The following is a 51446-nucleotide window of genomic DNA, read 5'->3' as shown; positions in this document are numbered from 1 at the left end:
ACTTTGAGGTAAATGTATGTAAAAACTAATAGAGGTGAACATTTTATTTTTGAAAATTACGATTTAAAAAGATTATTATATTTTAATGTGATACTAATATTTCATTTTTGAAACAACTGAAAATAATTTACATGGATGGCACTTTTAGTTAATCTGTTACAATATCTCTTAACTTGGATTTTATAGTATTTATATAATAATACTAATTTTCTTATTAGTATTTTATATGTTATGCTTTTTACCGGATACAACATTAAAAAAGTGGGTACGTAGTTGTCGCTCTGCTGTATAGTACAAGTGGTAGGTTACAAGTGGGTCACTGTAATGGATGGTGTTAAATTTGAATTCAATGATATAATATCATTGTATAAGAAAAACGATTCTTAGTGAAAACGGTCAGTCAGCCTATGATATTACCAAGTATATTTGATGATATTATTGTGAATAGGTAAAGTTTAATAAAATAAAGTAATTTATATATAACCTATTTACGTGGAACCTTGTTTTAAATTTTTAATCCCTAGCTATAAAATGTGAACTATAAATTGTGCCTATGTATTTTTAATATTTTTCAACTGCTATTCTAACATTATATCAGCAGCCTTGCATTAAACTTTCACGCTTTTGTAACCACCAAATACATTTTTATTGATATTTATAGAATAAAAAAACTAAAAAAATTGAAAATTGACAATGTCCATAAACAGCTCAAAAAGAGTCAAATTATTTTCAAAATTTTATCGTGTATAAAAAAAGCTAATATAAATATTCAGTGAAATTTTCAAGTATCTAAAGTAATAGGTTTTTTAATTACAACAAAATAAGAAAATCGTTACATGAGAAATCGAGTGAATATCAAATGTTGTAGAAATATGAATTTCAAACGCTCATAAAAATTTAATTTGACTCTCTTGTAGACATTTTTTTTTTTTGATAAAGGTAGACAAACTTATGTATAATCTTGTATTACATTTTCAAATCTTATATTTGAAAAAAAAATTTTTTTGAATTCTCAACTTAAGATAATTTGCTAATTTTCGTGATTTTGTCAAGATTTGAACTTTAAATGCTTATAAATAATAACTGTGACTTAGGTTTTTTTTAAAACTTATATTAAAACTCTATTAAATTTTCAAGCTTTTTTAATTAACAAATAAAGTTTTATTGACATCCATAGAAAAAAATACTAATAAAATTGGAAACTGAAAATGTTCCTAAACCGTTCAAAACAAATCAAAATATTTTTAAAATTTCATCGTGTATAGAAATTGCAAATATAAACAACCAGTGAAAATTTCATGTATAATGTATATACGTTCATTTGTTTTAGAGTTACACCGAAAACCAAAATCGATTTTCCTTAATTTTTCTTTTGTTTTTCACTGCGCTTTTGAAAACTACTGGGAAATTTTTACTTTTGACCCCTCAAAGTACCAACTAGTTTCACTTTCCTATCAGAAAAGATACTGTTAAAGAAAATCCAAGCACTTTTACTGTCCTAAAAGGTGTGACAGACACAAAAAAATAAATAAATAAAAAACACACATCATTGTAAAATCAATACATTCATCGTTCCACTCAGAATCTAAAATATATTATACTGAATTATTAAAAAAAATGAATCTGAATAAATTTATCTTAGACTTTGAGATTTCAATGCACTAAGGAATAAATATTATATTTCCGACCGCACATATAAGAACAGCATTAGGACACATTTTGACAGCTCATGAGGATGCCGTTTTCAGTTGAGCCAAGCTTGGTACTGTAAAATTAAAAACTTATGCAGTGACGTAATTAGAAATTTGTCCTGGGGGGGGGAGGGGCTTAATTACGCCCCTGAGCTTATGGGTTGCACAAGAATTTAATTTTGCAAATGATGAATTAGAAAAGTGGCTAGTTCATATTGAATTTGGTTTACCATTTCTTAATCTGATAAATTTTTTTAAAATTTTTTTGTGTGGGAACTTACGCATGCATTCCTATGGGTGATTTTTACCTATTATTTAAAATAAAATAATAAATCTACAAAAATTACATTACCTACTTAATCGTCCACACGCTTTCGAGAAAATGTTTTCGTACATAGATAATAATAATATAATAAAAAAAAAACATTTAAGTGACAATGTAAATATTATGATGCCCTTACATTCATGTCATTTCGTTGGTGATAGGTGCTGAAGCCCTCTCGTCTGCCTCCCCTTCCCCCACATAAATACGCTACTGTCAACAACGGTGTGTTATAGATTCACATTCGTGTGGTTCATATTACTCTATTATATTATATTATAATACATTATTAATTGTAATTGTTTGTACACATTATGCGACAAGGAAAATAACACTCGAAATCGTACACCGCGGGAATAACCCTCGTCTAGTGACAGCCAACATTACAATAATGGTCAACATTTTCGTAACGTCGTAGTGCTAATGCAAAACAGTATAGACATATCAATTGCTGGGTCCGTACCATCGAAACGTACTTACCTAGAATGGTAATTGGTACACGAAAAGAGAGAGACCACCACCCAGATTTGAAGTAGCAAATTACGCGTTTTATACGTTTGATACGGCATTGTTTTTTGTGTTCAAAAAAAATTTGTAAAACTGTGACAAATTTAAACAAGACCCCGCGACGTTTTCAGTTTTCAGTGTTCGGCGGCACAGGCATGAACGGTCACACCGTGTTGCTGTTCACCATCATCGCTGTACAACTGTACTTGGCGTTCGACGAGGTCCGGTCAATGTGGTTCGAGGACAACGGGACCAATCATTTGCATACGCTGTCGACGAACATGATCGGCGCGATCAGCATTTTTCTGACGGCCCTGTGCAGCGTCCGACTGCGACACGTCCAGCATTCGCTGAGCCGCGTGGAACGATCACTGCACGTCAAAGACAACCACAACCTCGGTCAACTCGATAACGTTGTCGCGGTCGGCCACTGGTCAATCGAATACCGTACCCGCAGTTGGCTAGCTCTGGCCATCGTCGTGTTCGGTTATCTCAAGTACGGTCTACTGATGGAGTACTTCCGGAAGTCCACGTACGTGTCGGCTGTCGTGGCGTTGCTCAGCACGATATCGTTAGCCGGCAACTATTACGTGACGCTCATGTTTGTGGATCACGTGTTTTTCGCCAAAAGGTCAGTAACAACAAACATAGGTAATATTAAAACAGCAATAGATTCAACGTGATATCATTCACGTAACTTGCGGCAGAAGAGTCTTTACGTGACTTTGCGTTCTGAATTGAACATACTTTATTCAATAGGATTTCAAAAAGATCTGATGATACAGTTTTTTTTATAATAACAAGTTTAAAACTTGTGCTTTAGATAATATTTATGTATAAGTAGATACTAATTCATCACATACTATAAAGTTTAGTTTTACTACCACAATGTAATGATAATTTATTATCATCATATTATCTATTATTAGATTATAGATTTAAGTATGAAATTGTGTAGTTTCAGGAATTATCTTAGGTACCTTATATACTAACCAAATTAAGGCGATAAAGTATATAATTTAACTAGATATTTTATAAATTCTCCGTGATTATTCGGTAATATCTGTAGATTGAAAGTTTTTAAGATAAAATATTAGATTCCTATGACTTGCAGTGAACTAGTTGGTGTCATTACTCGTTTTCGTTATCGATAAGAGGTACGACGATTAAATTAATTTTTGTAATTAATAATAAATAAATAATAAAAATAACAATGATACACACTTCCAGATAAATTATAAATAAATAAATATTAATACATAGTCAAGATTTTCCAGGAAGAAATTGGAGTGTATCGATACGTATCAGGGCAATTTTGACCGTTTAAGAAGTTACACATGTAGTATACAAGAGATACCTACTGAACAGTATCAGACTCAGACTTCGATACGAGTCGGTACGTAACTATTTCCTGTCAATACTTATCGAATATTTCTTCTTGAAAATCTTAAGTTTTGAAACTTTCCCAAAGAAATAGTAGATATTAGAGTACTATATTATGTACAAATAGGTACCATTAAACAACTTAATTACAGACTATGAAACTATTATTTTTTAAGGAAGTTTTCACTAAAGAACAACTTAAATTTTAAATCAATATTTATAAATAATACACACATTTAATTTTAACGCATAAGATTAGTTTACAAAAATAATAATTTAATAAATAAATTATAATTTAAAATTACAATTTCAAGGTATCAATATCCATTAGATCCTTGGCCAGCAGATTCTGATGAAAATCCTCCTGGAGAACTTTTTCCAAATCCACTATTCTGTCCGGATCCGGAAAAATCCGATTCCCCGTATTGCCCAGATCCAAAACCGTTACCATGTAAACTGGAACCAATACCATTTTGTGCACCATACGGAGAAGAACCTCCCCCATGAGAGCCAAATCCTCCACTATTTTGACCACTGTATGAACCAGAACCTCCACTGGTTTGACCACCGTAGGACCCAGAACCACCTCCATTTTGACCGCCTTGAGTGCCAGAACCACCAACATTTTGACTGCCATAAGAGCCAAAACCTCCATTGTTTTGGCCACCGTAGGAGCCAGAACCTCCACCATTTTGACCACCGTAGGAGCCAGAACCTCCACCATTTTGACCACCGTAGGAGCCAGAACCTCCACCATTTTGACTGCCATAGTTGTTAGATCCTCGAGAACTAGCTTCATTCGGCCCACCGGATTGTCCTCGACCATTTCGTCCGGATTTTCCAAAAAAGCTATTGAAACTAACTTTGGCGGCTGGAGGAGCATTTTGATTTGGATTAAAATTTCCACCATTCGTTCCAAAATGTCCATTATTACCTCCTAAACCACTACCTCCATATCCACCATTACCACCTAAACCTCCGTTACCATATCCTCCACTACCTCCTGAACCTCCATTTCCATATCCTCCACTACCTCCTGAACCTCCATTTCCATATCCTCCACTGCCCCCTAAACCACCATTCCCATAACCTCCACTACCTCCATTTCCTCGGCCATTATTACCTCCATTTCCATATCCTCCACTACCACCACCACCACCACTACTACCAAAACCTCCATTACCATATCCTCCAGATCCACCCAAACCACTACTACCACCAAAACCTCCATTTCCATATCCTCCAGCTCCACTCGAACCACCATTACCACCAAAACCACCATTTCCATATCCTCCAGCTCCACTCGAAACACCACTACCGCCAAAACCCCCACTTCCATATCCTCCACCACCTCCTGAACCTCCATTACCATATTCTCCGTTACCTCCTAAATCTTTATTACCATATCCACCACTGCTTCCAAAGCCATTGCTTCCACCCCCATAATTTCCACCGCCATTGGAACCACTATTTAAGCCACTGGATCCACTTCCATATCCTCCAAAACCATTGTTGGATCCACCATAGCCACCGTTATTATCATTAGGGCCACAATTTATGGCACCTGCATTTTGACTTCCAGGATTTCTTGTGTTTCCATTGAAACCATTCCCATAACTACCCTTTCCGCCTTGGCCTTGGCCAAGACTGCCAGATGCAGGAATATAACCATTTACACCAGAACCACCATTTGGTCTTCCGGATGCGGTTGACCTTCCTGAAGAAGCAGATGCACCATATTTTCCACTTTGAGATGAATAACTTCCTTGTCCTCCTGACTGTTCATATTGCTGGCAAACACACAATCTCAATAGACATCCCACAATAATTAATTTCTGAAACAAACATAAATCTTTTTATTTAGGTATATATTTCCAAACTCATTTGTATGGAAAAGGGTAATATTAATAATGTATCAACATTATATATTTGACAACAAAACATATTATAATATATAAAATATAATTCTCAATAATAAATAATAACCTAAAAAATTACTAGTTTATAGAATAGAATAGAAATAAATAAAAAGTTAATCAATAACACAAAATCTAAATTAATATTTTATAAACTCAAGTCATAAATTACTTAAGTTCTTACCTAGCGGCTAGTTAGGCTTATCTATGTTTTAATATTGTACCCTTTATAAATTGTACATACTAAGTATTTTATAAACTTAGAATATCCAGTGTTTTTTTTTCTGAATCAAGTCCAAGGTTATTACTCCAAGGGAGTTTATAGCACTCAAAATTGCATAGTTAATATGTGCTATAATGTTACCTTAAATATCGCTAAATACGCGCTAAAATTATGCAAAAAAAACAGAAGTTTATTAAATTAAAACTAACAAAATCGCTAAATATGCGCTAAAAATGTTCTATACAAACTACGAAATATAAAAAAAAATTGTGTAATTGTGTAAATATTGTAAGAAAAATACAAATTTATTTAATTTTTCAATTATTATAATTAATTTAAATTTTGAAGTAATGCCTTATATAGTTATCTAGATAAAAATTATTTTATATTTCTATATCTAGATAAAAGGGATTTGATTTATCTATATCTAGATAATTTTTTTTATCGAAGCGCAACACTGTCAACCTTTGTCTTACTTAGCGCATAACATTACCTTAAAATGTAATTACTATACAATAATCATTTCCTTCAATATATTTAAATAATATAACTCAGTCTACACTACAAGACTTAATGTAAAACATTCACAATTTATCTGTTTATTTATAATATATAGTATATACCTATATATTTTTATGTAAATGCTATTATGAAAATCAATTTACATATATTATGTTAGCACATATTGCAAGTAAGGATGTCAGATCTTACGCGATTTCAGTACATAAACATATCTTATAGGAAAAACTCACGCTTCGTAAAATAGTGAGATTTCGATCATTTTTGAAATATGAAGGCTTATTAACATGAGCCTCAGAATAAAAAAATCTATTTTCAGAAATGGTTTATGTATCACATATTTTCTGTCATTATTTTATGTTAATTTAAAAATAAAATTCCAATATGAACTATAAATTAGGAGGACTGGAGCGTATCATGTTTTAAGGAGTAATATTTAGGCAATGCATATGAAATATACATTTGGGCTATGCCAATGTGTGAGTGGTAAACAAGGGAGGCTCCAAGGGGGGAGGCTAAGGGCTAGGGGCCGCCCCCCCAGCTGTATTTCTAAACAACTTTATACTATTAAAAACAAAATTACAAAAAAAAATCTTCGAAATTGCCAGAAAATTATGACTCCCCCCCCTAACCATGTCTCTGGAGCCGCCCCTAGTAGTAAATGAACATAAGTATGTGTTTCTGAGCAAAGTTGTCACACACACATGCACATGTTAATACATTGGGAAAAATAAAATATATTATTCTTATTACATAAATATAAAAACTAATAAAAGCGGTTGTAATTTAAACATACTTCCTAAAGTTCGATTGTAAAATTTCAAATTAACAGTTGAATTTATAAGCTTATAGATCTCTTTAGGAATCACTTTATTGATTTAAAATTAGATGTCTCCAAAATAAATACAAATGTAATGAAATTATTTTATGGGATTTTTGAAAATAATATTATAATTTTAATGTCCTTTAAAATTTCAAATTGAAAATCGACGTTCTAAAAAGCCTAGATAGTTTGTTAAAGAATTCATACATATATAGAAAATTAAAAACGGACATTCCGAAGTATGTAGGTATGTAAGTTATTAATTTACAACCGCTTATTGGTCTAAAACGTATGAAAAATACGCGTGCTTCGATCCCTTTAAGTTTTACTCTTACAAATACAAGAAAAAAGATTAAATTACAACGAATATACGATGCGTCCATCGTTTTTCCTGTTTATAGTTGTTTTTAATTACACTTTTCTATACACCATTTGTATGACCCCGCGTCACGTGATTAGAAATTTCATTAACTGAAGTACAACTTCTTTCTTGAGGTGTGGGTGGAAAAAAAATCGTAATTAAAAATGTAACGACGCGTTTGCTTATTTATTCATATATGCCCATAGCAACCATTAATAAACAAAAGTGTCTATTGTAAATTACCTACATATTTTTTTATTGTATTGATTTTTCACACTCTCTCCCTAATTCACTTATAATTTCACGGGCCCAATTACTTATGAAAGAAGTTTTACTTCCCCAGAGTGTAATGGTGGGCTCACACACTCTCTCACTTTTTTTTACCCTTAATAAATAGCCCCAATACACTTAACCAAAATAACTTATACTAAATAGTTTAAAAAAAATTGTGTTTGGAGATTAATATTTTTAACTTTTAATTAATAAATAATAAGTAGGTAATATAAGATACATTTTAACATTTATCGTGTCAACAACCAAAATAATAACCAACATTCGTTGACCGTTACAATTATAACATTATGTACCTAATTACATTATATTATAACAATGAAATTTAAAATGTTTATTTTTCTAACGTTTCTAACGTATGATTTTAAAGATTGTAATAATTATGAAACATAAAAAAAGAAATTGTTAAACCTACACCACAAGAGGTGTGCAATATATATTATACCTATTTGCAATGATAATATCCACCTGCAGTGATCTTACGTACCCAAATAAATTATCAAGCGGTAACCTAACCTAGCGGATTGCTCTGTGTGCGAAAACTTTTCATGAAAGGAATGTAGTAGTATCTACTTAATAATAATAATGATAATGAGTAATGAAATTCAAAAGGCTGCAGGTGTCTGTAGTTCTTAAGTTGACCACTGTTTCTGTGTGGCTGTGTAATGGTAGTACGTGTAATGTGTATTAAAATCTCGACATAAAGATACCTACTTATTGAACCGCGTTGATTATATAGATATGTCGACTCTCAGTAACTCGAATAATTCAAATTTCCGTATCACTATTATAATGTTTAAATAATCTTATTAACACGAAAATCAATCCAGCAAGTTTTCGATATTTCAAATTTTTCTATGTAGATTAGTTTACTGCATCAATTAATATTATATTTTATCTGGTTCGTAAAATCCAACCATTTACAATAAAGTTAGATTTTGGCTCAAAAAATAAAACTGGCAAAATTATCCCTAGCAAGAAAATGAATTTGTTTAAAATTATTGAAAAAGGCGAATGAAGTTTGAGACCTACAAGAAGCGAATGGTGAAAGGAATTAAGAAACATTATGTAAATATATTGAAATTTGAAAGCAATGATGGTATTGAAGATTTATTTAAACTACTCAATTATTTAGAGAATAATATAGTTAATAAGAATTTATTAAATAAATAAAAACAACAACCGTATCACCGATATTCTTTAAAAAAATTAACAATTTAGGTATAAGAATATAATTGTAATTTTGTACCTTTTTCTAATTGTTTAATAGCTATTGTAATCTATTAAAAAAAATAATTGTTTTTAATATTACATACACACAACTTTGAGTTACCCAGAGTCGACTGTATAACACTATAACTACGTAATGCATCGTATGCGATGTTATAGCCTGGTTCATATAGGTACGTCGTCTGTCGTGTTGTGTCGTGCGCCATTTTATCGTAGGTACTCCGTAATCACGGTATCAACACTCACTAACCGCGATCTACCGTAAAATGTCCATCAGGGTCGGGCCGATCTCCTCTCTTGGACACGACACTTCACGACACACTACGTGGCTGTGAACCCGAAGTTAACGCGTTAACTGCAACGGCTTGACATCACGTAGAAACTATAATATGTCGTTAATAGAATGCGATCGTTACCTCAGCGGTCATCATCGTGGTGGACACGCGGTGGCGCGGCGTGCGCTTGTCGGCGATTGGCGGGACACGTCCGGTTCGGCCGTCACGTGGACGAGATGGACGGCTGTCGTGGAACGTCGTACCGTATGCCCGGCCGGGGCGTGGACGTGTTCGTACGTTAGAAGGCGATTGAGCGAACGACGAAGACGACGGGGACGGTGGTTGTCACTTAAACGGTCGGAAGCGTGCGAGTGTTGTGGATCATGCAGTGTCCGGCGTTATATATACGCAGCGCGCAGCCGACCGGCACTGGAGCGGCCGGACAAAAGTGTGCCGCGACTTGCGAGCGTTTCGTGTGCGGCCTTCCGAACCGCCGAGGAACAATAATAAATTATAATAAACGATAATGATGTCACACTCGCCGTAACCTTTTTCGCGCCGTTTACGACACCATCACGAAGGGTCGTCTCGACGCGCACGCACAATAGGCACCGATGACGTAGTCGCACGCGACGCACCGTCTGCGCCGTGCACAGTCTTTCAGACAAAATCTGTTTGGGCGGCGGCGGTGAATCGGTTCGCTGTGTGAAAAGCGCGATGGTAGCGATTTAGGGCCTTGAGCGGATGACTGCCGAGTCACACCCATTATGTCATATTACCTATTATATTACCTATTATTATTATCGTCGACACCGTACGGGATAAGTCTAAGGCAAATTCACCGGACGAGACAAACGGAAAAAAGGAAACCAGTCACCGCAGACGATAACATTTATATATTATATTAAGTTTATATTACAATACAAGTCGTCTCGAGGACTTGGCCGCCGTCTGTCAGCTCTCCGTCAGTCACTATCACGCACGACGACCTTCAGTGCCCATCAAACCACCACCGACTCCCCCCCCCCACGCCACTCCTACCTCATAAAGGCGACGAGTAATATTATAATTTATAATGTGTGTATAATAATATATCACAATATGATAGGTAGATATCATATAAACTATAGAGAAATCCAAACTTTGTAAATACATTTTCAATTTTAGTTGATGATTTTTTTCCTCAAAATGATCCAGTCCGGAAGTTTTTTTTATACCTTTTATAGAAATTACATGTTTACTTTTACTATCAATTAACTAATTTATTATACAACTAAAACCATGTAGGTACAACAAATATTAATTTCAAAATAAATGTTTCAATGTCTCTTGGCATCAATTTTCGTATTATTTTTTCTGAGGTAGGTATATATATTATATAATATAATAATATACTGCAGTGAATAGTGTTATACGCCAATAAGTATTCATTTACTAACGCGTACCTTCTGCTTCTGCAGCCATCTATCGTATTGCAATATTTTGTATCGATAAACTATAAAAAAAGCAATAGTAGTTGATACATTTCTATACTTATGTTTGTATTTTAGTTTTATAATTATCATTTATTTATCATGTTTGTTTATTTAAATGAAAAAGAGAAAAGTTTCTTAAATATGAGCCTGTTTGAGTTCTTTGATTGTCATCCTTTATAAGTAGGTAGTAATAGTATCTGGACTGTTGTAGGCATACAATATTATTTTAAGGAAAAACGTATTAGTATAATGTAATATAGTACACATAACTGCTGCACAAGAGTATAAGAGATAAGACGTTATACATCCATATATAATGTTAATTATTTATTCTGTGATATTATTATATGTATAGTAAGTATAGGAAATAGAAATATAGGATTTTTATAATGATAATATTTAATAAAACCTACTGGCTTGTATCTAAAGTTTTAAACTCTGAACAAGTCCCTATTTCTGTACATCTATTATACCTTGGCGTATTTAAAGGGGGGGGGTATTTATTCCCCCTTGACCTTTTTTTTGTAAATTTAAGTTTTCTCATTTGCTCAATATGATATTACTTTAAGTATGTCTGTTTTCTAAATGTTCTAGCCGTGGTAATATTACCACTCTGATATAACTATACTATACGCGATACGCCACTAGTCGTTCGCGGCATATATGTGGCATATATATCGGACAACAAAAACATATACCTCTATGTGGTAGTAAGGTGTAAGTACTGTATTTTTTACTTTTCTGCGAATTATTTTCATGCATGAGTGTTTATGATAAACCCGATAAACAGTCAATAAATTTACCTAAGAAATTTACCTAAATTTTCTTAAGAAAACAAAATTACTATGAAGACTGTAGACACCATAGGGCGTGGATATTGTGGAGTTTAGATATTTGTGATAAAGAGTTTTATCCAAATATTCATGAACTCTTGGAAATATTTTGTACTTTGCCTGTATCAACTGCTACACCTGAACGATGTTTTTCAAGTTTTTATTAAGTATAAAGTCTTATACCTAATAAATAGTATGACAGAAATAAATATTTTATCAATTTTCCCATCTACTATTGAATAATAACTATAAATTAAGTAGTAATAATATAATATATTTTATTTTTTGTTTGGGACTAAAAATGCTTTAATATGTTAAAATATGAAGTTTCTAATAATTTTTTCTTACAACAATTAAAAATTATCGAAAATACTTCATAGTCAACATTTTATTGTACAAGCGTTTGAATTTCAAAATTTAACACAATTCGTCAATTCACGAAAATATGTATATCATTTCGTAGTTAAAATTTCCTATTCAACACCCATTGCCAGGGCTTGCATTTGAAAAATTCAGTTTTATGTAATTTACAATTAAAACGTTAACCAAGTTTTGCGTTTATCGTTATTCAAAATAGTAGGTACCTATAAATACCTATACAATATTTAAAAATAATAACTAATGCGGGGTCGATAATGGCCCGGATACGGAATATAATATAGGCAATCAATTCTTAGATTGCTTTGCATGATATAAATGTTTCTACAAAACTTTTTTAATAAATTGATTTTAAAATATATTCGTTTTACGTTATTTTTCGTTCAATGAAATTATATAAATTACGTTGTGCGTTATTTTTAGTTTAATGATATTGTATAAATTACGTTTTGCGTTATGTTTTGTTTAATGATTTATAACATATTTTGTTAATCGTTATGTTTTGTTTTGTGGTATTTAATTATTTTTGATTATCGCTTTCCGTTGTAATTTCGTTTACAAATTTCAATTGTTTATTTGTCAAATATAACGTTATAATCATAACGTTTGCAAGCCCTATACCTACCCATGGCTGCAAATTTAATACAATTTATTCTCTCATATAGATACAGAACAGTTTTAATACTTACCAGAAATTTAAAAAAGTTTATAGCAAAGCCACATACGTTTTTATGAGTTTGAATTTCAACAAAATAACCTTAAATAATGATCGTAACAAATTGAAACATTCTACCATTACTTAAATTATACAACAATATTTAAATATTATATCATAAAATAACCTTAGAAATATAAGCTGACGGACTATCTGCGATCAAAATCTTTTTTCATTGTACCTATACAATAATTAGGTAGGTAATATTATTGAATTATAATTTGACACTTCCATTACAGTAAGCTACGCGATGATGGTTTACAAATTACAATAGAAACATAGAGTACTAGAAACATATACCTGCTAAACAGCAGATTTCCTCGGTTTTTATTTTTGTCATTACAATAATTTTGTTTCAGTTGTATGAAACTTATTTAGTTATTCATATTTCATATTATTATCTGATCTCATCTGCTAACAGTGCTATGAATAATAATATAAAAATCCATTGTATTAGGGACAAAAGTAACATACCTATAATCAAGCCTGGGCAAGTTGATGATAATTTTTAATTGAGATAAGTTAAGTTGATAGTAAACCTTTTTAAAAAGTTTAAAGTTAATAGTTATCCTAATTTTTTTTAACTCAGTTGAGTTAAAAGTTGTAGGGAAACTTACAATTAACTTATTAAGTTTTTATTTTTTTTAAATATATAAATATCCTGTAATATGGTTTAAAATAATAAAAAGTACATGTTCATGCAATATGCATCATCAATAACAATTTTATTGTATTTATTATTTAATTATTTATAAATTAACGTAACAAGAGTTTGATTAAAAGTAACACATTGTTTATTAAGTTTATATCAATAAAAATCAGTAAGTTAAAAATTAAGTTAATGAAAATTAAATTTAATATACTTTAACTTTTTAACTTGTTTATGCCCAGGTTTGCATATAATACTGGTACAGTGATATCGATAAACATGGCAGGTAACTTGCGTCCGAGTTACCACTTACAATGGCAGTGGGGCGCATTTGATCTGTCATTTAATACCATAAGAATTTATTAAATCTTTTCAATTTATCTTATCAATTTTATTTACCCGTAAGCAGGGCCTTGCACCCGATTTACCCGAAACCCCTAATACCCCTAAACATCTTTAAAAAATCAAACACCCGAAACCCGTATAACCCGAATGATTCTGTTTTCAAAACACCCGTGTTAACCAAAACCCGAATAAATATTCAGGTTAACCCAAAATCCCGAATAATTTTTTTTTCTCATTCTTCATGCGACATATCATTTCGTATGTATTTCTTGTGGTGAGTTCGATTTTTTAGAGTTAAATAATCAATAATAATAATAACAGGAACAATCTAACAAACAATCATAGGTAATTTCTTGAAAATAAAATCCATTAAAATGTTTAATAATTTAATTGGTTCTGATTAAAATATTAAGTATTTAATTATTTCTTATACCTATTATATGATATAATTTATTACGTTATTACTTTATTAGTAAAATAAATCCAAATATACCCAATAGCAATATAAAATAGACGTGGTCTCAACAAAACTGAAAGTATTGACAGCCGTGACCAAAATACCAAAACACTAATAACTAATAATAACTTGTGTTATTCATTATTTGCGACGAACTTCCCAAAGCGGAATTACCTATGTCCCTATAATATCTAATTTAGTAACTCGAATATCGTAATACGCCGGCTATATTTATTATTTACCAGTTTTTCGGTAATCACGAATCATAATTTATATTTTATTTGTCTATGGCTCAACAGTCAGCGCCCCTATGGCCATCTATTTTAAACATTTTAATATTTTATTATTTATTATATCCATCGACTTGGCATGTGGGAAATTGTACATTTGTAATTTGTATCACATTCGGCTTACGAGTCTACGACGCGCCTCTCACTACATACCTACTCAATTTTCAATTGTATTATTATTTCATCGTACAATTTGTAAGTACCTATATATTTTTTATATTACCTTTTAGTTATAGTATAATAATAATATTCATAATATTTATAAAGATTAAATTTTTTTAATTTTTAAAGTCATCATAAAATAATCAATACCTATAATTCTGTTATAATATAGGTACGTAACATTATGCAAAATTAAAATATCAATCTGTTGTAACTGTTGATTTTGCAAAATATACCTAGGTATTCATTATGTTTTTGTATTTACTTTTAAATGGGATTAGGCTCTAGCAAGTTAACTATTTTTTGACCACAAAAAGCCTTGTAAATATTTTGATTTTTGATGACTGTTTTTTGTTTGCTTATCAAATAAAAATTCTGAATATTTTTAATAAGTACAATTTTTTTTTTAAATATGCTAGTATGTTATTTAAGCCCAGTACCTATTTAGATTTTAGACATGTTATATAGTAAAATAAAAATGAGTTTTCGTGGACTCTAATGCCTATAATAAAACGAATAGGTAGTTAAATAATTAGTTTCCCATTGTCTTATTTTTTATAGTTCATAGAAAAAGGTAACTACTGTACATTAATTAACCTAGTTTAGTTAAAAACAAACGTTGCGAATTTGGGTAAAACATTTATATTTTATTATAAATAACATAAACATGAACACTTTCGGTTTTTTTTTTGGGGGGGGGGGTGGGGGTCATCAAAAGTTCTGTTTTATCCAGATTTCTCAGTACCCGTATAAACCAATATTAACCCGAATAATAACGGTTTTGAAAACCCAAATGTTTGTTCAAATTTTTTATTCGGGTGTTTGAACACCCAAATACATCCAGCACCCGAAACTCGAATAAATGATTCGGGTGCAAGGCCCTGCCTTTAAGTAAATAATATAATAATAATACGCACGCAGGTGTAGGATTACTAAACCCATATACCTAAATGATATACCTAGTATAATTTCGTAACTGCGCGGGCGAAAGCTGACATTCTAAACAGAACACCTGAACACGCTATACCCATACAATATAATAGTTTAACGTTATTGTCTTTTCAGAGTGTTGTACAAGCTGAATGTCCAGATAATAGATGCACTCGGCTCGGTTTCGGCATCGTTTCTATCGGGATTCTCCGTGTCTACAGCACGACTCGCGTACCTGGACATATGCGACGTTTGCACAACGCTGACGAGAGCGTTCCAAACGCAATTGTTCATCAACATCGTGGGCAACGTGTTTGGCATCACGTTCATGATGCTCTCCGCGTTTAACACTCTCATGTCCGACGGCGCGAACACCATCCGAATCACGCTGTACTTTCTTTACGAATCTCTGATACGCACGCTGCAGATGTACTTCATCATTGACGCTTGCCATGCGACCGTCGAACAGGTAGGTACTAACCATACAAAATATATTATGATAACATAATGCAACCAGACGACGACGATGACGCGTATATAGGTCGGGTTGACCCGATCGGCTTTATTATAGGATATATTAGGACGCGAAACGCGTTGTTTTATACAACTACAATCCATATAGTATTTGGTTTATTGTTTAGTGTAGGTATCTTCGCAGCAAGCACAAACGATTAGGTATTAATATATCAATATGAATTATTAATTATTGATTAACTATAGTACAGTATTATATATTATATACTGGTACCAATCATATTGTTTGAGACCATTTTTATGTGAATAATGTACTATGTACGTAATGAAGCTGCATATAACCTGTAACTATGATCAATATATTTAAACCAAAATTAACGCAAAAATACAAGAAAATAAGTGGATTTCAACGTTTACTATATAGTACAGAAACTTAAATTAAAGCATAAGTACAAATAGGTACCTACAATTAATAAGTTAATACCCAAGTTGGGTCACATACAATTTATTTTTTTTATTAGGCACTACTGCAGTTGTCAATATATAATATACAAAATATCTTCATAGAAGTGTTTTTGGGCTAATAAATACTAAACATTCTAAAATAATAGGTGAACCGGATCTTTGTCTCTCTATAGGTATATAGCTGTATATTACTGTATATTGTACATACAACACAGGAACCTAATAATAATTAATATTTAATATATAGATATTCTAATATAGTACTTTTAAGTTTTAACCAATATAATATGAATATTACGTAGAAGGCCATACATGATTCTACTCCGCCCTCTACAATAAAAAGTATATCTTACTACCCCCCTCCCCCAAAATGTGGACTTATATAGGTATACAGATTTATTTGTGAGGCAGAGGAGCACTAAAAATTAACCTTGGCACCGGATGACAATATTGCTATAGACATGGTTTAATCGCATTGATAAATGTGTTGCTCGTTCCGGAGACTGTATTAGAGTGCAACGTGTGACGTGCATGTGTTACGTATTATACGTATTCAATGTTGAAACGTACATTAAATAACAAATCAACCAAATCCTCACATTCAGGAACTGTCGTATTCCTTATACCCTCTGGATTAAATGAGTTACGCTCTAACCTATGATCGTCTCCTCATACCCTCGTGGCCTCGTACGCTCCAAGTTAATGACTCTCACCAAAGACAATTGGATTAGCGCTTTTAGAATTAATTTAATGAGGTACGATGATATACACTTAACGCTTGTTAGTTTAACGTTTGTTTTTTCTAAAACAGAATTACTTGAGATTTCGTATACCGCTGCGCAATTTAGTTTGAGAAAACCTCTTCGACTCAAGGTACACTTATATGTCCCTGGACCCTGTGTGGTTCTTTTTAAAAGGTAAAGGCGTCAAATGATTACAATAAAACTCGGATACAGACGTACAGCTTTTGGTCGGAAACACTTTTAATGGTATAACAACGATCATAAAATAAAACACCTAGCCCGTATTACAATTGTCTCTTCATTCGCGTACAACCGTCGCACCTACGATCCTGCCGAGTTTCACGTCAACAGTGGCACAATATTCATACCTGCGAGTGAGTCGGTGTTAAATAATAAAATAGAACGTCGGTTGAACACATCAATATTCTATTTTATGCTTCATTGACAAGACCTAAATTAATTACTCGCTAAAATAAATTCCCACATGAAAGTTACATAGGTATATTATATTATAATTAAAAATGTACGACGGTACCATTCAAAAATATACTAAATATATTGTATAGATATACGAATTGTGATTTACGAGCGTATAGATTAAACATAAACTATTACACATTTACACATATAGCTGTTTAGTTGGTCTTTTAGATTCTGAGCGGAGCGAGGAAGCTAGTGGTTTTACAATGGGGTTTATTATTATTTTTTTTTTTTTTTATCCTGTGTACAAAATTTCCACCAGAAGGAGTGCTTCGATTTCAACATAATATAGTACCTTATCTTTTACCAAATGTAATCAAGATGGTACTTTAAAGAGGTCATTTTTCGATTTTCTCAATAGTTATTTAATGCCACGGGAAAAACTACTGACAAATTACGAAAAACCGCATAAAATGGGATTTTAATTTCTAAAGCTTTGTTTATCACCGTAGCAACGAATAAAAATTATAATATTACAATATTAATTTAACTTAAAGGCTATATTATAATAAATAAAAAAAATTTAAAAATCCAGACTGATAAACCGTCTCCGCTCAGAATCGTTTCTCTTATACAATGATTATATATTATATCATTGAATTCAAATTTAATACAATCCATCATACGTTGACTCACTTGTAACCTACTGTACAGCAGAGCGACATCCACTTACCCGCTTTTTATATTTTATTTTAAATACGAACGAGTGAAATGTTTATTTGTCTATTATTTATTGGACATAAATCTAGTAAAAATATGTATTTGTTCATAGTTTGCTTGAATTGAAAATATTAATATTCATCTACTGTTTAGGCGAATTCCATTAGTATCACATTTCAAAAGAAAATTAACGAATATCATCAAGTAAACCTCACAAAAAGAAAGGTATGTTATATCGACAATTACATTACATAATATTATATTAAATACTTTTTCTGTATTCTACAAACATAATTACCGTTTTCAAGTCAACTACCGGTTGGCCTGAAATATAAATTTATCAATACGATATGTCCACCCATAGAAAATATTTTTTGTCAAATCATTGAAATTAAAAAACATTATATAATCGTAGATAAATATCTATAATAAGGACATTTAATCTACAATAAACGTCGTATAAATGATTAATCGAATACTAAATAAATTAAAATAAAAGAGTCAAACTGTTGACACAATGGTTTGGTACTATATATTTTGGTATACAATATTATTCAATAACGTATATTACTATTAAAGTTATAAACTATAATCCAACCAAAATTAGTTTTTTATTGCTTTGAGTCAAAGAAAAAAATTAAAGGCATTTTTACTTAAAAGTAAAATTAATACTTTTTTTATTTGTATAGGTACAACTATTCATTTTGGAGATGTTGGATCATAAAATAGAGTTTGTTATTTATGGTTTTATTTGCTTGGACTTTGAAATGTTTGTATCGGTACGTCAGCATAAATCTTACCACTATTATATTACAAGAACGAATTCTGTGAAATTTTAAATATTATAATTTCAGATAATAGGTACCATAGCTACGTATTTTTTGATTTTGGTACAATTAGGATCTTCACCTGATGTCTTGGTAAATTCGTTGAACATCACAACAACAACAACAACAATAACAAGAACAACAACACCCGGTGCATTCAGTACAAAATCAAACTACACTACTCTCACTTAAAATTTAAATAAACCAATACAATATCAAGATCAATATATTTTAAATTTTAGAACATAATATGTTAGTTATTTTGAAAACTTAATGACATATTATAATTTATAATTACAAAATAAGGCATGCATATTAATCACGATAGACACTGGGTTGGTTGTCTTTAAAAAAATAAAAATACCGAGGGTATACCATACTTCTACTTAGGTATAATTAAGCACACATTTGTTACTATTGGGTAAAACTTTTTACTAATAAATCATCTTTAAAAACGCCAAAATTAATACGTTTTTATATTTGTTTAACATTAACCTTAAGCCTGTGTAACTAAGAGAATAATAACAAGGTTTTTAGATGTGCTTTTCCAGGTTCATTGATGAAGGCCACTACTGCTGTGGCATTATTACGTTTGACGTCTGTCCTTTAGTTAAAAACATAGGAAACTGTCAAACAGTGTTTATGATTTACATTTAACTATTGAACCAAAAAAACTTTCAAATATAATTATATAAGTATCACGATCGTGATTTGTAAATAAAGCGAAGCAGCATATAGTTATAAACTTATACAATGACATCGATTTAGATTGGAGTATTAATCCAATGTAAAATTAAATAATAAAGACGTTTATTGGAGTAGATATTTTATTTATATTATAAATATTTTGTTTAGATACCTTGGCGTATACATAATCTAATACATCCACTATGTAGTTATCATAAGTTTTGTGTTTTATGTGTTATTAATTATAATTATTATAAAAATTGTATTATAGACTAGAATGTTTTGTTAATTTATAAAATATTTTTTAGTTTCTAAAACTAGGTAATATGCACTGACATTGAGAGACATCGAAATATAGTTGAAATATTATGTTCTAATTGTGTTTTGGCTCTAAATGGTCTTGATAGATCATTATTACTATCGCTGATCCTAATTCTAAAGAGACACTTTCCTATATTCTCACAGTCTTACAATCAAGGTAACGTGATCTTACACATTACACTTAATGTCTTAATAAGGTAGAGTATAATAAATTGTGAAAATCATTTTCTATTTTCAGTTATACTGAAATCTGTGCGTCGTGCGTGTATTATATTAAAATTAATTTAAAAAGTATTAAAAATTTAAACTACTTTTTAAGTAGTTATTATTACTTTAAAGTTATAACTAAAAAGTTAAAATACTTATTATCTTACTGGTATAGCCATATAGGTGTATTATACTGAACAATTGCATACCTAGTGCATTATACAGTATATGTTTTGATATTGTGTCGATTGAAATTCTAAAATACTACCTACTAATAACTAGTACTTGTGGTTCGAACATACCTACTATACGTTTCATGAACGAATAACTTCTTTTAGATTCTAAGCGAAGCGATGAATGTATTGATTTTATAATGATGTGTTTTTTTTTTTTTGTGTCTTGTCATCACTTTTTAGGACAGTAAAAATGTTTGGATTTTCTTCAACAGTAACTTTTCTGATAGAAAATTTGGTACTTTGGGGGTCAAAAGTAAAAATTTCCCAGTAGTTTTCAAAAGCGACAAGAAAAACAAAAGAAAAATTAAGGAAAAACGGGAATTTTTACGCAAAATCTGTTTTCGAGAAAATCGGTTTTGGTTTTTGGTGTATCTCTAAAACAAATGACCGTAGGTACATGCAATTTTTACTGAACGTTTATATTAGCATTTTCTATAAACTAAAACATTTTCCAAATATTTTGACTTATTTTGAGCTGTTTACGGACATTTTCAGTTTCCATTTTTTTTAGTTTTTTTTTCTATAAATATCAATACAATTTTATCTGTTGGGAAAAAAACTTGAAAATTTAATAGAAGGCTCTTAGGTTATTGTTTCAAAGGCAGATGAAAAAAAATAAAAATCTTTAGCCACAGTTTTTATTTATAAGCATTTAAAGTTCAAATCTTGACAAAATAAGGAAAAATCACAAAAATTAGCAAATTATTTTGAGTTGAGAATTCATAAAAATTTTTCTTTTTAAATCTAAGATTGGAAAATGTAATACAAGATTATCCAAAGGTTTGTCTACCTTTATCAAAAAAAAAAAATGTCTACAAGAAAGTCAAATAAAATTTTTATGAGCGTTTGAAATTCATATTTTTACAACATTTGATATTCACTCGATATCTCATGTAACGATTTTCTTATTTTGTTGTAATTAAAAAACGTATGACTGTAGATACTTGAAAATTTCACTGAATGTTTGTATTAGCATTTTATATACACGATAAAATTTTGAAAATATTTTGACTCTTTTTGAGCTGTTTACGGACATTGTCAATTTTTCAATTTTTTTAGTTTTTTATTCTATAAATATCAATAAAATTTTATTTGTTCGGTAAAAAAGCGTGAAAATTTAATATAAAGCTCCTGATATATCGTTCTAATAGCAGTTGAAAAATATTAAAAATACATAGGCACAATTTTTTTTATAAGCATTTAAAGTTCAAATTTTGACAAAATGTATCAAATTTATAATTTAATAATTATTTTGTAGCTAAAAATGTATAAGATATTCAACTTTTATAGCTAAGGATTGAAAATTGAAAACAAGGCGTGGAGCCTGTAAATAGGTTATATATAAATTACTTAATTCACAATAATATCATCATATATACTTGGTAATATCATAGGCTGACTGATCGTTTTCGTTCAAAATCGTTTTTCTTATACAATGATATTATATCATTGAATTCAAATTTAACACCATCCATTACAGTGACCCACTTGTAACCTACTGTACAGCAGAGCGACATCCACTTACCCATCTTTTATTTTGTTATATTTCTTGTATTAGTTTAATATTAAGTGAAACAACATAATGTACACACTACACAATCATGACATCATGTACCAATGTCCAACGTATTATTAGGTAGGGTCTTTAGGGCTTACATGACCGTATCACCTGATGATGCCTCACTCCGGCTGGCTGACATGCCTCCCGCTGATTTGTTGGCCACGGAAAGGCTTCGCATCCGTAAGCGATACACACAAGTTGTACTTGCCAATGGCGCCTGTGTTTCATGAGCCACGGTGAGAAGCATTGAGCGCAAGGACACAATCCAAGAGTGGCATAAATGCGTTGGAGGATTACATTAAAGCTGCATGGGCTATCCGCCTTATCCCAGATGCCGGGAGGTGGGCTGACCTCCTCCCGAAGATATAACTGACGTTTCACACGACACAGGCACTGACGGGTCACGGCTGTATTCAGTACTACCTCCACCACATGAGCAGAGCCGCTAGACCCATACTGTTTGGACTACCCCAACACCTTGGACACTGCTGAACACACTTTGTTCCAATTCTTGAGGTGGGACGCAATGATAGCTGATGAATACGCGCACTTTGGGCGTTCTTTGACCGCAAAGGATATGCTAGATTTACTTTGTGGACCTGTGTTTTCGGGACTTCCCATGGACATGTTTGAGAGGGCTACGACTCTCCAGAATCTGAAGAATCTTATAGTCTTCTATAAGTTATAAGAGGACTTCTTGTCCGTCAAGGAGGACGAAGAGCGTGCGAGGCAACTCGCTGAGAGAGCGTAATATAGTTTCACCTATTGTTGTAAATTTATTTTTTATAATGAAATGATAGCTCTGGCCACCACGGCGTATATGTTAGTATTTGTATAATATTTGTGACTTGTATTTTGAATATTTTTTTTATTATTATTATTATTATTATTGTTGTTCAATCAACGATGTAACTGAGGTGTAAGTAATACTATAATGGTTTCCACCTCAATTGAGATACCACACCAAAAAAAAAGGTAGGTATTAGGTATAAAAGTACTGAATAATAGTAATAGCAGCATTGTATTCATATAATATGTATTTACATTTTACATATTATAATTTATAAACAGGCATACAAAATTATGAACGTATCTGATTTATGGATATACCCACAACCAACTGCCTACTACCTAGTACCTACCTACATTATATTACATTAAATTAGGTCATATTTTAATATTTAATAAGAGATAAGTAAGAAATGATATAAGGTATAACATTGTAGGACGTCACATCCAGATAGGTATGTGTTGTGTCCGTCTTACGACGACACGCACGACATAACAAATTTTCGTTCGCTAGTTTTAATTGAATGCTCTCAGTTTTAATAGGGTGCTTTCAGTTTTGAGAATAGAGTGAATCGACATATTATCAAACTTCTGAGTAACAACATTATTTATATTCTCTCGTTGGGTTTTTACGATATTTTAATTTTTAAGTATATTATACTCATAACTCACTTCAAAATTAAAATATCGTAAAAACCCAACGAGTGAACACAGATAATGTTGGTATCTAAAAGTTTGATAATAGGTCAATTCACACTAATTTATCTCTTTTTCTTAAACTTGAAGATTATAATATATAATACCTAAGCATATTTGAATATTTGTTCTGTTATTAAATGTACATACAATGTATTACTTTATCGGGGGAGTAAATATAAACATTGTACATAGTGAATAATGCAGGATTAAAAAAAAAAATTTCAAATTATAATATCTCTGCACCTGCCAATAAAATGAATATAAGAAAATGCCTTATAAATAATAATGTATAATTTGGTAGGTATATGAAATTATAATTAGTAACTGAGATACTATAATGGAAAATGTTTTGAAGTTATTCATGCAGCATTCTTGCTTAGGTATATATTAATCAAACATCAACACACCTTAACTTCCTTAATATAAAGTGCAAAATAATCAACTTTGTTCCACCATATTTTGACTCAATTATGAGCCCTTAGCATTGAGCCTTTATACAATTAGTGGTTTGCAATTGTTTGCAGTTATTCATTACGTTGGAAATGGACATTAATATTATATAATATACGACATAACACACTTAGTAATAATACATAATATTATGTTATATTACCAAACAAAACTACTACTTATAGTACATTATTTTATTAATTAAACTAAATGGAAACGTATTTTTAGACAAGTTGTGTAATCAGCACAAACATACAATAATTAAATAACTTATGTCAATAAACACGTTGCGTCATTGATTTCATCACCCAAAAATCATTTAGAGTTATTATATTGATATTAGAAAAGTGTAAAAATACTTTTATTATGGACATTCATGTTGCAGTTTTTTTATTTTTTTAAGTATAATTAATCAAATTTATGAAAAATTATTTAAAGAAGGATTCTTCGCCGGATAAAGGTGTTTTTGAAGTAGAATAGGATTTATGCAATTGTTCATCACTTTTTAATTGACGATTAAAAAACAAACATTCACTTTGTGGCACATACTTGTCCACTGTTTTCATAACTGTTTCCGGGAAGTCTCCAGCTACCATTCTAGTTTATAAGATATAAGTTGTAGTATAATAAATATTTCAATACAAAGTGAAAATTAAAAATCATATTTTATCTTACTGTATTATATCTTCTGGGAAACAACAATTTATCGCCTTGATGACTTGAAATAATTCTGAATTTATCTCTGGGTTAATATTTTGGATCATTTTCAAATGGCCATTAGTAATAAAAGTTCGTCGTGCTTGAGAATTTTTAGGTAATATCTGTAATACATTCAACAATAATAATTAAATTTAACTACCATGGCACTGGACTTCTTTTTCTAAAAAGCAATAATCCAATGTTAATTTTATACCTATTTGTATGTGTACCTATTTATTAATTTAGATTAATTTTGTTATTGAATATTATAATAGGTTATATACATAGACAACTTTTAAACCTTACCAACATTTTCAAATTAGGTACCTACTTACATGATTATTCCATAAAACTTATTCAGTAAGAAAATAATTATTAAATTTAACGTGAGACACTTGTTATGGGTATGAATAAATCGAAAGTACACATAATGATTGTTTAATACTCTAATAACGTTAAATTAATCACATTCAAATATGTGATTTCATGTGACACGCATAATATAATAACTATAGACAAATATGAAATAAAATGTTAATTAATAAATACTTATTACTATGCTCATTTTTTCAAGTATGTATATCATTATTTCGGTAGGGGTCGACGGTATTAACAATTTGTCTAATACATTATAATCATCGCATTTTTTCAATATTTGTTCTAGAGCAACTATACATTTATGTCTGCTCTCACTTTCTATACCTGAATCCAAATAAACCTAAACAAATAATGAATACTAATTATATACAAATATTGCAATAAATAATTATTGTATTTTTATCTTACATTTATAATATTGGTTATAGCATCACAAGAGCAAATAGACCTCGCATGTTCAGCACTGTGTTGTCCTATCATACCTAACGTCCAAACAGTCCCAGCTTTCGTTAACTTGTCCGTATCACTTCTTAAAATAGCAGTCAAATGCATCAATACCTTATATATATATGTATATAGGTATATATATAGTTAATAGATTACTTCTATTATATGTACAATTAAACCAATTAAAAAATGCATTTAAACCTGGGATTGAATTATGGCTGATGCAAGTTTTGGTGACATTGCGGCAATGTATCCCAAAGCGTGTACAGCAGGATTGGGAGACAACTCTTGACTACACGAAATAACATTCAACAGCTTATCTATTCCACCACTATTAACAACCATTTGAGCAATCTATAAAAACAACAAATGTATTTACTATGTATTTAGGTATTTTATAAACGTAAAGAATAATATGGTGCATTTGTGCTAAATGTTTGTGTACCTATTCGGTTATATATGTAGGACGTTAATACCTATATTATAATTTGTACCTGAACGCTATGCTGTACTACTTCGCGAATTACTTGAGCCGAATTGTTACGTATCGATTCGTCTGGATGCGCCATCAAAAGCAATATTTCTGGGAATAAGTTTGACTCAATTGCATGTTCAGTTAAGTATAACGAATGCTTAACAATGTTTTTTATTAATATCAATGCGCTTTTCTAATAAGATAAAAATTGTTTAAAAAAAAAATCAAAACATATTGTAATATGTAATTACGTTATTATTTTTGTATATTATGAATAATGTATTCAAAATTATTTGTGTAAGCATCTAAAACAACTTAAGATTTAAAATATATACAAGGTGATTTTTGAGAATGTTTGCCCTATTTTTATGTTTATATTAAACTACAAATTATTCATAATTCAGATTCTGATTTTTGGAATTTTTAAGTATAGTTACAAACGATGTTTCGAATATTTAAATTTTTCACAGCATTTAAAGATCCTGTGAAAATCGAAACATAGATTTTTCAAATGAAACCCCAAATATTTTAATACAAAAGGAGATTTTTCTGAAAATTGTTAGGCATTGTAAACCAAAATTGAATACAATGTTTCTAGTTATTCTACTTTATAAAATACTAAAAAATCCTACTTTTTGTTCAAATTTCGACCACAATACGTCAACGCTTCGAAGCTTTCGAAAATATCATCTTGAACTACGTACTTACACTTAAAAATTCTAAACCTCGGAATTTAAACACAAAAATGCTTAGAATACCATGCTGTTTATAGATATACCTACATATATATATGGATAAGAGAGTTGGGTAAACTTTAGTCCATACACAAACATACATTTTACCTTTAAATATCAAATTTAGTTACAATGGAATCATAGTACATAAGGTGCACATATGCACTTTATGCACTAAAATGTATTGTTTAATATTATATTTTTCTATTCATAATAATTATTATTAAAGATTATAAATTATAATTATCAAACTTTTAGTACAATTGATACTAAATTAATACATGCCTACATTGTCAGATATAATAGATTTTATTTGAATATTTAAAAATTAATACTGGTTTAAAATAATTATGAAAACTATATTATTAAAGATTTCTAAAATAACATGATATTTTATGAGAAATACCTAGCACGATTGTGAATTGTTTTAAAAATAATCACTTAGGATATACGATATTAATTTTAATATTTGATATGCTCAATTAAATGAAATGTAAACTGAATAATTTGTTTAGCAAATACCGCAAAATGTTTAAGAAGACATGTCTTGTCTCCGTCTTACAAATGTACAACATAGGATAAACTGTTTAGTCCAGGACAACTTTACTCTCTCTGTATTTTTGGGTGTAACCGTTCTCAGCCAAAATAACTCTCATCTGTAATCACCATAACCGTTTTCCGCCAAATATTATATTCCGATTTCGGCCAAAAATAATTAATAAATTATTTAAGATATTTTTTTAAAACCTTTAATATCAGTTATATACCGCGTTATTATTATTATATAAATAATTTAAGATGAATAAGAAATGAAGAATACCTATATTCAAAAACACATTCATGAGCATTTAGCTAGGTTCGAGTTTGTAAAGCAAATTTCTTTTTCATATAGTAAATATTGAATGTGTTAAAATATGTTTGAATTTTTGTACTTTTTATGAAGTATTGATTTTTATAACTGAATGTATTATTTGAACAAGAAACTTTTGAAGTTTTTAATTATAAATATAAATATTTATAGGTACTGTTATATCTACTATTCGTTTAATTGTATATGTGTTTAATATTTTAATATGATCAATATCTGTAGTCTGTGATACAAGGTGAAATACGAACATCGGAATCACTAATATTCGATGGATAAAGATTCAGGCTCAAAAAATATCTCAAAAAACTTATTCATTTTGTTTGGCGGAGAACGGTCATGGTGATAACGGACGAGGGTCATTTTGGAGGAAAATGGAAACCCCTGTATTTATAGTAGAATTACCAAAATTCCACAACGCATAGGGAAGAACTGTATCTGTGTCGTAGTGTATTAATTATTTGGATAATATAAATAAATTAAAATTTTTTAATTTGAGAACATTTTAGGTTTTTTTTTCATTTAATTATTAAAAACTGGTTAGTGCTATCAAAAAAATTAAAATACTACGACATAGATAGTTTTTTTTCCTATGCGTTGTGCAATTTTGTTAATTCTACTATAAATACAGAGGGAGTAAAGTTGTCCCACGCAAAACTATTTTTACTATGTGTAACTTTGTAAAACGGAGATAACACATGTGGGTGTGACGTCTTCTTATTTCATTCATAGAAATATTATTTTGAACAATAAGTCAGTCTAATGTAGTTTTATGTCTTAAAAATAAATAATTATAATGAAAATTAAAATTGTAATATATTATATATACCTGAACTTTTTTATCAACAAAGTTAGGCATTAAAAAAATTATCACATGAGGTAGAGTTGGTACATCCACAATTTTTAAAGCTAAATCTTCGTTATTTTTGGCCATCTCGTCTAATGCAGATAAAGCATATAATTTTAAGCTTTGTTGTTGTTCTTTTAAACATAGAACAATTTGAGGTAATACACCTGAAAATCCAAAACATGTATGTTATTCTAGTGTTATAAATATGCTTGTGTGTGAGCATTTTACTGGAATAGATATAATAATATTCAAACACATATAATATTGATGAACTGTTAGTTGATAAATGTTGTTATCTGACCATTTTGGTAAATAGAGAGTTATTTATAACTTGAATTTCTAATTTTGTCCAAATTAGAACTTTAAATTTTTATAATAATAAATTGTGCCTCTATATTTTCGATATTTTTAATATGCAATAAAACCAACTTATGAAAACTTGTATTTAATTTTCAAAATGGAGATCGAAGCACACGTATTTTTTATACGTTTTAGACCAATAAGTGGTGGTAAATTAATAAGTATATATACTTCGGAGTGTCCAATTTTAATTTTCTATATAATATGTATGAATTTTTTAACAAAATATCTAGGGTTTTTAGGGAGTCGATTTTCAATTTTTAATTTTAAAGGAGCTTAAAATTAAAATATTTTTTTCAAAAATCTCATAAAATAATTGCTTTACATTTGTATTTATTTTGGGCACATCTGATTTTTAAATCAAAAAAGTGATTCCTAAAGAGCACAATCTAAAAGCTTATAAATTCAACCATTTTTCGAAATTATAATCGAACTTCAGGAAGTACTACCACTATTAATAGTTTTTATCGTCAAGCAAACAAGAATACCTATAATATTTCATTTTCGCGATATATTGACATGTGTGCGCGTGTGTTTGAGTTGCATCGCGGTTTCCCGTCACGGCGTGACAGCTTTACTCGAAAACACGTTAATTATCGATTATTACTCACACAGTGTCACAGTGGCGTAACCAGGGGGGGGACTAAGGGGGCTTCAGTCCCTACATTGGCTGTGTTGTTATGGTATATTTCTAATATAACAAAAGGCAAAGAACAAACCATGGTATATTTTCTGAAAACGATTTTGAAGAAACATGTTGCGTATTATCAATTTTATTTTTTAAAGATGTTATTACAGTTACAGGACGGAGTAATAACGACCTATGTTTTATAGTATACGGTAAGGGATATAAAATTTTAATTTACTCTATTTTACACCAATTTACATTGAAATCGCTCAAAAAATGTACACGTCATATGAATTGCCTAATTATTACTCCTTAAAACACAATACGCTCCAGTCTGTACATTTTTGTGGTTTTAAGAAATGTCATCTAAATAGTAAATTTTAACTTTAATACTTACTTTAAAAAAAATCATGACAATGTATTTTCAACATTTTTTGCATCAAAGTAATTAAGTTAGAATTTTGACGACATTTCTCAAAATCACAAAAATCACTATTTTACTTCTCCAAAAGTAGATGATCACCACAAAAGAAAATTAAAAAAAAACACACTTATCATTGTAAAACCAATACATTCAGCACTCCACTCCAATGTAGATCTAAAATTGTTAAGCAAAGACGTTTTTTTTTTTTAACATTTTGAAATCTTAAATTAAATTTAAATTTCATGAATAAGTAAGTATTCATAGTTTATCTATCAATTTATACGTGTATGGTACATAATAATTATAAATAGGTATATTATATTATTAATAACCTTACAAGGCCGAATTAAAATGAAGAAGTCTAGATTATAACTTAGAGAACCATGATGACCACGGAAATATGGGCACCATCCACTATGATTTTTTTAAAATTAAATTACCAGATTAAAATTATTAGGGTTAAGACTTCAACTACTAAGGTCATTAGCCTGAAATCATAATATTATAAATGAAGTGCGGTTGCATACGGGTATCGGTTTGTCTAAGCCATGTCTAAGCACAACGTACGGGAAACTACGCACGCACTGCAGGTGCACAATATGTCAACAGCATTGCGACCGACCAAAAATAAAAAGCATGATATTTTACTGAAACACATTAATTTACTCTCACATCTAGTCGTCTGAATTCATTAATTATTTTTTTGTTAAAGAGAGGATGGTTATCACGGGGTGAATCGGACTTAAGATTCTTGATTACGCAGCTTAAAAAAATATATTTAAAAAAAAAACAAATACTTATGAAAATTTGTCGTAAAAATATTAAAAATCGTATTATGATATGGTTTAGAAATAGAAATTTTTAAAATCGAAGTTCAATGCCCATTGTTAGAAAATAATTTACAAATAGTAATATGAATAAATATTAAAATACCCTTAGAAATAGAGACACTATGTGTCAACATGGCCATCAAAATTGTTTTTCGTATAGGTATAGGTATATTGATTTATCATTGAATTAAAATTTAACCCCTTCCATTACAGTGACATACTCAATGACGAGTTGGGCTGGATACATAAAATACAGCATATATCATACATTTTAAATTTTGGTAGATACCTAATTGGTTTTAGTTAATTCTCGTATAAAAAAAATTAAAATTTATTAAAGCCTCTCCAATTCAAAAAAATGTAACTAAACCCACTTTGATTTTTGACCATGTATTATTTTTATATTCACGGAACAATGCTAATTTATGAATTAAATATCATCTATAATGATATACAAATCTATGAAAATAATTTAGCACATATTTTAACATAGGTTTTAATAAATACCATAGTCTACGATTAGTTGTGACAGTTTCACGTCCAGGCGGGTAATGCAGATGATTGCTTGCATAGCGGCTTCTCTGACAAATGAATCAAATTCTTTCATGCATATAAAAATAGCATCTATTCCTCCGCATTCTTTAATCACGATTTCAGTAATTGCCGATGAATATTTACTAAGATTTTTAACAAGGTTCATGCAGTTTTTTTTATAATATTTCTACAAAAAAAATAAGATAAGATCAAAATATAATTGTCATAAGATCATAATATAATTATTAATTATGTTAAGCTAGGTTTTGTTTCAAATATAAGTAACAAAACATGTTTGCATCTATTTTAATTTCATATTTAATTTACTTTAATAAGAACTAAGTACATAATAATGTTTAAAGAAAATTTTAAGTTTAGGTTCTTAGAAATTTAAGAATCTATTTTTACCTAGCCTTACATCCTTACCTAATGTATAAAACGAATATTATTCAAATTAGTATTCAATAATATAATAATTATATTATATTATTGTATATTATAGTATCTTGATATTATTTTCCTTAGTTATTATTTATTATTTTAGGTATAGTTTATAGTACTTAATATTAAATACCTAGATAATTATTTAAATTATAAAATTATAAAGTATTTAGGTTTTCTATAGATTGCTATATTCACTCTTACTTATCATGAGCTCTATATTCTACAAGTTACAACTTACAATCATAAGCGTGTGTATAGGATTTTTTCACGGTGTGTTGATTGCACAATAATTTTAGTACCTAGGTCCTAGAGGCAAATCTTCAACTCTTGCTTGATTTATTAGTTACTATAATATTGTTTTATTTTTATTAATTAAACCCACGGCAATAATGGCCATTGGGTGATATTTATAAGGTTTTAAATAACATAATGTGTATGATAGGTGGCAATGAACAAATTATAATAAAAGTCAACATAATATTAGCTGGAAACAACAAATAAATAGGTACTATAATATTATTATACATTTATACAGCTATTTCTATAGAATAATAATTGATAAATGATACCTAAGTTATCAATTTAAAATACATTAAAAACATACAAAAATGTACATTGTATTATAATATTATTATTTGTTAGGTGTATAATATTATAATGAGTATAATGTTATACATTTTACTTGTAATTAATTATTATAATACCTAATATTTGTAAATAAATCAAAAACTTTAAGTACCAATTAGAATTTTTCTCGGGGTGTGCAGAGTACCCCTACGATCCAGCTAGTGGTACTAGTATTATAGAAAACAATTATTATATTTATTAATAAATAAAATACAAAATATATTTTTAGAAAATTAAGAAAATTAGAAATAATTAGAAAATTATTATTTGTTGTGTGCATCATATACCGGATGATATTGTTTTTTTACGACTACAAATTATGTAAAAGAAATATTTTCAAAAACGTTTGTTTTCAGAAAATAAAATAATGAGTGTCTTAGGTTAAATGGATCACTCAGAGTTACATTTGTATGCTAGTAAATGGTCCACAAACAAACACATTTTTGTGGAAACGGGAATCGAGCCTTTTTCATTTGAGTATAATATGTGTAAAACTGGAACCCCGTTTTAACGGAAATAGGCTCGAATGAACTTTCTGCCTCTTTTAAAAGAGGTAGGTACAATCATGTGTTAATTTGTAATACATAAAATACACATTCTCTTAATAATTTATATCATTATACTATATATATATAGGTAGTCTATAATTACTATAATTATAATATCTATACACATAAAAGTTGACTTACATTTTCCTTCACAAGCTGCCCTAGTAACCGACTTAATAGATTTTTTGAACATACTATTTGTTTGGCGCACGGTTCGCTATTACCTGCCAATCTTACCAAACACAAAACTGCGTTCATTCTCACGGTAGGATTTATATTAGTCACTAATGGCAGGACTATCTCGACAACGTGGCTTTCGTATAAACATTCGATATAAGCAGGCTTGGATGCTAGTTCTGCTACGTTCTGCACGAATGTCAACTGACTTTTTGCATAGTTGTCAAAAGCTATTTTAGTGGACGAAATAAATGTGTAGGTAATGTGTTAAGTATTATTTTATCTCGGAAATAGTGGAATACGTTATTATACTTTGTACGACGACTTTTGGAGATGGACTCATGGTATTGGAAATATTTGTATTTACTAGTAAAATATTGAAATGCTTCAAATCGTCACAAAAAAATCTTAATAATACAATGTAGGCAATTTACGTGTTACCATAGAAACATACCTTCCTACATAAACATAAGTATATAAAATAACATATACATATCTATACACAATTCCAATTTTATGTGATTATTTAATTCTAATAGGTACTATGGTCTATTTGAAAGTTTTATAAAACAAGTATAAATTATATTAAATAATATAATTTAACTGTGGTCTGAATTAATTTAGGTAAATGATCCGAGATGAGTCACATCCCACCGGTACATAGTATTCATCTCACACTCTTAAAATGTAAAAATTATAAGAATAATATTACATTTTGTAAATGTTTAATTGACCATAGATACACATTAATTATCCGTAAGAAATGAAAATGAAAATTGTAATTGTTTTAACTTGCATTTTGATTACTTATATTATTAATAACTGCCTACCTCCCTATAATGACTAATACCTACAAATAAAATATGAATCTGTAGAGTGAATATATATCGTATATGAGTACCTAATATTTATTTTTTAATAGCTTAACTTTATAATTCATAGGTATAAACAATTACATTTTTTTTAAAAATAAATTGCATAATAAGCGTAGGTTTACGAGTTACAACTGTTACGAGTAGGTAGTATCGGAATATATAATATATTAATACATACCTATACATAAATACATAATTCATAAAACAATATTATATAACCATTAACCTTTGTTATATGTTCCTATATATCATATTAATTACTATGGGTACACATTATATAATTTAATGTATAATATAGTGATTTGAATACGACGTATTCAAATACATTTTTAAATAATATTCTAATTTATAACATACACTGTTACATTGCGTCGTGGTGATCAGATGATATTGACCGGGCAATAAAAATAGCGGATACATATAATAGTACTAATGCACTACCTACACTATTACAACGTTTTTCTATGGTATACTACAGTAAATATTTCAAATGAAATTTTTCAATTGAAATATTTCAATGAAATTATGAAAAATATTTTTTCTTCTTTTAAACGTATTCGGTTATAGATGATTAGAAACAATAAATTGATTACACACTTAGAATTAAAGAAAAACATATTATTTTTGTTGATTTATTGTTTCATATTTGTATATTCTATATTATATAGTGCTAAAAAATATTCCTGTCATTATTTTGAGAATAAAAACATTTTTTTTACATGAGTTTTAAAATATTGTTGTATATCAACGATCCAAAAGACAATGGTTTGAAATAAAGTTGAAGTCAATTCCAACAATGAATGAAATAATAGTGTATTTTCAGTAATTATAAAGTGTACAAAAGTCGTATAATATGTGTGTGTGTGTGTGTGTGGCTGAGTGATGTCAAGGTGCTCTGGGCTCATTATTTAATACTTAGATCATAGGGTTTGTTATAACTATTATAGATTTGTTAAACAACTTTTAAATTATATGTTACATATTTTCTTTGTTTTATACAATAAACCAGCTTTTAAAAATATTCACTTAGAAGTTGACGACTATAAACTTTTAGGTATAGGTAATAAACATTTTATTTTTATTTTTCATCAAAATAAAATATTTCAAGAAAATAAATTTCATGAAATTTTAAAACCCTAAATTTACACTACTACCTACCTTAGTAGATATTACAGACATTACTACGTATTATAAAATATAAATGTATACACTTATAATGCGCATGTCTTATTAGATTATCTGTTTATTGTTTGGAGGTGAAAATTGCCAATAAATATAAAAAAATTAAAACAGTAGTAGATTTATCACAATAATTGCTAAAATTAAATGTTTTATTTATATAGATAAATTTTAAACAAATATTCAAACCTACCTAAGTACCTAACCTATTCTCAAAAATAAAGATGTGTACGGTGTACCTAAAACTGTATGTGTATAGTAGCATTTAATATTTATGTCCAAGGTTTTATTTTAACTCGAAGAAACAAATCGAATAGGAGGTACCTACTAATAAGTACCACACTACCACAGTAACATAATATTATTATTGAAAATAACTGTTGGCTATTGCAGTAGGTATTGCTGATGATTACAAAATATCTGCTTACGAAATTGAAATTTAACAGTTTCAACAAGCTAGAATTCGTGATTTTGTAAGTATAGTTATTTCTTATTTCGTGTTACGTGTATATTGTTAGTCTATATCGTCGGGCACCATCGTTCATTCGAACGGAAACACTCATGTTTTGCACAATTTATCGACTTATCGACATGACATTATTTTGTTTTTGTTTTTGTTTTTTCGCACAGTGCGGCGGCGGCCGATCTGCTCCGAGTCGACGGCCTCGTTTGTTCGGCGGCGCACGACGGCGGGGACAACGTCAGCTGATCGCTATCAAAAAAGGACGCAATCGTGCGTGTACTGTTGTGCGTGCGTGCGTACAATAATACTAGAAAAGTCAAAGGTACGTCAGTACTCGACAGTCAGTTCGCGTTGTTGTTGTTGCTGTCGTCCTTGTCTCTGTGATCGTATAATAGCCGTAAGTCGTATTGTAGACATCGTCGTAGTTGTTTTAGTGGCGTTTCGCGTCGACGTCGGTGGGTAGCTGGTCTCGCGTATGGCCGCCCCACTTGTCTCACCCGATGTCGACAACAACTACTGTTGACGTCGTTCTATTGCGTCGTCGTCGCCGCCGATGGACAGACCATCCGCGATTGTCCCGGCTGGACATGACACGACTCCAGCTACAGCACCAGTCCCAGGAGGGTCGAGCAAGGCATTCGGCGTCCCGGGATGCCGAAAAACCAGCCAGAAGTGGTGTTATGGCACCGAACAGTGTCCGATGTGCCATAGATTCCGCAAGTTGTTCCACTGCAAGACCTGCGTTGGGAATGGTGACTTTGGACACTCATCGGCGGCCTTCGACAAGGGCAGGTCAGTTCAGTCCTGCGCACGGTTTCAAGTCCACCTCAGCGACACGTTTCCACTGACGTTTTTATATTTTTTGTTTTCAAATAATATCTTAGGATCTTGTATTATGTAGTGTATTTATCCAATTGATTATGCAACGGTCAGCAGCTGAGTGGCCCTAAAATAAATTCTTACTGGCCAAAAAAATATTTCAGCCCATTTCAATTTATTTGTACTAGAACTAATAACTATAGCTACCTAATTTAAATTGTTTAATGAGAAAAGTTTTAAAATAATATATTTGATCCTCACACATTTCTTCCATAGTATTAACTGTAATAATATTTTAACTAGAAAACCTAATGTATTCATACTACTCACTTAACTCTACTATCCTAGTAATAAATAAATATTATTGATTTGAGAAAATATATATTTTTTAATAAGTATATATCAACATAATAATAAATATAGAACTATATTATTATAAGTATTAGGTAGGTAGGTACCTAGGTATATAATATTATTTTATATAAATAGCATTTTAGTCACTAAGGTAAATTGTTAAAACAAATACTTGACAAGTAAACTATTTATAAAAAATAGATTCAATTTAATTAAAAATGTAATGGACCAATCATTCTGCTAAATCATGTTTAAGGGATCGTTAATTTATTAGTATTGATTAATTAAATGTTAATTGATTGTTTATACAACCCAGCATTAGTATTAAATCTTAAAAATGTATCTACCCTATATTTTCATATAAAAATATAAAAGTTTCAAATTCTGAATAAAATTAACATTATAAATTTATGGTTTTGGTACCTATAGGTACTGTGTATTAAGCAAGGGCATGGGGTTTATGGTTTAGTTCACACTTGTTTTTGCGATTTAGTTCACTTATTAACTGGTCAAAGTTTTTTTAATCACTTATCAAAAACTATTATTTAATAAAATAATCACACTTCTATTATATACTATTCCAAGTAGTCACTTTATAGTTTCAATCAATCACAAAATAATAATTCCACTTCATCTCCATAAAAATTCTGTAACCGAATAACTTTTTATTCAAGCAATAAGGACAATATCTCGGTGGGCCCCAGCGTTATACACTATACTGATTTTACAACTGAATTAAAATGTCCAACTGCCCCGATCATCCCATCAGTAGTAGGTAATATAGAGGAACCCAGGGCAAGACGAGACACTTAATGTAACTAACTCGTTAGTATGTTGAATTATTCAGAAATATTCTAAATTTATGTACCATTTATGAGTTCCTTAGTTTTAAAAATTGTTCACTCTAAAATATTATTAAAATCAAAAAAATTATGTAAAAAAAAACGGAATTTGTCCCATCTTACCTTCACCCTGGGGATATATGAGACATGTGGATGAGCCATATAAACTATAAATGTCCAATAAATATTATTTTCAAATTTATCAACATAGGAACTTATTTATAAGAATTTCACAAAAAAAAACACATAAATACGAAGGGGATTCGATACCGTGATTTTCTATTTTTGTCTAACACACTAGTGACACAGTATTTTAGACGTGTTTTTGCCAAACATACCAATTGATCTAATGAAGCGATAAGAATTCTAATAACAGATTTGAATTTCTCGTCAAGTTTACTTGAAATAAACTTTCCCACATTTTTGATTTTTTGTTTTTAACTTCTCCAAAAATTGAAATACAACAATTTTTAAATACTTTTTTTTAATTTGACATTTTTAGGAATTTGAGGTATAATATCATAAATGTGGGAAAGTCAATTTTAAGTAGACTTGACGACAAATTCAAATCTGTTATTAAAATTCTTATCGCTTCATTAGATCAATTGGTATGTTTGGCAAAATACTATGTCACGTGTATGTTAGACAAAAACAGAAAATCACGGTATCGAATCCCCTTAACATAAACATATTTTATTTTACGGCCAAATTTTGGTAATACTTTAACAGAACCCTGCATGACTTGTCTCATTATGCCCTAGATAGACTAATTATGTTCAAATGAACCTAAACTACTTAATCAATGCTTAATATATAATATTAAACCACAGAAATATATTAGAATAATTTTCGTTAAATTAATTATCCTTGCCTTAAAATAGCGTAGAACTTTTAATAAAATAAGCCATTTTGAGACGAAAATAAAAAAACACTGATATTATACCATATCAATCAGTTATCATAAAATTACTAATACAAATCATCTAACTTGCCTCCTTCTAAAGAGGTTTCAAATATATTATTATTAATAATTATGATAGAATAACACTGTCCCATCTTACCTCGTATACTCATCTTGCCTCATGTTCCTCTACTAATATATTATTATGATGGTGTATTAAAAACCTAAAACACGTAACTATTTCCTACATTGAAATATAGTATTTTATGTTTTACTGATTCATTACATCAAAGTCAATATTGTGAATGTGTCTACTGAAGTTTCCACAAATAAATCCTGTAACCCTTTGCTATATTATTGTATAAATAATTATAATATATGAACATATTTCAGTACCTTCTTAGGTACCTAATCATTATATTCATCATTTTGGTATTTACCTACCTTAATAAATAGTAATTAAATTATTGAACATAATTTTTAAACGTTTTATAAATATAAATTATTATTATATTATATAAGTAGTTTTAAATATTAAAAGTGGTAACCTTTATTTTACCAAAACTTTTTTTTTTAGGTTTTTCAAAAAACAAATGAAATTACAAAGTATTGTCTATAATTCTAATTTGTTCAAAAACGATTGTGCTAAAATGTTTTCAAAAAGACAGTGTACTACTTTGAAGGTATAAATATTTATTTATATTTACAACGTTCAAAAAAACGGTTCAAAAGTGAATTAATTCTTCTAGCGTTCTACTTATATTTATTTTTATGTTTTAGAAAACAGAAACTTCAATATTACAAGAAAAAATTAGATTATTGAAACTTGCTTTATCGGACAAAAACAAAATCTTAACAGATAGTAAGAAATGTGACACTTACTTATAATAATCATCATGAAGTCACAATCGTTAATAACTAAGTTTTTTAAAAAAAATTACTAGTATTTAAATATAGTAGATAGTGTAATATTATTTAAAATACCTACCTATCATATTTATTCACTTTTTTCATTCAAAGTAACATAATATAATATTGTTAAAATTTATCTTTAAAACTATTTAGTGATTCACATGTTATAATTTAATTTCTGTGTGTAATACTGTAATGCATGTCAATGGAAAACCTATTCTATTTAGTTTTAATTAAATTTAAAATATAAATTTCACCTTGAAATATTTACATTAATACTGTAAATTAAAGTCTGCATATTAATATAAAATTAATAATGAAATACTAACTTTATATAACATTTTTCATATCATTTTTCTCACTAATTAAATTAATTTATGTTAACTGTTCTGTTTCTAGAAAAAAATCAACTAAAAAAAATAAAATTAGAAATAGATAATCAAAAATCAAGAGTTGATCGATATGGAAGGCGTGTGGTGCGATTAGAAGATTTTACCAAAGGTCAATCATCAGCTTTAAATGATAAAAAAAATGAACTATTTGCAGTTAGACCCAGTTTAAAGAATATTATTAAAACACGCATTAATCAGCTTGTTACTCACATATTCTCGTTGAACGAAGTACATCCAACTATTATACAGTGAGTACCTGTAATATGTCATAATTCTTTAAACTGCACTTATAAAATATTTAATTACAAGCTATCAATTATATTTATTATTCTTAACATTAATACTAGTGACACAAAATGAATATTATAAATATTATTGCTTATTTGTCATTATGTTTCTATTACACCAGTGGCACCAGGTACGCACTTAAGTTGGTACATTTGAACCTGCTAAAATGTTGGGTAGCTGGGGTGTTAATAATTATTTATCCAGTAAAATACAAAATATTACTATATGTACTTTTGTATTAGGTATTAGTATATTAGTAAATAGTAGGTTATTATTTTATATTGATTTTAACATTGTATTATAGCATAATAAATGATTGTACCTGTATTATATTAAATAGTGTTGTGTATTGATCATTATTCAAATGTACCTAATATTATACATTGATAGTTAAATATTACAAATTATTTTTCACAATTTGCAAGTATTTCATTAAAATATTATTAGATAAAAATCATTTAAGGAGGACCAACTAAATGTAGTACCTCGATGGCCTAAACTTTGTCCAATAAAATGTAACCAGAAAAATATTTTATTTATAAATATGATTAAATTACCATGTTACTTGTGTGTAAGTTCATAATTTTTTTTATTAAGGTTAAATTAATAAGTTTGACTTTATAAGTCAAAATAATAAAATTCAAAGGATACCGTCAATCGAGGTGACTTAAATGATTTTGACATACTTCTTGGTATTATAAACAAAAATACAAAAATTATATTTATTTCTGCATACGTCTAATGAATTGAATAAGACCTTCCACGTGTTTTTTGACCAAAACTGACTAAATACCTAACGCATTGACGCAAAATCATCTTTTCTATGTTTTTAAGTAATCTTAGAATAATCACCTATTACAAAAAAGATAGAGAATAATATTTTTGAGGGAATTACATATCGATTTTATATTTTATTGTTATTTGACTTTCAAAATAAACAAAAAATTGTTGTAAATTTAAATTACGTTTAAACTGTTTTGAGACAATATTTAGACAAATCAATTTGTCATTCTCTCAAAAATATCGTTCTCTATCTTTTTTGTAATGCGTGGTTTTACTCTAAAATTACTTAAAGACATAGAAAAAATGATTCTGCGTAAATGCGTTTTGTCTATGTTGTGGTGCGTGGGCCAGAGAGAGAAAACAAATAGTGCGCTGACATCCTCTTAAACAAAAACCAAATTATTTCATTTCACCTCGCAGTTCCAAGCATGAATAAACAAGATATACAGGATACGGAACGGAAAGGTCTTATCAATGTTTTTTTGAGTCCGCCCGCTTTTCACGTTGCGGCTTACTAGTAATCTAGTAATCTAGTACGGTACCTACATTTTTATAAAATAAAACACAAGGTAATCTATTTTAAAATTGTGTTAATGTATGATAACAGCAAAACACATATTTTATGATTAAAAACTAAATATTCGGCACTATGCAATATGCATTTGGGTATAATTTCTGTCCATGTCAAGCAATTCAGCCATATAGTAATATAGAGGCGGCGTTACCTATTCAAACAGTATTACCAGGCTGATGCCAAACTAGCGGTCATTGACCTTAACAGAAGGTGCATTAATTATGCTATATAACCGCTAGTTGGCAGTGTTCAAATATCAAAAACATTATAACAACGTTCTCGTCACTCCGGTTGAACTAGATAATGGACTGGCAGCGAGTGCAATATCTGTGAGCGGAAAATGTTACGCGAGTAAGGAGTGCAGGGGCTTACAAAACTGACTGATTTTAGCGCCATCTATATGTACATTGTATAATATATAACATATAATATGTAATGTATAATAATATAATAATACATATACTAAAATAGAAAATGTAGGATTTATTAACTATGCTACTATATGGCGTTGAAATCACTGGGTTTTTATTTGATAAATGGAATGAAGGAAGGGGCATAACTTTTGATACTCATTCCCTCAACACCCCCAACCTGTTCCTGTTCGATGCCAGTCCATTATATCCACGATTTAAGATAGTATGGTTGCCCAACAAATCATGATAAAGTGTCTACCGAAATCACTATGAAAATCAGCTGGAAAATTCACCAGTAGCGCTTGTATGTAATAGTGTTTTTATACCGCGCTGGCTATTAGCAAGTAAATTCAGCTTCTATATCAGCACACATCATGTCGCAAGCGCTAGTGGTGGATATTCCAGCTGTTCTGGTTATTTTATTTGGTTGCCAGTTTAAAACGATCTTATCATGGGTCGTCAGGCAACCATCTTAAATCGTGATTATATCACAGAATAACCAGAAGGCTCACTTGAGAACTCAAAAATCAGTGAAAAATGTTTGGGATATCAGTGTGGCCGAGATTCTAAAATAATTAAAAATTCTCTTTTGCTGCTGAAACTGAATCTACACATTTTTGATGTTATTATTGTAGATAAAGATATAACACGTGTACAATAAGTTGTTATACGGTACCATAGAATATTCTGTGGTTGTACAATTAGTTATTATCGCTATACTGGCTACACTGATATCCCAACAGGTGTTGCAAATGTATCCCCCATAAGAACCCATGTAAAACTAGAAAAGAGAACCTTCTGGTTATTCTGTGATTTTATCTTGGTCCGCGGGTATCACCAGATCAATGACAACGCTACATAAAAAAAATTATGGTACAATATTTTTAATTTTTCAAAGGTCCATACTGCAAAATCTCGTCTATTTCCGCTTCAACATTACAACAGAACTCCGCCTCTATATTACTCTATGAATTCAGCGCCCCAGGGCAATTCGAGCCCCTTCCCTACAATTTGGGCCACAGGTAGCATATTAAGTGCAAATAAAGGTGCCCCCTTACTTTTACAAAACTACGGTGTCCTACTATATTTTATTTCAAAATGTTTGATAATATTTTGTACAATACTTCAATTACATGTGTTCAAATAATTTATACTTTTTATTTTGTGATAGGAATGAAGGACTGGATGTTAGCAATAATTTAAGTCATGCATTAGCGGAAGCTTCAAAACTGACATATGTATGTGGCCAGTGGGTAGATACTTGTGAAGAATGGTCGAGACAAACAGAACTTGGATACCGTATCGTGGCACCTACTCTACCAGCAAATGGAGACTACTCTGCATATAATGAATGGGGTTTATATTTAAAATAAATGTATCTAATATATTTAAGCAATAGTACAGTTTAATAACGCTTTTTTCATTTTTATTTTTTTTCCAGTTTCAGATAAGAATAGGGATTATGCATTTCATCAAACTTTTATTGAACCAAATCCTGCGTGTACAATAAGTGCTGCTCTTACGTATACCTCGCAATTAGTAAAACAAATTTCCTTTTTTATAGACGTTTTTTTACCTAGGCGTCCAAATTTTAGGTATTGTAATCGGTAAACAAACTATATACCTTAGAATGAAGGTATATTACTTAATATTTATATATTTGTAGTGAATTTTGTGGCAATGAGCTGAATGAAACAAAATTTGCAAAATATGTTACCCACTTGAATGCTAACATTCTTTACTTGTGCTTTTCACAAAATGTTGACCCTAAATTACTACATCCTGATCATACGTTAAAAAATTTGCTGCAACTATTGGATACATCTGTTAGTGATCTAGGAAGGTAAAATCAATTTTTTTTATTATCCATCAATGTTCTAACTATCTGTTGTCAAAATTAATTAGCTTTAACTTCTTTAAAGTATATTATGGTACATAATGTATATAATAATATACATTAGGTATATATTTAATATGTACTCAAAAATAATTTTGATTTAATATCTCAATTGTTATAACACGATTATTTTTTAGGGTGGATCCACCAGACATTGATAGTAAACTATGCAACGCATTTGAAGATAAGATAACTTTTCAATTATTTTCATTTACTGGCGACTCGGATTCTGAAGAAGACAATTATTATGAATGGGAAGCGGTTGGTTTTAAAATGACAGACAAATTACGTTTCCAAATGTTTTAAATGCTGTTTTTTTTAAGGTACCAAATGTGGAATACCTGGCAGATCAAAATCAATTGTCTTTACAGTCCGCTAGTAGTGTTGTTAGAGCAGGACTCGTGGCCAGTACAGCAGCCAGTTTAGCATCAATGTGGCGTGGTTGGACTAAATAATAAATAATAAATTCTAATTGATGTTTTCTTCTTTATTGTATTAATCTAAAATCAATCTTTGTTCCCACAAATTTGCACTTGCCTAGGATTGTTTTTGTGCACATCACAAATTTCTTTATCTTAAACAGTGCAAATTTAGATAGCAAATACATATTATTTGTTTACATATTATATTGAACCTCGGCTTTTTATGTTATATTAATTAGGAACAGAGTAAAATGTATTTTGTTGTTACCAAAATTGTATTATACCATTATTATTCATGTACACATTGATTTAAAAATTTGTTTCATTTTTAAAATCAATTAAAATATATATATTATATTATATTTTTATGTTGAATGTTTATAAATTACTAGCTGATGCCACACGCTTGTGGCCCATAAAAAACGACAACTCTTAAAAAAAATGTATTATCCGAGATTCCTTTTTGGTAAACCGCTGCAGTAAGTGAAACTCAGCCACCTTGGTAGGCAATGTACAAAATTTCGATTTGATGCATGCTGGTACCTGATCTGCACGACTAACCAATAGCAACCATTTATAATCAAACATTTCCATCGTAAATCTCAAAATCCCTGTTTGAGCACTCTCCGAGCTCCTATTGGTCGTAGCGTGATGTTATATAGCCTATAGCCTTACTCGATAAATGGACTATATCCAAGATCCAACACAAAAATAATTTTTCACTTTGAACCAGTAGTTCCTGAGATTGGCGCGTTCAATCAAACAAACTCTTTAGCTTAACAATACTAATAGTAGATATCTTATCTAGATAAAAATACTGTTTATCTTTTTATTTATTTTAGATGACAACTTTAGTTATCTACCTATATTAATTTATCTAGATATTTTTTTATGTAAAGACGTTTATTGATTTATTTAATACTATAGTATAATATACATTTTTACATTGTGTTCGAAAACCATATAATGTAATTTAATAGAAGGTTATAGTACTTTTAAATATAGTAGGAACAAATTCCAAGTAGTCATTAACTCATAAAATATAAAATATAATTCTTGATATTCAATACACAGAATAGATTTAATCTATTCTGTGGTCAATATTCGATAAATACAAATTCTGAAAAGTGTGTTACAAATGAGTTACAAAAGAATGGCGTTGGTCCGGAGTCGATAAGACAAAGTTGGGAGCCAACTTCACGCACGTTCTTTATCTAGATAATATTTATTTTTAGTTGTCAAATTATGATAAGACTCTGACACAAAATAATAATAACCTTTAAATTTTAATTAAATTATAACATTATTATTTATTGTGATGCTTCAATCATAAAATTCACTATAGAAACAGTTTTCCCCAAATTTAAATTATTTATTTAAGGTACTTATTACAAACTTAAAGAAAATATTTATAATAAACAATTTATAACTGAATAGAGTTTTAAAATAACATGATTGATAATTAATTTGTAGATTAATAAATTAAAAATTTGTTGAAGATAAAACTGTTAACAAAATATGGAAACTGAGTTGTATAAAATTTAGAAAACCAAAGATTTGTATTACAAATAAAAATTAATGTTAATTAATTTAACTTTATCTACTATTTTATCAGTTTATTCTATAGTACCTAAATATTTACCTTGGATGAGATGGATATTTTTGATTTATATTTAATGTATTTATTAACCTATTCCAACATTCAACACTCTTATCTTCAGTTTTTTTAAAAATAAATTCATATCTTCAATTATCTTCCATATTAAGTATATTTTTGTTTAATTCGTTGAATTTTTTTAACCAAAGATGTTGCCATTTACTTTTTTTTTGTCTTCAAACATCTGGGCCCCTAAATCACTATTATTAACTCAGTATTCTGCGACTTTTTCATAAAGAAGATTATCAAACATTTTGTGAGATTAAACCACACGGTCTTGGTTTTGCAGCTAAGAGCAAACAGTTTAATAAATTAAATGTAATCCCAATAGCATAATTTAATAATGCCAAGTAAATCCTTACCAATAACTGAAATGGATATTCGTTTGAAGATGCTGAAGACATAACCACATAGGCGTTACTAGTGGGGGATTGGGGGGCTAAGCCCCCTATTTAGTCCCCCCCCGTCATAATTTCTATACTCCCACCAACGGTAGGTACATTTATAAATTTTAATTTAAAATAACATTTTATTTTTTTATATCAACTATGTTATATCATTTGTATGTGATGATTGATGACTGTTTGTATGACGTATCATATGCGTGTAGTTTTTACTACATACTACATAGAAGTTGTCAATAAAGTAAACACAAAAATAGTCTTCACACAGAGGTCAGAAGAATAAACTCACGGTTTTATTTTGCTATAACAAACAACGAAGACTAGGTGACGTCGCTACGCCTGTCAACCGCTTATTATTATAGGGGTCTTATGCTAAAAACAGAATCAGATTTTATGTTATTTTATTATATCACTGCAATTTATCATTGTCCTTCGATCTACGTATATAGTAAGATAGATTGTATTCTGGTCAACGTCAGCATGAAACTCGTATGTATCCTAAACTTGATTATTCACAACAAAGTGTTAACTACAAGTCTAAGTAATTAGTGTTAAAATAATAAAAATAAAAAATTGTACTAGTTTAGTTTCTGGGGGTGAGGGGGTTGTGCATCCAAATTGCATGCCAAAAAAATTAACATAAATTGGAATGTCCAAAATGCATGTCATCTCTTAGGGAGGTCTCTCTGAATTGCATGGCACCTCTGGATAGAATAATGGTAATAATAATATTATAAGAACGGAGAAGGACTAGCAGAGCACAGAGCAGCGTGGAAGGAGATAGCAAAAAGTGGCAATGGGCCTAAATGGCCTAGATTAAGCCAAAAAATCAATAATTATAATAATAATAATAATATCATCAAAGTATAGGAATACCGGCCACGGTGTATTGAAAAGTATATATAAAAAAGGGTACATTGCCAATCACTACAATATGCTCCCTCCATGTCGCCCGAAAGCGCAACGACAAAAACGGAGCTCTACTAATCCCTGCTGCAGTACCAACGACGTATTAAAAGGAAGTGTCGTCGCCCGCCTGCTTAGTTAGCCTCAAACGCACGAAAAGACGACGGTTGACGAAGACAGTGTGAGTAAGAGATACAGAGAGAGCATTGTGGAGATTATTTAAATTAATCGGCCGATATAGGTACCTATACACAGTATCAGTCGGTATGGCCCGGATGGATCATAAAGAGACAGATGGGAGCGTGTGTGCATTCGCCGCACCGGCAGGTATTGTCGTCAATGGGTCGATCGGCAGACTTGGACCCACAAGACAAAAGTCGCTATGGCACGTACACATAAACTACCGTTCTGTATAAAGATAATATTCTCAAAATAGGTAACCCATGTCTGGTCGTCACAATTTTATTCAATAATAATTACCTACTATACCATAAATTAACGTATTTTTCCACTGAAGGGGCTTGTGAATGTATTTTACATGGTATTATTGTATTAATTCATACATAAAATAATTAAAAATATTATACGATTTGGAGTTTTTTTTTGACATTTCGGGAATAGACTAGGACGATTATTTCAATATACAATACATTATATTTAATAATAAAATATGCCAATAATATGGCAAATAATACATAGGTATAGGTAGATATTAATAATAATTAGGGTTAGGATTTATATGCAATAAAAAATTGTAAAATATGCATTTTACTTACCAAAAAATGCAAAAATATGCAAAAACGAGTTTTTAATTTACTATTTTACCATCTGTTTTAAAAACGTCACTGGAAAATTCTTCAACAAAATGACGTAACTTGGCACTTTCACTTTGAACTTTTGGCATTTTATAAAACTTAAATTATTAAGTATAAATGTCCGCACATTTACGCAACACACGACATACTAATGAAATAATGTTGTGCTGTCTCACTGTATAACAATGTGTATAGGTAAGTAATTCTATCAGTCGTCCGATCAAAATAAGATTAGATAGGTAGTATCTATACTATATACTTACGACAATTCAACGGATAAACCAAAACTATCGATTTCGTGAAATAAACACCATTTAAAATTCACAATAACTTATAATAATTTAAAAATTTGAGTAAAAAAAAATCAAATTCTCTAAAATCCATGAATATGCAATTATATGCACTATGTTCAAAATATGCAAAAATATGCAGAAAAAAATTAGTTCTATTTAAACGAGAATAAGCCAAATCGTGGACAAATCCGGCAACCAATCAATTTGGACTTAAGGAAAAAACATGCAAATGCGTATAAATCCTAGCCCTAATAATAATACTAGCTAATACTAATACCGGACACGTCATCTTTTTTTTAATATTAATAATAGTAATAACATTTTTTAATAAGGTTATAATACTAAAGGGGAAGTTCAAAAATTTGTAGGGGCCTATATTCCATGAAGTTACAATATAATAATAATAATAATAAATTAAAAAAATTAATAATAATAATAATAACAAAAATAAAATACGTATAATTATATTGTATATTTGATCATAATATATTATTATGTGCAAATTGATTACATAATATTGTCAATATAATTAGGTATTGTTTTATTTATTTTGTGGTCGGCAACGCTATATATGCTAACTTTTCTACTTCCATAATTCTATTAATTTTACTACAATATAGGTCAGCGCCGTAGCCAGAAAATTTTTTTATAGGGTGGGGGGGAGCACTTAATTTTTTTCTTTAGCCTTGAAAGTTTGAAATGCTAGAATATCTAATTATGACCCCTTTGTTCATAAAGTGTATCTACTCTTTTTATGACTATATAATAAATATATTTATGTCGACAACTATGGTAGGTAGGTACTTACATTTAATACAATAATGTATTGGTATTATTGTAAATCATAGGTTAATGTGTTCATTAATATATTATCAATTATTATTATATCAAAATGTGTTGTAAACAATAGGTACATTCCATTGAACAAAAATACAAGACTATAATATTAGGGATGTTGTAAGCTGGTCGTTTTTTGTGCATTAGATCAATAAGCGGGGAAAAATATATACTTTCAGAAGTGCAATTTTAATTTCAAAAAGATATATGAATTTCTCCGCTTTTTGTTTGTGTTTTGTAGGAAACAAATTTTATTATTTTTAGTAATACTAAAGTAAAAGTGAATTTTGAAAAAAAAAGAAAATTAATTTGATACTATACCTACTAATTAAATAATACTACAAAAAACAAAAATCCATTTCCTACATAACCTTGAAAAGCGAATAAAAAGCGGAATTCAAATATGTTTTCAATATTAAAATTGGTTCTGGGTAAATATTTCTTACTCTTTTTGGGAGTTTCGTGGCACATGGGAGTTAAACATTTTTTTATCACAAAATATAGTGACGTGACTGTGCGTATGTACGTTACTGAGGTCCAAGAATCTTAGTCGTCTTTATCTTTAATTACATAAAGCGTTCGGGAAGGCACACACACTAATGATCAGTCACTACATACACAGCACTAACGATGGATGTTCAATATTTCCAAAATCCGACCTCTTCAAAATGGTTCGCTTTCGACAACCTTAACTTTAAATTTTTATCAAAAATAGGTATAATACAGTTTTAAAAAAAATTCGGGGGCACGTGCCCCCAGTGCCCACCCTCTGGGTATAACACTGATATAGGTACAGTTAAGTAAAACTTTTACTCGGATATAATAATATTTCAATCTAGAAATTAATCAGTTGCAAGTTGTAACAACCATATCATAGATGCGTTTTTAAAAAATTAGAAAAGTAAAATAAAAGATTAAGTTGTGTACAAAACTACATGAGTGCATGATAATTAAACTTGCGGGTACACGGAATGAAATCCGGACGGACCCTTATAAAAGTTGGCATGCAATTCGGACCGACTAATCAAGAGGGGCGCATGTAAACTCCACCAGCGAAAAAAATCAAGAAACTAGTGTATATAATATGTTACTGTGAAAGACCGCAATTGGTGAATGCTGACAGTCACCGGTTAATGCCAACATACACTAAATTCATTGGTGAATGTCGACTTATTGATTACATTTGTGACCTTAGTAAACATACACTAGTGAATGTCGACATTTATACAACGATATTGGTGAATGTTGGTAATGCCGATATTATTTAACTTCAAAACAAAAGTTTCAGCCGGCTAATGTTGGAGAAACTGTCCGTATTCGAGTTCCAGATGTTGATCGTAGTAAAATGGATCCCCAAAATATTTTAGCTGTAGTATTAGATAATATAGTAGATAATGATTTTTATAAATTAGCTACCAAAAACGGTGTTATAAATCGATTATACACCAGAAACCAGTTTCAAGTGTGTAAAGAAAATTTAATATCAATCACTGATGTACAAAGGGATGTACAAATTTCTTTAAGGGAAGCTTCTACATCAAATTCATTGATTGGTGGGCAAGGATATACAAGATGTAACTGTAAGACAAAGTGTACTACAAAAAAGTGTAAATGTAGAAATGTTGGCATTTTATGTAGTACACAATGTCATGACAGTTTGTCATGCTGTAATAAGTAATATTATAAAATAATCATAATTTAAATACCTAATAATTATACAAATATAATATTGTATAATATTGTTTAATAATAATAGTAATAATAATATTTTTTTTGATTTAATTAAAGATATTATGTTGTTTCTACTTTATAACATAAAATACATTCAACTATTAACTATATGTATAGTACTTTAATAATAATAAATGTGCGAATACGTATCTATGTCAACATTAACCAAAATCTTGTTGTGTATGCCAACATTGTCCAAAATCCTAACGTAAATGTCAACATCCACTAGTAAATGTCTGTATTATTTTAGTTTTTCAACATTCACCAATTCATTAGGTGTATGTTGACATTCACC

The 51446-nt window shown here is 29.8% G+C and overlaps 4 protein-coding genes across 5 annotated transcripts; 2 read left to right on the top strand and 2 right to left on the bottom strand.

Moving 5' to 3' along the window:
- Positions 1–2619: 2619 nt before the first annotated feature.
- LOC132937463 (uncharacterized) lies at positions 2620–19844 on the top strand. Its single transcript, XM_061004293.1, has 5 exons — positions 2620–3151; positions 15911–16244; positions 18751–18822; positions 19287–19376; positions 19452–19844. Exons 1-5 carry the CDS (start codon positions 2676–2678, stop codon positions 19614–19616), a joined length of 1137 nt encoding a protein of 378 aa, XP_060860276.1. The 5' UTR covers positions 2620–2675; the 3' UTR covers positions 19617–19844.
- LOC132934671 (uncharacterized) lies at positions 4120–10026 on the bottom strand. The gene is made up of 2 exons (XM_061000997.1): positions 9683–10026; positions 4120–5738 (listed from the first exon to the last, which is right to left on the bottom strand). The coding sequence occupies exons 1-2, from the start codon at positions 9695–9697 to the stop codon at positions 4221–4223; spliced, it is 1533 nt and encodes a 510-aa protein (XP_060856980.1). The 5' UTR covers positions 9698–10026; the 3' UTR covers positions 4120–4220.
- A 4958-nt stretch (positions 19845–24802) lies between the features above and the next one.
- On the bottom strand, positions 24803–33737 carry LOC132948936 (sperm-associated antigen 6-like). The gene is made up of 10 exons (XM_061019638.1): positions 33707–33737; positions 33359–33624; positions 31572–31785; positions 28802–28986; positions 26393–26566; positions 26100–26252; positions 25860–26009; positions 25630–25791; positions 25050–25195; positions 24803–24971 (listed from the first exon to the last, which is right to left on the bottom strand). The coding sequence occupies exons 1-10, from the start codon at positions 33735–33737 to the stop codon at positions 24803–24805; spliced, it is 1650 nt and encodes a 549-aa protein (XP_060875621.1).
- A 2447-nt stretch (positions 33738–36184) lies between these two features.
- On the top strand, positions 36185–44876 carry LOC132935202 (beclin 1-associated autophagy-related key regulator). Of its 2 annotated transcripts, none has more exons than XM_061001679.1 (9): positions 36185–36703; positions 39405–39510; positions 39608–39689; positions 40139–40379; positions 43361–43545; positions 43631–43784; positions 43856–44032; positions 44224–44347; positions 44410–44876. In XM_061001679.1, the coding sequence occupies exons 1-9, from the start codon at positions 36465–36467 to the stop codon at positions 44539–44541; spliced, it is 1440 nt and encodes a 479-aa protein (XP_060857662.1). In that variant the 5' UTR covers positions 36185–36464; the 3' UTR covers positions 44542–44876. The 2 variants fall into 2 exon arrangements, with proteins under 2 accessions (XP_060857662.1, XP_060857661.1); XM_061001678.1 differs by having other exon boundaries at positions 43631–43796.
- Positions 44877–51446: the final 6570 nt, after the last annotated feature.

This window comes from Metopolophium dirhodum, chromosome 1, assembly GCF_019925205.1.
Source record: "Metopolophium dirhodum isolate CAU chromosome 1, ASM1992520v1, whole genome shotgun sequence".
Taxonomy (NCBI): Eukaryota; Metazoa; Arthropoda; class Insecta; order Hemiptera; family Aphididae; genus Metopolophium; species Metopolophium dirhodum.
Note: the sequence above shows the minus strand (reverse complement) of the source record. Positions and strands in the feature narration are given on the sequence as shown.

Bases quoted from the DNA above. Each gene is read 5' to 3' on its own strand.
- LOC132937463 (XM_061004293.1), top strand. From the start codon at position 2,676: ATGAACGGTCACACCGTGTTGCTGTTCACCATCATCGCTGTACAACTG. The intron at 3,152-15,910 runs GTCAGTAACAAC...TTGTCTTTTCAG, and splicing joins CACGTGTTTTTCGCCAAAAG to AGTGTTGTACAAGCTGAATG. The intron at 16,245-18,750 runs GTAGGTACTAAC...TCTACTGTTTAG, and splicing joins GCCATGCGACCGTCGAACAG to GCGAATTCCATTAGTATCAC.
- LOC132935202 (XM_061001678.1), top strand. From the start codon at position 36,465: ATGGACAGACCATCCGCGATTGTCCCGGCTGGACATGACACGACTCCA. The intron at 36,704-39,404 runs GTCAGTTCAGTC...TTTTTTTTTTAG, and splicing joins GCGGCCTTCGACAAGGGCAG to GTTTTTCAAAAAACAAATGA. The intron at 44,348-44,409 runs GTTGGTTTTAAA...GTTTTTTTTAAG, and splicing joins ATTATTATGAATGGGAAGCG to GTACCAAATGTGGAATACCT.
- LOC132948936 (XM_061019638.1), bottom strand. From the start codon at position 33,737: ATGAGTCCATCTCCAAAAGTCGTCGTACAAA. The intron at 33,625-33,706 runs GTATAATAACGT...CCACTAAAATAG, and splicing joins TCCAAAAGTCGTCGTACAAA to CTTTTGACAACTATGCAAAA. The intron at 28,987-31,571 runs GTATTTATTAAA...TTGGATTTTCAG, and splicing joins ACAACTAATCGTAGACTATG to GTGTATTACCTCAAATTGTT.